This window comes from Thunnus thynnus, chromosome 1 (genome assembly GCF_963924715.1).
Source record: "Thunnus thynnus chromosome 1, fThuThy2.1, whole genome shotgun sequence".
Lineage (NCBI taxonomy): Eukaryota > Metazoa > Chordata > Actinopteri > Scombriformes > Scombridae > Thunnus > Thunnus thynnus.
In genome coordinates this window covers 36,826,404-36,898,492 of record NC_089517.1, presented here as the reverse complement: position 1 = coordinate 36,898,492, position 72,089 = coordinate 36,826,404, and the positions used below count along the sequence as shown (strand labels likewise).

Here is a 72,089-nt window from a genome sequence, read left to right as displayed (position 1 = left end):
CTAATCCATTTTCTTTTATATTTTAATGTCGACAGAAAATGAACGCGTTTTAGCATAAAGCAATCACCAGCGTAGGGAACTAAAGAAATGACAACACTAATATAGATCTATATTTTTATTGTCATTTCTTTTGTATAGAAGATCTATATTTGTATATATTTGTATATCATCAGGTCAGCCATGAGTGGAATATCTTCCTCCTCGCCTTCCTCCATCTCACTTTCACCATCATGATTGGCGCTAATGTTAGCCGATGGGCCGTCCAAGTCAGACTTGAAGGTCGAGCTGCTGTCAAACTCCACTCCACTATCACCCACCGGCGCGATGAAATAATCCTAAATTAGCTCGGTCCAGTTACTGCCAGATGTAGCACCTCTAATGGGAATTGAATTTAAAAGTCAAGCAATTTCTCCCTCACGTGAATTCATTGTATATAGCTAGCTATCTTCCTCTGTCAACCACAATCTGTCTCATCTGTCAATAAACTTTATTCAGCTTTGTCAATGAACAGGTGTTTGGGAAAAACTTTCTGAACTAACGTTATGTTTAAGAGCTTCAAAACTATACTTATCATTTGAATTTTACATTGATGTTGACATCGTATTAAAGCTAAGACTTTATTTATTCAGAAACACACAAAAACCCAAAACAGCCAAAAATCATGTTTTTCATGAAAAAATGTGTTTCTACAAGAACAGGCCACTGTGACTTCCAACTCATTTTGATGTAACGTGTCACAAATATCACGTTTGTATTGTTGATAATGCTTTTGTTTTTTATATATGAAAGTCTTAACAATATTATAACCAAGATTTCAGAGGTGTATGTTAATTTTAAGCCTTTTCAAACACACTTTTTAGTGCATGTCCTTTATAAGGGACAGTAGGACTTGCTTCCACTCATTTTCAGCCATTTTCCATATTAAAGGAAACAGAGCACTGAGTGAGGCAGAAAAGATTCTGAGGCCAATGATTGAGGGAGAGTCAGACATTGAGCTGTCAGGAGATGAGGGGGAAGATGGCCAGGCAGTAGAGCAGGATATTGAAAGCTCAGAGGAGGACTCATCAGCTGATGAGGAGGGAGAAAATGATGATACCCAATGGCCATTTTGGATCAGAAGTGACAAGTAAGCTAGGGCTCTTAAGTTTAGTTAGTTCATTAATACAAGGTCAAGGGAGGGAAAACGGGCTTCTTATATATATTTATTTAATATTATATTTGTTATAAGTAGATTTAATTATGCCTCTCCTTTCTCTTCCAATTAAGTTTCAACCCTGTCCTTGAGGAGAGTACTATGGACATCACACCCCCAACCCCAAAGTCTTTAGGCCCTCTGAGTACTTCAAACAATACATAGATGACCAGGTTTTTGAGAAAATATTTACCCATACAAACCAGTGGGAAGTGCTTGTCCCTTGGAACACCCTTAAAACCACTCCGGAGGAAGTGAAAACCTTCTTTCGAATGGCAATGTACGTGTCTCAAATACCCTAGGATCCATATGTATTGGGCAGCACAGGCAAGGGTCCCTATCATCACCAACTCAGTGACCAGGGACAGATTCTTCAAAATCCACTAGTTGCTAGTCCATCAAAGTGACAGATGACCTTGCCATCTCAGATGACCAGAAAAAAGAGGGTGCTCTCTAGAAGGTAATGCTTCTGTTCAACAGAGTGCAACAAGGCTGCCTCAGTCAGCCAACACCATTGAAGACATGCATAGATGAACAAATGATTCCTTTCACAGGCTGGTGTCCAAGCCAAATCCTACTGGTCTAAAGGTTTTTGTGCTTGCCAGACCCAGTGGCCTGGTGCTTGACTTTGAAGTATACAAGGGGCTAAACACATTTAGAGACAAGCAGGTGAGCACTGGGGGGGGGGGATGCTGTCATTTGCATGGCAGAATCACTGCCAAGGGGTTCCCACCTGTACTTTGACAGATGTTTCACATCTGTCAAAGCACTGGATCTACTGAAGGCAAATGGTCTCCTGGCAACAAGGACTGTTATGAAAAATTGAATCCCTGTCATCTGTAAGGCCAAGATGTCCAATGACACCATGCCTCAGAAACAAGGGAGAGGTGCCTCCAAAATGGTAGTAAGGAAACACTCAGAGATTTCTGTAATTAGGTGGCTCAACAAGAAGGAAGTCCTCGTGGCATCTTCTAGCCATGGGATAGAGCCCAAAGATATCTGCACCAGGTGGTCAAAAAAGAGAAGTGCCATGTCACTGTGCCTAGACCTGCTGTTTTGGCAGAGTATAATAAAAACATGGGTGGGGTCGATCTGTACGACTGCATGATCAGCCTTTATTACATGTCAAGCTGCACAAGGAAGTGGGCCATCGGCACCATTTTGCATTTCTATGATCTGGCTGCCACAAACAGCTTGCTCCAGTATAGGTCAGACCACCAGGCCTCTGGGAGACCTACAAAAGAGATGACTACTGGCTGAGGAAATGCTGTCCCAGGCAAAAAGTGGTGCAGACAATTGAGCTGAAGAGCAGTATAATGGTGAGGAAGATGAGGTGAGCACCTGGGGGGATGAAGAGTGCATTCCCAAAAAGAAAAGGAGGTCTGTTGAGCCAAAGCCCAACAATGAAGTTAAAAAGTACAGAGCGCTACATTTGCCAAAAATGGTGGAGGCAGCAAATTATTCAAGGTGCAGGAGAGAGGGATGCAATGGGAAGACATTTGTGAAGTGCAACATGTTTCTTTGTGTCTCAAAGACCAAGAATTGCTTCCTGATGTACCATGCATGACGTGTTCATGACATTGTATGTGTATTGACTCATCCTTAGTTGATGTTCACCCGCTGAGCAAAAAGTTTTTAAAGGTAAATTACAACAGAACTAATAATGGTGTAACAGTAGGAAATTTAGATGCAGTGTCCTAGCAGCCTCCATAGCCTAATGTTAGTGGGGTTGGATAGTGGTATGGCATTAAATGGTCTGATGTCGTAACTGGTATGGGAGTAGAGCGTTGAGGAAGCAAGTATTATGTTATGTATTACCTACAAACTCCACGGGACTGTGCTATGAGAAGTAGCGACCAGATGTGACCCGATGTGGTTTGACTTTAGTTTACAGTACAGTTTTCTTCTAATGAGCAACAAATGACCCTTTAAGAAAGTGAAACTATGTTATATAAAGACCAAATAAATGTATTGTTTGCTGAGCTCTCAGTATTTTGTCTGACTAATATAAAGGCTATGCCCGATATAATATGGCATTAAATTTGTCTAATTACAGCCTGTGTTTTCTAATTAGGCTATCATAGGCCCATGTTGGCAGTATAATTTGATAGTAAGGGTAGAATAGCATCTAACTGTAGCATATTTTGGATCTGATATGGCATTGTATTTCATTGCTAATTAGACTATGATCTTGTAAAATGGTCTCTAATAGTCTTTGAGGATCTCCTATTTGGTTTCTAATTACAATAATATGGCACTATATGCGGTTTCTAATTACAGCATGAATTAGGTGTATGGTGTCTAATTAGGGTATAACTGTTTACGGTTTAATAAAGACCATATTTCTAGATTTTGTCTAATTTGATACAAAGTATGTCTTATTACTTCTTATTAGTGTACTGTAAAATAAAGTGTGAAAAAAAAAATTCTGTAAGTATTTCTGTAAATGTATACCAAGAGAACCACTAGAATATATCACACCAATCTTGGGACAATGCTAAACACTAACTGAAAGGACAACATTGTAGCTTTCCGCCCCAATGCATATTCTGCTTATGTGCTATGGTGTCTGTTGACTGTGTTTGTATATGCTGCTCTATGTCCATATACAACTCTGTATAGCACTGATGAAATTACTATAACGGCCAGCGTCCCATTTGTGTTCCCTCCAGCAGAGCCGGAAAATATCTCATATGGTTAAAGACAAGTAAGCCGGATTAGCATGTTTCAGGCAAATGGGGAATGGGCTTTGTCGAGTGGGCTTAGCGCTAAAGCCTCATCGACCAGCGCTCACAACACCACTATACAGAGAAGGCAGCATCGGAAGTGACAGATGTAGACAATCTGTAGAGAAGTTGTGCTTTGATTGTCAGTTTGCTGCTGCTGGGGATTTACGAGGGGTTGCAAAACTTTAAAGATCAGATATGCACCCATATGACGGTTCTGAGGAGATGTCATATAACAGGGTCAGTCAGCACAGTTGGGAAGTTTGAGGAAAAAGTAAAAGTCCAATTCATTTTTCCTATAGACATTGGGCCTCATGCAAGAACATTCTGTATTCTTATCCCAGATTCTTTTTACCGTGAGGAGTGTTCCAAGTTGGATTCACTTACCTCTCTTAACACTAGAACCGCTGGTTTTTCAATTGTATCATTTATTGTATTCATTTATTTTTGTTTTGCCATGTTACCATTACCATACTGTTTATAGGCTATTTAGCCTAATTTGCCTGTTGCCTTACTGTTTTCATGAATCAAAAGAGAAATATATATTTGCAATATCATGTTATAAATAAAAATAGATTTAATGGTTAACTCAAGTTTCTTGGTTATATTCTGTTATTCACACATTGTTAAAATACCGAAATTAATAATCGATTAGGTGAAATTGTGCACTTGACTTTGTCATGTCGATTTTGTTGTTTATTGTTATTATTATGACTTATTATTGTTTATTTGGGATATTTAGGCTACTTTGGTCATTTAAAAAGCATGGATTATGTCATTATGTGATGAATGTCATTTTATAATATCACACCTATGCAAATATTTTCTTTTAATACCCATTTTGGGTGTCATTTTAGACTGATTTATACTAACAATCATGCAAAGCAATTAGTGTTCTTAAAGATACTTAGATTATAAAACAACAGGACCAAAACACAGGTGATGATTAAACAAACTCATTTCATGACTTTACACATTCTTTTGTAAATATAATGCCTTATACAATGACAGAGTCAATTTCTTATTATTAGATAAGCGGTAGCCAAGTGCATGAGTCAATGTTATCGGTTGGTGGTTTTAGGTATATAGTGACTCCTGGTGGTCCTACTGTTAATTGCACAAACTTGTCAGTAATTGCTCATATCAGCCTAATTAATGCCACCTATCCATGATGAAGTGCGTGTTCATAAGATTTCAACATTAGCATAATCAACGCCCCTACAACAGGCGACCTTTTCCGCTCTGTTTGTGTGCAAGATTAATTCACAAAAGTGGTAAAGATTATATAAAAATTGACACCATGTACCTTCAAAAAGACATTTAGCAGCGTCAGTAGCATAGACTGTATATAAAGATGGAGGTAGCAAGGTGTCACCCTTGGGTTTGTATTGGAGCCGGTTTGAAGCTCAGAGTTGCTGCTTACAGTCGATACCATCTTTTCTGTTTGGAGCCAGGACCTTCCAAATGAGGAGTGCGGGGTGTTGCCTTTCACGCTCTGGAAACATACCTCACTACCTCGGACCCAAGCTAACACCCGGGACACACAGCCTGCATGAGCAGTGCGTGTGTCGTGGAACCTCTTGCTTTTCATTTTGGTGCCCATGTTAACAGATTAGAGCAGCCACACAGCTGCTGCTGCACGTCATCTAGAGATTCGGGTCTCACCTATTTTTTCCGCATGATGCATGTGGTTCTCAGCAAAAATAGACAGTGAAAATTATGCATTAATAGTCATATTGACACAATACCAGCAACACCATTCACTATAGTTTCAATGTCTATATCTGTAGAATATGTCACAGACATGAAGTGTCACCACTGCAGGTCAGCCTGTGCTGTGCCTGCAGGGGCAGGGAGCCTCTCTGGTGGGGAACTCACGGAGAGTCAGAGACACACGGATCTCCTGCCTGTTGTTTCACCTGCTTCCAGGCAGAGATTTGGTGTTGTTACTGTCCTTGTTGTCAGTTTCCCTCCTGACATTTAGTTAGTTTGGAAGTTTGTTTGGGAAACTTGATGTCATCTGGAGGCATTTTCTTCACTTGGAATAGTGACAGCAGGGGTTTAACTGGCAGAGTAATTAGTATAATCAATTTTGTTTTTAAAAAAACCTGTCCCGTGTGAGTAGTGTTTGTGGCTGACACAGAAGCAGCCCCAACCAGACCCCACTATGCCTATCAGAAAGAACACTGTTTTCACCTCACATTATTTTTCACAATTGACAAGCTGATCTAGATAACAGATATCCGGGTCAAGACGACTTCGTCCATGTGCTAGTCATCATTTACAGTCCAATTAGCAACTTCTGTACGCTGACAATTTTTTTTTTAAAGTTAATAAAAAGCTAAATCGTTGTCAGACGACAGCCGAGTTACGAGATTGCATTTTGGCTAACGCATCTGCCTCATTTGCTCTACATGCTGTTTACCTGCATGCAATCAAAGCCTGCTCAACCGTGACTGTTCAATACTACGATGGACTACAAACGCTTCCATTACTAAAATCTTGTCCTGTTGCATACAGATTCTGCATTCATATAAAGATATCTGTTTATAGAGATTAACGTGGTGGTGACACATAATGTGTTAAAATTACATGCCGGTACCACATAAGCAATGCCTATGGAAAGTTGATTAGGATCCTTTGGTGTGGTAGACACACAAATGCCCCGGTTCAACGTCACGCAATGGGCCTTGGTTATTGTTGTTTTCTAGTTTAGAAAACTTAATTTTATTGTTATTTTTATTGTCATTTGACTAGTTATGATTTTTTGTTCTCTAAAAACATCGTATTGTGTGTGATAAGACTGTCATTTTTATATAATGAGGTAGGTTTGAAGGAATGCCAGAGCTTCAGCTGTGTCATATGGATTGTTCCCTTTACTGTAATAATAATAATAATAATGATTGTGAAGACCACTCCCCCAGCATTGGAACGACGAATTATTTGATGACAATTCTCACCCATGATTAATGTGACTTTTTGCTTTATTGTGAATATGCATATAACTGAGTTTGATATGATTTGAAATTGCGTGAATACTAAAGCTCCAACATACAGTGGCCAGGCATCAGAGATTGTCTGGGATTGCTCTGGTTTCAAGCTGGGTGTCCCGAGTCCCAAAAAATATTTGTAAAACACTAAAATGTCCCAGTTTTCAACATTCACTATCAAATTGTCCCCATTTTCACCACAATTAAAATGACAATTATATTATATTTGTTTTCAGTGCTTACATAGACATTTATGTTCTGTCTCACTCATTATTACCTAACCCAATATAAAAACATGAACAATGCACCACACATCTGAATTGAACACCGGTTTGTCTCTACGTGTCAATCAATCAATATGTCTTTGTCAAGGCTATTGCTAGCCTATGATACTTGTGGTTCTTTCAGACAGAACCTGTCAGTAGACTAAAGGTTAACTGTCATGCCGAAGAGAGAGTCTATCTTTTCTAATGAGCCCCAGGAGTGGGTTGCACTAACTGGTCTTCACTAAGCCTGGTCCTAACTCATAAGACTAGTCTTAAGAATGCACTTTACGTTGGTTGCACCAACCAAACTTAAGCCTAGTCTGAATTCCACCTGGTCTTATGTGTCGATGTGCATCCATGTGAATGGCCACGCGACTATGGCTATTGCCTAGCAGTGTGCGATGCTAGGGTACATTGTTAGCAATCTTCCGTTGTCTTGCTAATATTGTGGCAATGTTATGGAGGATCAGAGGAAAAGAAAGGGCAATTTCACTGCAATATCATGTGTGTTAAATAAATGTGTGCGGTTGCATCATGTACATCTTTGCAAGGCTGATATATATTTCAAATGTATTTTCTTTTATAATAGTAATAAAATTAATAATAATAACAATGAATCAGAGGAAAATACCATGGCGATGTCACATGACACACTTACCCATAACCACTGTGCTTTCATTCAAGCATCAGTCCCATTTCTTTAAATTATATGATATCCTCAACATTTCTCATCACAAAAACACAAAACTGTCCTTGATAATTCAGCAACATGATAGCTTACTGTTATGGTCATCAATTTTAATTATTTCTCCTTAGATTCTGAGAATTGTTTTGTTTGTTTGTTTGAAAGTTTTTTTTTGTTGTCAGTTTTGGACAGCAGAAAGCTCTATAGCTCTGACGTCATACCAATTCACATAAATCAATTCATATTAAATCAACCCACCACCCAAACAAACAAATTATTTTCTCCGATTTACAGACCTGCACTTGATCACACATTACTATTATTTCTCAGTGGGATATATGACTCCTCATGGTTTAGTATTTCACTAAATCGCTCCCACGTGGAACTTTTCTGCCTTTCCATTAAAGTTGTTTTTAATTCCCCCTTTTTAATTTTCTCTCTGATCTTTTTTTCCTCAATTGCTGCTTAAGACAAATGGAACCTGCAATTTGCGCAATGAGAGTCTGGTCTGCTAATTTGTGCCTGACAACAAAATGAAGCTTAAAATATGTTCACATTTTGAAGAATGTAATAAATATTTTCCTCATTAATGATGTAATATTTCACCCATCCACTATTAATCAGAATGTTAATTTTTGTAACTTGGCCTGCCTGATCTGCTATTAACCGTGGTACACAGGGATATAACCGCCATCAGCGCATCACTATTCTACACTACCCATGATCCTCAGCTACCGTTGCAGTAACATGAAAAATTACTGTAACATTATTATTACAAAGAAGAATAACGTAACTCCAGTTCTATAACTAAGTGCGGAGCCCTCTAAGGGACTTTGGTATTGGTTACTTCTCAAGGCTCCACCTCAGCACCTGACACACGTTTGCACTCACCACCTAATCAGAGGGTAGCAACGACGAATAACCCTCAACCTGAATGAGAAGGTGATGACCTTGGGCCAGAAGGAAGGATTCGAGTGTAACTCCACCAACCCCTTATCCTCACCAATGGACATAAATGAGGGATGCACAGATAAGGCACAGAGGTCCCCCGCCCTCTTGGCCAGTGCAAAAGCTAGAGATGTGCCTTCTTAATTGACAGTACTTCCACGTCCGCCCACTCTGGCGGCTCAAAAGGTGGTCCTGACAAACCGTCCAGAATTATCTGAAGGTCCCATTGAGGATTGAAGTGTCGAGTAGGGGTCCTCAGCATGCGTGCCCCCGGCAGGAAGCATTTAACCAGCGGGTTGCACCTGGCTGTGAAGTGGTCAAAGCCATCATGGCCCAGGAACAACCTGTAACCCACAGCTATCATTGACAGGCACTGCATCCAGACCCTGTGGAACAGCCGCATCATCAGTTGCTGGGGCAGGTATGGATAGAGTAGGCTAGGGGCCAAGCAGAGTGGGCTAATGCATCCACTCCCAATGGAGGAGCAACAGCCATCCTCAGGGAGAACCAGAGGTGACACTGGGTTTTTTCTTGCTCACGAACAGATTGGCCACACGTCATCAAAATCATCGCCAGATTTGCATGGTTATGTCCAGGGAGATGCTCCACTCCTCCTCGACTGGATCCCCTCTGGACATCCTGTGTGCCCCCACGTTGAGGTACCCAAGAACGTGATGGGCTTTGCAGCTCAATCTTGAGCCGCTTACTAACTGGGGCAACATGGGGGGAATCAGAGGCTGGGCACTTACATGAAAGTGCAGAGCCACCATCACAGTCTGGGATGACAATTTTCACAAAGTTTATAGCCATATGAACTGCACAGCTCATTTTTGTACGCCCGACTCAGGCCATGTACAATGACCACTAACAATAATGAGGCTGAGGAACCGCAGGCATCATGCGCTGCCTTCCTTGCCAGCCCCCCCTCAACTTGGTGGCGTGCCTCTCAAGGTTATCAGTATTAACATCTGAAACAACCTGTGTGTCAGAGTGTATAGTGCTAGGATTCTCTTTAGGAGGGATGTAATGTGCAGGGTGATGCCCTTTATTAATTATTTAATTTAATTGTTTATTAATGTGTCTGCGGCTGGAGACAGCGGCACAAACAGGCAGTGGGGGGAACAGCTGAGCATGGATGCCTACATTTGACATGTCTACATCCTGACAGTTTGTGGAGATTTTTCGGTCTGGGTGTTCTGGACATTCATGACATTTTTCTTCTCAACACACATTTTGTTTTTGTTGTTTTTGCAACCTGAAGCTAAAAATGTTGGCACAGCACAGCCAGCAGATCATGGAAAATTTTTGTATGTGTGTATGTCTATATTATTTTGTAATGCATGGTCTTGCATGATTCAGTACAATACAACACCACACAACTAAAGCCTCAGAGTTGAGTCTGGACCTCGCTCTTCAAAAGTTGAACACAAAAGCTTCACAAAGGTAGGATTTACTACAGGACGACTGCTCAAGCTGATATTATATTTTACAAGTGTCCATGTTGTGTATGTCCACCACATTGTACATTCATATACGCAGGAGTTCATGCTTCAGCTCACACACATTCACTCACTCCCATGACTACAATTAGTGTTAATCTGTCGCCCTCTCAGCATCCCTCCTTCCCAAACTAATTCAACCTGGACAGCCCACACGTTGGCTAATCCAACTCCCTGGCATTTACATTTAGAATGCTTTCGATTTATCAAATCATCCCAACATTGTGGTAAATTCACTTTCCCTAAATCCCCTTTGGAGAGGAGATTAAAATGGTGGAGCAAGGCAGGTCAGGGGGAAAATAAAAGCAAATTGAAAGGTGCTCATTTGTCAGCTCGGCCGCTTTCATGGAAGCCTTATTGTGTCAAAATGTAATTAGCGCTCCTCAGAAAGCATTTCCTAGCGGCTGTGGTGGTCTCTGTAATTCCAGGGGGCATTCACTGTGCCAGTGGGACACGTAGGCCATGTCAAAGCCTAATGCTTTTCTTTTGTACAGCCCATCTACTGTCCTCGCAAACCTAATCATCTAGATATAATTATGGACATCCAATATTGAAAATGGTTCAGCATGAATTCTCTTATAAGAGATGCAGGGGGCTTATGATCTGTTTCCTTTGCTGTCAGTTTCTCCCTTCGCTTCTCACTCACACTCACCATCTACACACACAGACACACACACCGCTAAGTTGCAGGGTAATGGATGGACCAGGAGAAATTAGAGGTGTCACTGTGGTGCTAAACACCAGGCAATAAAAGAGCCATTCTAATTTAGCAAGCACAGTGAGGCCCTGTGGACTGTAACAGCACTGTATTGAGGATAAGCAGTTTGTATGTGTGTGTGTGTGTGTATGTGCTGTATGTGTACCTACATTCCAGCCACCATCCCATATCCGTATCTGAACGACACGGTAAATGATCACAATTGCTGTCTTTGTCTTTTCAGAGTTGGAGGTCAGAGGCTGGCTGTCCCTTACCAGGGCTCCCTATTGGCTGGGGAAACTAAACCGGCAGCTGGTTTATTGGTTTATCAATTTATTTGGATATCCATTAACTGAAACCACAATTGGAACTATTGTTCCAGAAGTCCACAGCTGCTGAGAGAACAAGAAATTTTAGCACTGGCAGATGTGGGAAACAAATAGGTTACAAGAGGACACTTGGCTAAAAATCAAAATAATGTGCAACTGTATCCATATTACATGCTTGTGTACTATTGTGAGGTCAGTGCACATGTACATTTACCTGTAGTGTATATGTCTGTAATTATTATTCATAAAAAGGATACTGGATTTAAACACTCCAAAACAAACATGTTATCATTCTGGCAGAAAGAAGACATCTGTAGCCAGGTTTCCATCCAAATGTAGTGCAAATTTTAACAGAATTTCCATTTACTACCATTGTGTGAATATTAGAAGTTGGTTTGTCAAGATAAAACAGCTGGTGGCACTAAAGCTCCAAACTGGTGCCATTATACCATTGAAGAAAAAGAGGGCACAATAAGATGATGTCATTAAAAGCGCCAGTCAAACCTCAAACAGTAAAGATGATGTGGAAAACATGATGGAAATATGGTATTTCTGTATGTTTCATATATTAATTTGAGTAGTTTTACAGTCTCCAGATCAATCCACACTGATCTGATGTTTTCATCCCTTCATTTTTGCAATATTTGGGAATTTTTACAAATTTTTGGCATTCCACTCAGGTTTTTTATGTGCAAATTGAAAATGTGTACAAAAACAGGTTGATGGAAACCAACCTTGTGAGATCCCAAATGAAGATGCAACTTTTTGGTAGATAATAAATAAAAAAAACAAAGACATTTTGAATTTCCCCTTAAGGTTTGCTTAGGGAACGCTCTGTAGTGTTGAGGTCTCAGACAGGGCTACAATGTATTATTTTTTTTCTTTAGTCTGAACCAAATGAACCAAACCATAGGTGTGAAGTGACCCTCATCTCAAAGAAGAACAAAATACTAAAGGTAAAATGTAGTTGTTAATAACCTGCAGGTGGTCTGTGAGAGATCTCTAAAATCTTTACCTAAACTTGCAATAATTTTTGTTTCTGTTGCATCGCCATAAACTACAGTGCATGAGTAGATAATCAAAAGAAACATAGGAAGATTTTTCAAAAATGCAATTAAGCAGTCTGTTTCTAAATAGCCATTTTCCAAGGTTATCTAGGAAATGATGGAGGATGATGTGGAGCCATGCTTCCTCTCAGCCTAAGTCTCTGTCCAATGTCACATCAGCATCAGGCCCCAACACAGTGTCCTGCCCGGGTTGAGAGACCCCCTCTCTGGCATCATACCAACAAGCTGTCCTGAGTGATGGAGATGGACATTTTCTGAGAAGACTCTTGCATCATTGAGACAGCTGTTTCCAGATGGAAGATTAAAAGTGACAATACGGCCTGCGAAAGGCACTACATCATGTGGAGATTTAAAGGAGGAATGTTCACACTTAACATAAGCATAATCCCCACCCCTTCTGGCAACATTATGTCTTTTCACATTTCAGTCTATTAATGATACCTTGATTATTTGTAGTTCTAACAGAGGTCACAATTTATAAAATCTTTTATGTCAATTACTTGGTTCATTTTTCAAATGCATATCAGTCTATTAAAAAGAACTGGATTAAATTGTGGGTGTTAATATAACTTGGTCATTGTATTGAAATACAAATCAATTTATCACATTTTAAGTACTTTGTAATTTGAGTTTTTCTTAAATGTTATTTCTCTAAACATAATGCACACAATAACATTGTTAATTTACATACTTTAATCGTATTAGATAAATATTAATTTGGGCACTAGTTCTTTGTAGAAAATCTGCTTCCTGGCAAGAGGGTTGCACAACTGGACAGTCAGAGCTCAGAGGCCTAAAATAAGTCAGGGATCAGATATCAAGTCATGACAGAGGTGACTAATGAAGCTTATATATCTTCCTCCACAGATCCATCATTGAGATTAAGGACTGTGCTCTTTATTACGTTTTATGTGACTGAAAAGAGCCTTTGTGTTTTTTTGTTGTTTTTTTTTAGATTAGGGCTGGAGGGAGATTAGGGTGTAGGGCTCAATGGACGTCTGCCAAGCTGCTGCACCAGCTGGAGAGAAAAAGTAGGTTATTAAATTCTCCTTCATTGCCAGTGCCTCATTGGTGGCATTTGTGCTGCCCACACTGGCAATTTGTTGCACTGCTGTCCACAGACAAGTGGACAACATTTACTTTTCCCCTTGCTTCCCACTTGAGGACCTTGTGGAGAATGTTGGTAAAAATATCCTTAGCCAACTACGAGAACTGTCCAAAAGGTGGGCAGGATACTCAAAGAGGTATGCTTCTTGCCTAAGGTGATCAAATGTTAAAATCACTGTTGCAATGCAGGACACGTCAGGTAATGTTTCTAAAGAGTCCTCTCAATTATGAGGCCTCTGTGTGCCAAAAAAACATAAGGTCTGGGCCCACAGTGGTATCTGTGAGGTACAGGTTTGTCACCTGGCAGTTGAGGGTCTCCAATGACATAGGCAGCTAGTGTTCCACCGTTTATTGATCTTTTCAAAAGGTTCTAACATTCCCTCAGCCCTGTCCAGAGAGCAAGGGATGCGCCTGAGAACTGCCTACGTCCAGGACATCCCCTGCTGTCTGCACTTTTCCAGGTTCCTGGAGTATGACAAGGAGCACCTTTCAATCTCTGGGCATGAATGTGACAGCTTTGGGGTTTTTTTGTTTTTTTTTTAACTCTTAGATTTTATTGAATCTTTTTTTGACAAAAAACAGCACAGTTTATGAACATTGCCAGGCATCATGAAATCCACAACATCCAGATAACACACACTATATATTATGGATTATGGACAGGGGTTCTTTATATAGCGCTGCATGATTTATAAATTTCCTTAATTGGTAGAGCATACAGCAGAAGGAAGGTAAATTACATTTTAAGCAGTGAGGATTGGGGGAAAAGACACCAAGCACTTTTCTTATTCCACTAAGTATGTTATCCATTTTGTTCATCTTGTGATATATAAGTCATTTCTCAGTCTCAGTAGGAAAGTCAGTCTTTCCATCTCATGGATCTCTTTGATGATTTCAAGCCAATTATCTACTGCAGGCGAGTCAGTCTGTGACCATTTACAAGCGATTGCTTTTTTTGCTGCTACAGAGTATTATTTTTTGGAGGTATCTGTCATTTCCTGTTATTCTTTCTGGTAGATTGCCCAAATAAAATAACACACACATCAACGGGATCTGTGGTGGTGATTTGCCAAGTCATCCCCACAATTCCTCCAACATGTATGGTCCATCCATATGTGTTTTCATTTAAGGAGTAATGAAGTAATGAACAAGATTCTTCCAACATAATTCACGCCAATACATAGAAGAAGTAGTTAAGAAAATAGTTTCACACATGTTCTCCCATTGTTGACTGGTTATTTTATCATTTAATTCTTTCTCCCATCTCTCCTTGATATAGTTTGTGGTAGTTCCCCTACCCTTTGCAATTCCCTGGTAAAGTTTTGAAACTATTGATTTAGAACTACCAGTGTATGCCTGTACTGTTAAATGTATTATCTCATTAGGTTCTCTAATTGCCTTGTTTTTCCCAGTTTCTTTTAAGAATTATTGGTGTAACTATAAATTTCTGAAAAAGGCATACTTTTCCAAATTGTATTTGTTACACTTTGTAATGTGTTCTTCTCCATTATATTACAATAAGCAGTAATACCTTTATTCGTCCAGTTAAATCTAGGATCCATATTATTTGGTTTAAATTCTATATCACATGCAACCCATCAAAGTTTTTTGTTTACGTGGGTCCACAAATTTAATTGCTTGATAACATCAAACCAGGTGTGTAAGGTAAATGAGATGAAGGGATTCAGGTGGTTTTGATAAGTTATCACTAATTTGTGATCTCCAATCATTTCTTGTACTGGGGTACCCTTGCATTCTCTCTCCATCTCCTTTCATTTTGCCTTATATCCACTGTCACACCAAAGAACTATAGTTTTTAGTTGGGCAGAATGGTAATAATCCCTAAGATTAGGGAGAGACATACCACCTCCCTCTTTACTGATGATTAATGAACTATATTTAATCCTTGGTTTCTTTCCATTCCAAATAAATTGTGAAAAAATGTTTTCTCAGTCATGAAATTGACTGCTTGGGACTTTTAACGGGTAGCGATATAAATAAATACAACAGTCTAGGTAAAATAGAAATTTTTATAGTCTCTATTCTTGCACTAAAATTTATGAGGTGTGTTGACCACTTACTAAGATCCTCTTTAATTTTCTTGTTTTTTCCTTGTTTCTTCTCAGTTTCAAAGTTGTTGTTTTTTTATACAAGTCACTAGGACAATGTGTTAACCAAACTCCCAGGTATTTGATTGCCTTTCAAGACCAGCCAGTGGGGAGTCTTTGCTTAAGCTCAGGAGATGGGTTGTAATTAAATGTTAATATTTACATTTTCTGTATATTAAGCTTATATCCTGAGTATGCCAAATGTATTAAGGAGATCTAGAAGGATAGGAAGGCAGACATCTCAATTACAGATATATAGTAAAACATCATTCCTTGTTATTGACCAGAATTCCCTGTATACTACAGTCTTCTCTTATTGCTTATGCCAAAGGTTCTATGTAGAGTGCAAAAAGGATAGGTGAAAGGGGGCATCCTTGACGAGTGGATCTTTCCAATTTTATACGGTCAGTAACACGTACATTTATCTTGATTCTTGTTGTTGGGTTAGAATATAGGGTTTCAGTGCTGTTAATTGACTTCAGCAAAGCCGAAATGCTCCAAGACCAAAAACAAATGTTCCCAACTAACACAGTCAAAATCTTTCTGAGCATCCAGACCGACTAACACAGCATTCATTTTTGTTTTTCTAATGTTTTGTATTATATGAAGAGAGTGTCTAATACTATCTTGTGTTTAGCATCCCCGGACAAAACCAATTTGGTCACTTGCAATTAGTTCAGGAATAAAGGAGTCTAGCCTCCTGGACATAACACATACAGTTTGTAATCCTGATTTAAAATTGAAATCAGTCTATATCAACTACATGACATTTTATTCTTGACCTCTTTTGGGATGACAGAAATGACAGCTTCACTTCACAAAGGTGGGATTGACATTTTCTCAAGTGTCCAGTTAAAGGAATTTGAATGTGACAGCTTTGGCCAGTGAGAAAGGTTCCTGTTGCTCATAGAGGACCTCCGCATTCTCATTGTGCTTCCAATAGCTTGGGTCCTGGAAGGAGATTGCAGGGAAATACAGGTCCTCAGCTTACAAATGCCCTGCAGTAGACAGTAAGCAATATCCTAGTTCTTTGTTTCCATCAGGCTTAAAGCCCAGGTAAAGATCCCTGGCCCTGGAAAGGCGTTCCTTGTGGCCAGGTCCCAAGAAAGGTAAGCTGTCGTCATAGGTGGTGCCAGATTGTTGGTCCCCAAGCTCATGCTAAGCTGGGTGTCCATCTGGGAAAGTGGCTGGCCTTAGAGGAATTCCTCAAGGGCTAACTCAAGCTGAAAGCTCTTGAGCATCATGAAGCATCAAAGTTCCCTTTGTGTCCAGAACTGGCGGGCGTCAGAATAGGTCACTTGCTCCACCCAGCATCCCAGCTGGAAGACCATCTTGCTAGCCAGGTCTCCCATGTGGTCCAGGTAAGAGACAGCCCTTGTCAACATTGCTTTGTTAAATTTGGGGTGGGACCAACCCCATGTGGCAATGGCACCACTGACAGGATGTCTGAAGGGTGTGGAAATGTCCACATACAGCTGACAGTTCAGCTCACAGGACACGAGATGGTGCATAGCTGACCTGAAATGAAATGCTTGCTGTCCAAGTTCAACTGGTAATTGACTGTCTCATGTATGGACAAAGCAGTCTAAGGCCCAGTAGCTCAAACAGGGCATAGTATGGATTGAGACACAGGAGACAGGGCAGATCTGACAAGCTGGGAAGGTCATTTCACATCTCTGGAAGATGAACAAGGTCTTGATGAGAAGCATCTATAAAACCTGTTTGGGAAAATAAGCTAATCACATCCAGCTGATATGTTACTCTCAAAAGGACCATTATTTTGATGTCATTAACACATGTACAATGTAACCTTATCCAACACAACAACCCTGCCAAAGAACCTATCTTTGTGAAGTTTGTCATGTTTTTGAAGAAACTGTCAGAGAGGTGGTCAATGATCATTTTTGAGACTGTAGGTTGTAGTGGTGTCATGTCCAACCCTGCAGCTCACATCTTTCTCCATTTCAGTGGCATTTTCTTTCTCTCTAAGCTCGTCACAGTGGAGTTTTTACTTGAGATTATGTTGTTGCCTGTATGTCTGCTCTAAGCAGGCTGAGTATAAGCTAGGCTTGGTCAATGTCGTATGCAAGAAGTGCAAATGAGTCACATGTCAACAGCCTACAGGAGGATTGCACTGACAGGGCACAGAAGGAAAGCCAGGGATGGGAACAAATGTGAGTGTCATAGTTGGTCTGACCTCACCAGACATTCATCAGTTTAACTAATATGAAAAAAAGATCCATCTTTACAAATAGCTCACAAATACTCTGCCCAATTTTGTCTGTGCAGGTTTCCTGCTGATGTCTTTCAGATCAAGATGCTGTGGTGGGAAACTAAGTCTGTGTGTCCAGTTACATTTTTATACTTGCATGCTGGGTGCACATCTGTTACTAAATGCGTGTGTGTGTGCCTCGGCCGCACCATGCCATCCCCCATGTTATCCCCTCTGACCTTGTTTAACCTGGAATCCAATCAGATTTGTGCAAGAACTGGAGGGCCTGTCAGATGTGTCAGTTCAGCTTGCCACAGACTTCACTGCCAGATGTTCATGATGGCATGCGCCCTTACGGTGCTAAACCACCTCTCAATTTTTTTCTTATCCTGTCTCTATCTCTCCTTGTATGCTGCTCTCCACTGTGTTCATCAGTCTTTTTTTCCCCAAATGTCTTTGAAATACTTGAATCAGTTTTCAAAGACATCTGAATTAGTCTATTTCCTTGGATTTCCTATTGGGTTTTTAGTTTCTGTAAGTGACACTTGTGGTAGCTTTAGTTGTTCATGCCAACTCAGCACTTCTTTTTATCAGGGACCACATTCATGAAGTGTTAATCTTACCAAATGGCACTAAAAGTGCTTGGGTAATAGTTTAACTGTGTTTTAACATGTTGGTGGCTATGAGTCAGCCTGCAGAGGCAGCGACTGTCCCCTACCAAGTTTGACTTTGCTGGGACATGATGCTCCTCAAACAGCATCCTTGGGCCGGCAGCAGGATACAACAATAAGGCATTTTTTGGATGATGGAGTCTAAAGAGAGTGTTTCTGGTTTAATGTAGCCTGTAGCCCCACAGATCAGTAAGTTTTTAACAGCTCTTCATCGTTATATAACTGAATTTTCCCAATGGTCAAGTAGGGGTAAACTCCACTGTTGTTGGATCGCTTCTGTTAGTTGGGGGGGGGGTGAATCAAGAGTGGCTCTAATCCCTTCAAGACAATGTCACATTTGAAGCTATATACTTAAAAAGAACACATAGTCTAGTCTTTATGCAAGGCTAAGACAATCTGCTGCCGAAAAATATATTTACCGTACGGACACGAGGGTGGTAGCAGCAGATGCCTTTTACTATTTATGATTTGGTCTCAGTGTCCTCTCAACCACACCTAACTTGTCATAAATTTGAGAGATTGTTTTAATATTAAAATGTTTCATGAATCACCTTGAAAACATGATCTAAGGTGTCTTAAAATTAGGCCTGATACAGCCACAGGTTCCAGGAGATATTTTTGAATCAGCCAGTTAGGAGCTGGTCTCCCAGTGCCAGCAACATTAGAGACCCAAACATGGAAGTTCATACTTTGGAACAGTATGTAAGACAATATAATCTTAACTCAAAGGTCCATTTACTAGCTTTTTTAAAGTTGTCATTGCACAGTCATCATGAGCGGCGTGACTGACATTCCACTGAAGTGTTATTTTGTTTTATATATTGTTAGATATTACATCAAAACCCAAGAAAAACTGTTCAGGAATGCAACTGAAACTGTGAAAGCCTTTATGAGCTGTGTGCAGGTATGAATGCAGACAGAAGTGGATAATTTTGCCTACAAAGCACTCAATTTATGGGCAATACCAGTAAGTCACTGAGTATCACACTCTATCCTGAGTCCTTGCCAGTTGTTCCTGTTTGTAGCACCAAATACCAAGTGAGGTGAAAATCCTCTTAAGGTCACAGGTATTGATTGTTATTTTGCAGGACACACCATGGCTTATGTAAAATCCAGGCTAGTCCCATCCTCTCTCCCTCATTCCGCCTCCCTGAGATGAGATTAATTCAGAGGTGACTATGCAGCCTGTGCCTCAGTCTAACATAATGTTTGCTTTCTGGCTGCAAAATAATCAGAGAGCCGGATCAGAAAGTGGAAATCAAGTTTTAGTGTAACACTCTGGGCAGCTGCCTGCCTGCTGAGATCTCTATCTATCTTATTAATTCATGTTTCGGTGACTTGTCATCATATCTTTATATCTTTAAATCTCTAAGCTAGGATCTTGAATGACACTCTCTCAGGCTATACAAGAGAATATTCCCGCCTATGTCTTAATCTTCCGCCAGTCTGCGATATGTATTAAAATACACCCTGTAAACCATCTGTTTCTGTACATTATACAGGAGCTTCTCCAGATTTCCATGAAATCATGTTTGTGCTAAGATTGCTGGACTTCAGGCAGCTGCAAAGAAATCAGACCATACTGTTTATTATATATTATCCAGTTGAAGCTTGAGTTTTAAATCAAGCTTACATGATGCTCTCTAAACTGGAAATCTCGTGATTTGGTACAAGTGGTTAACATTGTGTGAGCTAATTAGGTTTCTCATTAGCCACTTTTGTGTTGCATTCATCAGGATGGTTTGGATGGTTGTTTCAAGGCTCTCATCTGTGTTTATGTGCACATAACAAACGGTGGTGATACAGTAGGGGAGGGCGGACTGGCCATCTGGAGTAACAAGTGTTTTTGTGGTGGGCTGCGATGCAAATTGGGTTGATGCAATGAAAAAGAAAAAAACACACACACATACAGACTACTGTGCTGTGAATGGCCCAGTCGAGGGAGCTTCCTGGCCCAATGCGGTAGAATGAGGGTTGCCTGTCCATCTCCCTTATGTCTGTCTTGCAGTTCCTCCTCACCTGGCTGGGTCCCATGGCTCCACCTGGCCCTTTTCCATTTCTGTATAAGCATCTTTTATCATCAGGTTAACCTTTACACAGCAAGCAGTTTCCTATTCTCCGGCTTACAGTAAAGTAGGAGACATCTTGTGTCCAGCAGTTAAACTTCTGAGTTGAAATATGTTTATATATTTATAGATTTTGGAATTTTTAATGAAGGAGAAGGAGTAGATGTCATTTTAAGGATTTTAAAGTGGTAATTATACTTCTTTTCTGAAAAAAAACCCAAACATATCAGCACACACATTTTTGTTCCAAGCAGAGTATTTTTGTATGTTTTAATACATGTCTGGAGGGGATCTTTAAAGGGTCTCAGTACGAGGGTGTTTCTCAGTGTTTTGTTCTGCACCCGAGTATGATTGCTTTTTCCCAGATCTGCTCAAACGAATCGTATCAAGGGGGAAGCCAACTAGAGTCCGATTCAGTCACATTAAACAATACAAGCTTGTAAGTGCCCTTAAATTGTTTTTGTCAAACAATCTTGCGTTTGTTGCCGAATCTCTCTACATTTTCAGCCTGGCTGTGTTAACAGATAGTTTTTCACACAGGACTGATGTCACTCTCAGGACATGATCTAACAAAAAATAGGAGGAAAAATCACAAGAAATAGAGACATTTAAATGCTAAATGATTCAGTACCACAGCCCAGTGATTCTATAACAGCAGTTTTACATCTGAGGTGGGAGGCAGAAGACAATGGAGATAAGCTTTGTCATGTAAAGCATCTTTAAATAATTATCATTCATGTATTCAGTTATGCTCTCATTATTTAGCTCAGTTCAGTTCTGCACTGGTTTCATGAGAACTTCTAGTATGCTAATTAAATTATTGTGTTTGTGTGATTACCCTTCATCTACAGAACCTCTTACACAAGGGTTCTTCACAAAAGCTACTAAGTAGGTGCTTTGACACCTAACCTATTTGGTTCGGAAGTGATTCATATGATCAGTGTATATATGTAAGATCGTTTGGTAACCATGGTAAGGAGATAACACGTAGGGTGCATTGTGCTTGTGTCCTATTCTGCATTTCAGCAGTTTCTCATTAAAAAGCTTCAAAAATAAATGCTTTTATTCCATTTTTGTTTTGCCTACAAAATGCTGGTATGATTAGTGCGAATGCTCTTACTGCAATTAGTCCTGATTGCTTTCTTTCTCCGCATCATTCTTTTCCTCCATTTAGTCTGTCACGCCTTCATCTGTCCCCTTTCATTTTGTCTCCTGCTTTGGAAGATGTAGAATAAATGTCTTGAATGTACTGACAGTGTGCGAAGACAAATAACCTTCTCACAAACTATCAAACAGAGGGATATTTCATTTTCTAGTGGAGCACATGTTGTAGCTGACAGGTCAGTGGGGCGCTTGGCTGTGTTGTCCTTTTCTTGCTTCAAGGTGTGTATTTGGCTCAAATTAGAAGAGGAATGTACCCAAAGGCCCTGAATTTCTCTAGCCAAAACACAGAAAAGAATATTAGCAAACAGACAGGTGTTCAAAGCAGACTTACAGAGGCACAAATGAGTTGTACCATCATCTTGAAACTGGTTGCAAGCACAAACTTTGGCGCAAGCATATTTGGGTGTGACCCACTAATATTTGCAATTTTGGTTAGAAGGGATGGAGCCCTGGCACAGCGGGGCTTAATGTGGAAGATGAAAATATTGTCAGAAGAAGGAATATTTGAAGCATTTAACAGATGATGTCAGCTGGGTAAGGCCACATAAATATTACAGAATCCCACTGAACTACTGCATGCATCTCACCTCAAAATCTTAACCAACTGGAGAACTTGCCCAACAAAGGGCTGGCTTTTAAAGATGAGCTTCCATTTCAGATTTCCATGATAGGTAGCTGAGCCGGAGGGAACCACTTCAGATGAGATTATAGACAATAACATCCACTGGTGCTGTATCTGGACTGGAACAGAAACATGACATTTTCCTATGCATGATACCAAGAGGCTTCTGATGAATTTTCACTGTTCCTTTACCAACAGGGACGGTGTGGCAGCAGGTGATATACTCTATTCAGGGAACACAGATACAAGCTGGCCAGGGGAAGTGCAGTCATTAAAGTAAAATACTTTTAAATACTTTTTGTTTTAAAAATATATATATTTTTAAAGCACAGAAAATCTAATCTAACAGTGTTTCTGCAGTAATTAAAGGAATAAGCCAACATACTGGAAAATAATAAATTTAGACTTAGATGCAAAATACAATTTCCATCTTAACATAAGCTGTGATCAAATATTGCTTGGGTGATTTATTTTTTGGATTTAGTAATATCACCAATGTAAATGTGTGACTTGTGGCAGGTTCTGAAAGGTGCACTGAGGTAGGTGAACTAGCTTACTGAACCACAACTTCATCCATAATGCTGTTGGCATGCTAATATTATGAATTATGAATTAGTTAGCTTAGTGCTTTGTCACTGAGGCAAATATTCAACAATTTCACAAAATTAAAATAAAAATCGAGTGGAAAAAGTGTGATTGTGGATGCTGTGATTGCATCATTGGTTTAATTATGAGTAAACTGTATAAGAGATTAATAATGTTTTTAATATATAACATACAACATAGTTAAGTGAAATATCACACCTGGATATCTTCAGTGTCAAGAGACTTGTTGATGTGCTGCTTCACCAGAGAAAGTTCTCACTTTGTTCTAATCTGCATGGGCTTTCACTTCTAAATCATATATACAAAATGTCCTGTTGAGAATTTTTGACATTTTGAACTCTTGAACTTTTATTTTTGTGTAATTAACTAGAGTGCGGTGAGAACTAGTGGACCACATTTCTCTTTGAGTGAAGCAATAAGTTGTTGTTGGTCCTCCAGGATCCATAAATCACAGGCGGCATGTATGCACGCTGAAGAATAAAAGCCAAAACAGTGGTTTGACCCATGTGGGCAGTTGAATGAATCAACATGAGCCAGCCAATCTTCCTTCATGATGATGTTGGCAGAATAATAATTGATGTAGGAAAAGTTTCAACGTAGTTGTAATAAACTGAAATTTGGCTTTGATGGTCATCAGATATCAGTCATTGCATGTTGAGCTGAGCCTACTCTGCATTGTCGATCTCAATCAACTCAGCTGAGAGGAGAGGATGATTTATTGGAATATAGGCTAACTTTCTGTTGATGGAAACAACCCTAATGGTACAAAAAGTAGCCCAAATTATCAACACTATTTCTGGCCAATTAAATGAAAAGTAGCCTAAACCACCCAATCTAGCAACACTGTGTGCCACAGCTGTCTCATATGAGCTCAACCCAGAATGCATCTGCATTCAGTAGACCTATGTTATCTGTAAATCTCCTGTATATAAGGGGTATAAATGACACAATGAAACACACTATGCCCAAAAAAGCTCATCAGTTGGCAAAAACTCCCTCAGATATCAGATATCAGATACTGTGGTGTGCAGATATGGAACGCTAAAGTACATGTTATCAAGAGCTCATTATCTTTCAAAAAATTTAAAAGTAAACTGTCATCACATTTAATTCATGATGTCAAATTATTTCTTGACATCTATTGTTTTTTCTTCATCTCTGTATTGTCTCCTATATTTATTTGTTTTCATTGGATTGATGTCTACTGATTGGTTAGTTTTTCTGTTCATTTTGTGTGCTTCTTGTCATTTATTTTTAGTTGTATTTTCCTAAATTATGTTAGCTTCATTTTTTTTTCTTTCTCTCCTTTTTTGTTATTTGTTTGCTTGTTTTTCTCCTGAAGTTTAGGGGAGGTCCACTGCATCAGCCTGTGGCTTCTTGATGTCTCATGTCAGGACTTTTTTTATTATCTGCATTTTATGCAGTCTTATGTGTGTGCAAATAAAATAAAATAAAAAAATAAGTAAAAGATGTTGCTCAGTGTTGATTTATTTGCTCAATCAAAATTCAGTAATTGTGTCTATGACAAATCAGTCACTGTGGAAACCATCAGCCCCCAGTTTTTGATGGGTTTTGAGGGTTGCTGGTTGAATCCCTGGATTGCCAGAGTAAAGAAGTGTCCCTGTCTTTGTCCTTCGCTCATCACCACCAACATACCACAGAGTAACCCACAACTTGGTGCCTTTAATCCCCAAACTTGATCAACAGATTTTGAATTGCATTTACTAGCTTCCATGTCTCAATGAAACTTCCCTGATTAAATAAATATTCCATATCAGGCAGCAACTATACAGACAGTGCTTGTTAGTGGTGATTTGTTATTGAGGGGCTGTATGTAGCTTCAAGGTTGACAACTGCACAATCTCGAAAGTTACTGATACTTAAAGATACAGCGGCTTGGAGCAGTAGGAATCAAAGAGTCTGTAACTTTTCTAATGACAACTGTCCAGAAAACTATCAATTTTAGTTTGAATATCAGAGTGTAAGCATAGTGAATGACTAATTAATTAACCTAATTTGATTATTATATATATCAAAAGTTATGTGCTTTCTTGAGAAATGTTTTTTCTTTGTTAAAATAATTTATGTTCTGCTTGGGTTATCCCCTTCTCATAAATGTTGCTGAAACTGTTAAATAACAGATATGCACAAAATGTACATTTTGTCCTGAATGCTAGAAGAAAGCTGAAAATGGAAAGGGTTCTTCCTCTGGAGAGCATGAAAGGGCTCATTAACTTTTCTGGCATTTTGATTTCTTTTGTGCAAGTGGACTCTTTGACCTAGTTGTGGCATTAAAGGTCAGAGATCACCAAAAATATTAGAATTCATGAATATCCACAGCAAATTTTATGCTAATCAGTACATTAATTTTTGAGAAACCTAAAGTGTTGGTCCAGGGAAAAAGTGTGGATAATAGAGGAGCTGGAGAGAGGGTCAAAGGTCACAACACCCTGGTACTTGACAACTGACAAAACCATCCTTAAATCCCACCTCTCGTGGAATGGACATGAAGCTAGTGCTGACTGTGAATAGTCCACTAAGGATTAATATCAGTAACGTCCTGACTTGTCTTATTCTGAATAACCGTCTACAGTGAAAGAAATCCATTAACATGTGACACCTTTGAAATCTACCTTTTATTACAAAAACAATAAACCTTCATCTCAGTTGCTGTTGGCAAGATACCAATAAATCATTTTTTGTCTCATAGAAATGAAATGTCTCACTTTGATCACCATATATTTAATAAAAATAAACATTATTGGAGGTGATTAACAACAACAATGGTAAGGTGTGCCTTATCTTAATCAAAATATATCAGCTTATTATTTGTTGTTTACATGTTGGAACACAGCTATGAGAACAAAAGTCAGTGTGTGTGTTTGTGTGTATGTGTGTGTGTGTGGGGGGGTGGTGGACAGAACATACATTAGACTAACACACTGTCTCTATAATGAAGATGTCTGGTATGGCTACAGAGAAGTATGTAAATGACTGACAGGTCATGCTGATCAAATTGCCCCCTTCCAACAAAATAATAACAAAACATGGAAATCACACGTCGTCTTTATAACAAATGAAACGACTACGTTCAGATCAACAGCAGGACTCACATTTCAGTGATTTGGTGTTGTCAGAATTCACAGTGGAAATGCTGCAACAGAAATATGGTAGTGGAATATCTGAAGAGGGCCATGCGTGAAGCAGGTGCTATGCAAAGTAGAGGCAGCGCTTCATGTGGCCACGCTGTATAGGCTGTGTGTGGATCAGTAGTGATGCTCCCATCATTCACGATATGCACATTTCTCTTCTCCACACTCTGCTCCGTCCACAGTCATGTAGCTTACATCTTGTTTCAAGTCTGAGGAGCGTCCTTCTCCTCTGTTTTATTTAGTCTCTTCTCTCCGTCCCTTGTCCTCTGACGTCTCCGTCCTTTGTTGCATTGCTTTCACTCCCTGCAGTGATGTGTTGCAACGGCATACATCTATTTAATGTGAGCCTTTTTCCCTCGGTGGGACTGCTGCTTGATTTTGTTTGGTATAGAAAGTGAGAACGTTGCAGGTTGACATAATTTTGGTTGAAGTCTCTTCAGTGGGCCAACAGGAAGGGGAGGAGCCTATGCAGGAACAGGAGAGTGATGCAGAGGAGGGGGTCCATGGTGCTCATTATGCTGCATCCTGGGTGAGACACAGGAGAAAGAAAGAAGAAAATTAGGACAGCATTATACAAGTCACACTTGTTTAATCACACCACTAAAGACTCAAGATGGTACCTGCTGACTTATAATTGCCATATTCATTTAGATATGATGGTATTATCAATCAAAAATTAAAGCTTGACAGTAACTAAGGGGAACAGGGCAAACTTCACAAAGCCAGCTCAGGAGATTTACCACCAGTGTATTTTTCATTTTTATATTATGGATATTTTTTATTTACTTTGTAAAAATAGTTTGGGGCAGATTGTGATCATTCCAGCTACTTTTTGTACCATTTGGGCAATTTCCACCAACAAAAAATCGGACTATATTCCAACAAATCAGCCTCTCTTCTCATCTGAGTAGACTGAGATTGACATTATTGTAACTGTGGTTTTGAGTTTGCCTAATTACGCTGATAACAGTTATATATATGTGTCTGTATATATATATATACAAGATCAGCTGGGCTCGCTCCAGAGAAACTTGAGTTCCATTCCTCCTCCTGGTTCAACAAGTTCAACAGACAAACCATTTCACACAGATATTTTCTGTCTCCACTGTCACTCTTTTCTTCTCTTATGTAAAATACAATATATTCCTGTAGCCCACATATCTACACCCCACCCCATTACAACCTGCATGGAAATGGAATTAGATTTGTTAAATAAATTATTGAGCAAAATACCTTTCATAGAACTGCATAAACAAAAAGAAGCCAGGGAGTAAACACAACTGCACAACATAAAATCCTTTTAGTATGGATGAAATGGGCCGTGTGTGTTGACTACAGTATATTCAGTGACAGGCAGAGAATATATCACCTGCTAAGGAACACATACCGGATAAGCACTGAATTATTTTGTCAGGCCAGCCTGATGGAATCTAACCCTGAAAAACAACACAATTCTTCAGTAAGCCTTACTTAATGATGAGATAATCCTTTAAATTTCCTCCCTGATGTAAATTGGATTTGGTGAAAGTCACATGGAAATCATTTTAGCCACTATAATAAGATGAAGACTAAAACCTGGCACTGTAGAAGGTAACCACTGTAGTTATTTTCGGCATTTATAAAGATGAAACTTCAAAGCTAAATGATTCTCCAATCCAGAATAATGGTTTTGCATTCTAGTCCCTCAAGTCCTGACTGTGTTAAAAGGGAAATTTGATTGTAATTGATAAATGAAAGGCATACTCTAGCTTGTTAACCTCTGTGGTGGCCAGAATGCTGATCAGACTGCACACACTCTGTCAGGGAGATTGTGCAGGGAGAATGCCTCCTGATGGGTTGCCAGGGATCATTCCACCAAATCACCAGACTGACACATCTGACACAATCAGTATTATCTAACAGACTTGTGTGTCACCCTGTATAACCCTCCTGGCTTCTCTCTACGGAGTGCATATTTTTGGGACATGACGGCAACTCCATCTGTTATTATGGCCACACTTTAATTTTACCGTACAGTGGTAATGACTGAAACAAATGGGAGCTTACATACAATACTGGGTATATTTGAATGATTTATGCTCATAAATACTCTTAACAGTTCAAGATGTAACATAGTGTTTCCCATTAATTACATCCCAACCCACCTCAGTCTAATTGTGTTTTGCACTAACGCTTCAGCAATGTCGAAGCTCATGGTGCTCGCGATTTTGTTGTCGAGTTTGTTTGAAGGTGAGTTGTTTATGTGAAATGATTCACAATTCATTTTCACTCAGCTGCCAACATGTAGCTTTAGCTACTAGCAGCCGCTACTAGCTACAGGCATGCTAAACTAACCATCACAACTCCATGTTAACACAAAGCTGAAACTTCAGTATATCATATTTTACTGATGAGAGGAATTACTGAAAGATACAGCAACAAGTTTATCTCAGTGCTGGCGTTACAAATGTATTTCATTCAATCTGGGAGAAAATACTGTCTGTTTTCAAGCGTCAGTTTGCAATGCAGGACAGCATGACCAACGATAAATGTTGAAGTCTTGTCTTCATGTTGTCTGAGAGCAGAACTAGCTGTACTGGAAACAAACGGCTCATTTCTATTTCTGTGCTCCGCTGCTGAGTGCAGCAAAGTCAGCTGGACTCATTTTGAACCAGACAGCAGCGCAGCCTTCTCTGGGTATCCGCAGTGACTGACAGGCTTCACCACCTCTGAGCTGACAGCATGTTCAGCGACACCCTGGAAGTCTCAGTAAATGCATTTAAACAGTCCCTTTTTAATTTTAGCTCAACCGATATCTCTGAGCACAGTGGCACAAAACATTAAACATAAATTAACTGATGTTTTGTCCTCCTGTGAAACAAGTAATGAACACAACACAATGTCAGAAAATAGATATAGTTGGTTATAATTAATGTGATGTTTTCAAATGTCACATTTTGTTTGAATCCAAATATATTCAGTTTACTGTTATGTATGACACACAAAAAAGCATAAAATCATCATTTCAGAAGCTGCAACTGGCAAATTTTGTCATTTGTCCTCAAAAAATGATTATTTGGTTATCAAAATAGTTACTGATGAATTTTCTGTCAATCGACTGATTGATTAATCCTTGAGCACTAATGTTTTGTCCACGTTTTCAGCAGAAACAAGTAGTGAACACAATACAATGTCAGAAAATTCTTATAATAGTTGATTATAATTTCTTAGAGCACATGTTGACCTCAAATGTCATATTTTGTCTGATCAACAGTCCAAAAAACATTAATATTCAGTTTATGATCATGTGACACAATAAAGCTTAAAATCCTCATATTTGAGAAGCTGCAACAAATACAATTTTGGCATTTTTCCTTAAAAATATATTATTTGTTTATCAAAATAGTTAGTTAGAATCGACTAATCAATTAATCTTTGTAGCTCTCATTTTTTGTCCTCCTGTCTTGAGCAGAAATAAGTAGGGATCACAAAACAATGTCAGAAAATAGTTAATAGTTTGTTATATTTGCTGTGTCATCACCATTTATATCTATACCACCACTGTGATGTTTATGATTAAATTGTTTACTAAAGCAAGTTCTTCATAGATCTAATTAATTTTGCCTTCAAAGTGCACCAGATTAATGTATTAAACTTTTTAAATGTACAAAATTTCTCCAGCCAAAGCAATCCTGTGGGAAACACTGTAACATTCACAATAAAGGCAGTGGAGCATTTCTTTAAAATGACTGCAAAATGATTTTTTGGCGAGCTAATCCTGAGTCTTTATAACAGCTAAACATATAAGATCAGCAGCTTCCAGACAGCTCATAACATAAGTCTGAGCCTGATCACCACCACTAGGAATATACATAACCACATTTTAAAAAATATAATTTATTTACATGACACATGACCTTTAAAAATAAGCTCATGTCCTACAGCTTTTAACTGGCTAATTTACTATATTACCTCTCCAAAGTGAAATGTCATGAATTTAAGGCCTGAATGAAAAATGGAATTTCATACTTTCAAAATTTCAAACTTTATTAAACCATACTCCCATAATGTTGGTTGCCTTATGCAACAGATAATATACAGAAGAGAATTCTTTTCTAACAAATAAAACTAAGATCTGAACAGAAACACTTGTTAAACAGGCTAAAATGTATTCTGCTTCAGTTTGATGCCAACAGAAAGCTAATGCTGATTATACTACATGCCTTTTATATTAGTCATACAGTGAATTGACAAAATGTCTTTTCTTTCACTATTTTCTAAAATCTTAACATTATTATAATACTTTGTGATGCCTTTAGATCTGGTCAGTACATTTAATAGTAGTCATGGGTGCAGGTTATTACTGTACCCCTTCTGTCCTGGAGGTCTAAAAGCATTTCTCCAGTTCGTTAGTTTATTTACTTAAATATCACAATACAATTATATAAAATAACTTTATACAATCAAATAAAAACATAAGGTCCAAACAATATTCCACATACAATACAAATCTGTCAACACATTAAAGGAGACATATTATGCTTTTTCTGGTTTTCTGTTATTTACTGTATATACTGTTATGATGTTGGATATCTTTGCTAAACATGATCAAAGTTCTAAAATGTGAGGTTATGCCCATTCTGTAGCCTTGTTACTAGGGTTTTTCTATGTGTTGTTCGTGTTGTCCGATCTCATATTTCAGATCGGATTCCGGCTCGAACGCGCATGGATGTATTTGAGAAGTTGACATTTCGAGTAAAGAACGAGACAAAGTAGTGAAATTCTACTACTATAGCTCGTTTCATGGTTTGTTGACATAGCCTCCAGAGCTGGAGGAAGTCTGCCGAGAGGCAGTTTCCAAGAGCTGGCCAATCAGAACAGAGTGGGCTCCTCAGCCTATTAAGACATAGGCTGAACTGAAGGGCTGCTAAAGGGTCAGTATAAGGAGGTTTTTGAACTGTAAATCATGCAAAGATATTCCAGTTAAGCCCCAGATTATAAATATAGACCTTAAAATGTACATAATATGTCCCCTTTAATAAAAGAAAATTACCCAACAGCAGCCACGTTCTAATGTTTTCAGGGAATTATGAGCAACATGAGTAAGAGTCTCCTATCTGTGCTCATAAAACAATGAACTGAGTTCATTCTAGCCAAATTTTACTTGGATCTGACTTTAACTCGGTATGCCAATCCCACATGTCCACAGGTGTCGTTCAGGTGCTGTACAACTCATGTAAAATGTAGCCTTGTAAATGTAATTCTCAGATGATCTTCAATATAGGGTCAACTATCAGTATACTGCGGATAGACAGTTCCTCCAGGTTTAGTTCACAATATGTTTCATGGTTGCCTTATGTCTTTTCAGTCAGTACTGATATAATCCATCACTTCTATCACTTGTACAAGGTGAGAGCTCTGAACATGATTCTTATATCCGGTCAATCTGAGCACACAACTCAACCAGTCATCATGCAAACATGTCTAAAGCTAACGCTGTTCTAGGGATGTCTGCCATGGCAACTTGACATCAGCCAACTGGACGACGTCTATCCTAACCATGTCATAACAAGCTTCATTACTGTATCAAACACAAATGAACTGTTTGTGTTAATATTACATAAACCTGTCATATCTAGGATACTCTGGCACTGAAAGTGACATTTTTAACCATTTAAGCATAGTGACAACAGTCTTAAAGCTTCAAAGAGTTAATTCATGTCAGTTTCCACAGCATAGTTATGATCTTATGTCAGCTTTATGTAAATCCTTTCAAATAGCATTACCCATCAACTTGCAGCCAAGTGAAGCCAGCAGACCAATGTGGAAAATTCTTTGGTCTACTTAGAAAAATCCGACAAACCAGAATAAATGACTGTAGAAATATAACGAGGATGCTTCCACGCGGAGCCTTAGGGCCCACTGAATGGTTTGAAAAGTATCAAAATGATGTGAATCAAATGTTGTGACCTTCACAGTCATAGGTTTTCAACTAGAGGTTTCCAAAACAGACCCATAGAGCCCATAGAGGCTGACCCGTGGAAGAGTACACCCAGAGCCAACTAGAATAGACCTGAAAATAATTAGACCTGAACCAGAATGCAGTCGAGATGAACAGACCCTTGTAGAGAGTGACTGAGAGCAACATGAGAGCACACTTTCAATCAAAACACAGCTACTGTGGAAAAGAGCAGCAACGTAATAATGATGTCCTCCAAACGAATAAGTCATAGAAACAATTTCCAAAAATAAATTGTTTGTATGCTTCAAAGACTAATTTATAGATATAACTGCAAGGCCTTTATTCACTTCCTGTACCAACAATAGAACATGGACTGTATATAAACATAAGATGAAATTATCTTCTGTCTATCTACAGTCTAATTTGAACCGATTTCATGTCCAATCAAATTCAAGATTCAATTGTCACTTAAGAGCATGCATTTGATTTCCTCCACTGTGATTATGACCACCACTCAGGTCAGGAACTTGGTTCGATTCTTAAGGCGTTGAAGCATTTATTTACTGACAAAATGTAGCTCAAACTAAATTCACTGCTACCTTCACAGTTTTAACGCCAATTTTACTCTACACCAATCAGCAATACTACAGCACTACACACACACTATGTGCACAAACTAAGTAAAACAAGACTCTACCCAGACCCTACCAGACTGAGTAGAATTGGGACCTGGTCGAACTCAGGTCTCGGGTTGGGTCTCAGTTGCTCAGAGCTGTTTTCTGGAGGCTCATGGTGGAACAGTTTGAACAGTTTGAACGGTTTTCATAAAATTCACCTCAGTAATTCAGGACTGTTGATTCTAGATGATACTATACACAAAAAAATTATACCAACACCATACTTCAGAAATTTTCAGTGTTCCCCTTGAGCCAAAGTACGGCAACACTGTAGCCTCCTATACAATGAAGCATCTGCCCGGTGAAAATTTTGCAGTGAGGCACTGCCGAGAACTGCTGATCTATCCAACCAGCAACACAGTATCCCCATCACTAACAAACCACAAACCTCGGATGCTGGAACTCTTACCCTAACCAGACACCTCATACACTAAGGCCTTAATGACGTCTGCTCTAAGATTCATTTGCATGGATTTACATCGTTCCAGCTACGGCCAAAATCCAATTTCTGAGAAATGATAAAGACAACTTAAAGTGGAAGTATGCCTCAAAACTACTTACACAGCCATTCAATCACCCTTTAATTCTCCAACGCCACACTCACTAAACCTCCATGCTACATCACTACTAGCACTATCACTGCTGTTGAAACGTGGTGTCAGACTCAGCACTAAGGCTGCATAATCTAACACATAAAAGAAATGTGGAAGATGCTTTCAATTGCGTTATCTAATTTTTTATTCAGTACACAAGGTGTTCAGAATCAGTGTTCACACTTAATGTAGCCTTCCAGGTTGACATCACCTTTTGTAAAAACTAATGAATGGTGAAAAGTGTCGATTTCTGTTTCCCACAGCCCAAGGTGATGTCACCTGTCACAGTCAGACAGAAAATATTCATATTTGGTGAAAATCAGATATTTTTTTTGTTAAATAATGATTCAAAACAATAAATCAAAATAAAATTATTAAAACATTATAAAATAATTGGTCACAAATTTTCTGTTGATCAACTCGATAAACTGACAAATCGTTGTAGTTCTAATCTGCAATAAACTAATATCAACTGATGTACTTATCAATGTAGATCTAGTGGAGGCTTAATTATATCTTTAGTGTTAAAATGACTCAAAATGACATCACAGATTCATTAAAATATCCCAATGACATGAAAAAATAAATATAATAAACTCAAATCAAAAGTATTAAAATGACATCAAGAACAGTCATGTACACAGTTAACTATAATTCTCTATTACTCTACTCTATTAATTAGCGATTCATCTCCATGTCAATCAAAGAACAACTTTATACAGTCTTATAACTGACCTGTCACAGATATTGTGATGATAGAAAAGAGCTCCTCTGGTGGAGCTATTTAACCCATTCAGATTTTCAGAAGCACCACTATCAGTCCATTCAGGACAAACAGTGAATTTTGCAGTGCAGCTACCAATGTTTCTGGGCCCATGATTATGCTGGTAAAGCTACAATAAAGTTTGTGCTACTAACTGCACACAAGACTGCAGTGGAACCTTTGACCCCCATATACAGTATATAGTGTTTTTATATATCACTTTGTTTTAATTAACAATAATCCATCAAGCTGAATTATGGAAATTGTGCCTCTGTAATCAAGAATGAAAGTTACATAAAAAATTTTAAGACGAGTTTTACTTGACAAACTTTTAATTTTTAGTTTTTGGAAGGCAAACTGCTCAATGTCATAAGATTTCTGCTGCAATTGAAAGTAATCTAAATATAAAGGAAGAAATTTCTCTGTCTATATGTATGTGTGTCCTTCACATATTTCGACAACCGTTCATCCGATCAACCTCACACCTGGCAGGTGTATTGCCAAGAACCCAAGGAAGTGCAGTATCAAGTTTGAAGTTCTCCAGAAATATATAATCTATCATGAACAGCATTGGTTTGCTTCTTCTTCTACCTGTGGAGTCAATGAGCGGAAATACGGACAGCGCCACTCTCCCATTGCAACCTACATTGTGGTTGGAGGTGGGATTACATCCATAATGATAATGACTTGAAAAATTTTAAGACTTCAGCTCCACCATTGAACTGTAAACAAAACTTGGCACATACGTCCAAGACTCACTGCAGGATGTCTCAGACATGTTTTGAACTGCAGTTCTGCAGTTCTTCTAACTAAAAAGCAAGGAATCTCTGTCTGTCTGTATGTATGTCCTCTGCATATCTTGAGAACCGTTCAAAAATAATTTTTAATGCCAAAAATAACACCAAATATCCAATCAGTAGCATTTAGGCGCGTCTCTGTGCAGCACTGTTCCTAAACATGAGTCAACCTCTGTGTCGTTGCCTGGGAAACTCTTGGTAGCGTAGCTCCTTTTAAGGAATATGGCAGTGTGTAATATGTGTGTATAGCGAGTGAGTGGTTGAGCGACTGCTAGCAGCAGAAAAGTGATGGTGAATGTGAGCAGAGCTTAGGAAAAGGTTAGAAGTAAGTTGTCAATCTGGCCGTAAATGTTTCAGTTCTCTGGACAAAGAAAAGTCATGTCTGTTGTTTCCCCAACTACTGGAAAAGTGAAGCAACAATGGGTTAGCCTAACCTGACGATGCTAAACAGAGGAACAGAGAACAGAGAAATATGTGGCTGCTGTGTCTGTCCCGAGTTTTGCTCAGCACATTCATCTGATCTACTTCACACTCAGTTAGTGCATTGCTGGAGACACAAGGGAGTACAGTGTTGAATTTGGTGCAATTTGGACACACAACACGTTTAATATTAATAAACTTTGAATAAACAAGCATTGGGCTCTATGACTATACGTCATGATCAGAGCTGTACAACCTTGCCATGAGAGATACAAGGGAGGATATCTCTCTTTCGTTGAAAGTTAGGCTTTGTTGTCGGCTTCCCGACTCATTTAAAAAAAGATGAGAGAAAGAGAGAGAAGGTGAGTGAACTGAGAACACAAGCCAGCGACAGAGAGACAGCTCTGGTGAAGAAATATATTATTTTCTGATTGTTTCACGGCGGTTACATTCTAAAGCACAAATAAACAACCATCAAACACTCAACAGGTGATTTACTGTAGAGACAGATGCTCTTAGTTTCTGTTTCCTTTTCCTCCTCTGTATTTCTCCTTTTCATTCATTTATTACATCCTACAAATGCAGCAGTAAATACAAAGAACAATAGGACACATCTGTGTCACTTTCTCCTCATGTGAATGCTGTGTTTCAAGCATGGCAGCTGAGAGAGAGAGAGAGAGAGAGACTACTAGACTACTTCTTCCTCCTGCAATGTGAAACATTCAATGAAATAAGGAGCATTTACTTAAACAAATTCAACTCTGTAATTTCAGATTTCAAAGACCTTAATGAACTCCCAAAATTAAAAATACTCGTAGGAGAAGGAGCCAGGACATATCTTGCTGCCCAATATGTATCAATATGCCACAACCTGAGGGTCAGGGAATAACCTAGACACACACATGCATTCACACACATACACGCATACATGCATAGGATATACTGTATAGCCTATATATAATTACTATAAATATTAACATTGTTCTCGAAAGTGAAGAGAGGAAGTGGTGGAAGCTTTCTCTGAAATGGAAAGCCCATGAATGAGATAAATGATTGACCAATCAGTGGTCTGCAGTGTTTTCACGTCACCGTTTTAGTATCAGCTCTGCTCAAGAAAAGTTTTTTCACATGCATGCCTAAAAAATGAAAAGTAGACAGTGAAGATGCAGCTTTTAATCAAGAATAGACAGACTCTTAGGCTGCTTCCCACGGGCAGCTCAAATCCAGTATGTCTCATATAAGCACAAATCTTTTGAGCAAACGTATCCACTCAAATGATCTGAACTGAAGCCACAGAAAATAAACAATCTAAGGGCCCAATATGATCAATCCACTTCATTTTAGGATGCACATTTTTTCAAAAGCTCTCTGTTATATTTTTCTTTTTTTTTTTAAATGCAGCCCTTATTTTACTTGAAATGAGAAAGAGTCATTCTTAAAGTACTTAACATCTGTGTATAATAGAATGTTAGTTTCTTTCATGTTGTTGGTATTCACTCACACCTCACATAACAGTATTAATTTTATACTTGAGGCCAAGCTATCCACTGTTCTGAACAGGCATGTTTTGAACAGGCTCTGCACTAGTCTCATTACCAAAGGAAGGAATCTCTGTCTGTATGTCCTTCCCGTATCTCTTGAACCGTTCATCTGATCAACTCCACACTTGGCGAGTGTATGGCTGGGGACTCGAGGGAGTGCAGTGACAAATTTGGTGCAATTTGAACATGCGATACGTTTAATACTAATAAACTCTGAATAAACCAGAGATCACTGAGCCGCTCTGTTCTGTGCAGGGGCAGGGTGGAGCTTCAGGGCTCTGTTGACTGGCAGCATGTCAGGGAGAGACCAGAGATGAGGCGTGAGAAAACTGCTCTAAAAAGAGAAAAGTAGACAGCGAAAACAGAGTTTTTAAATCAAGAATGGACACTGTTACGCCATGTCTAGACAGAAAGCATAGTGTCAGCAGCATGTTTAGCAGATCAGCAGCAACAGCGAGTCACTCCACAGGAGGCGTTCAGGTACATTATTGAGTGTAGGTCACCCGCGTTTTAGAAGCGCTCAGAGCCCAATACACAATGGAAATACCCACAGGCAATTCAAAACCAGTTTGTCTCACATGCTCTGAAACTGTGGCAATTGTAAAGCGTCACTACGGACAAAGCACAAATCTTTGGAGCAAACATACCCACTTAAATCTGAACTGCAGGCACAGAAAATAGGAACAATCTAATGATTGATCCACTTTATTTTATTTTTAAATGCAGCCCTTATTTTACTTGAAATGAGAAAAGAACATTTATTTACTATTAGAGTACTTATTACTTATAACATCTGTGTATAATAGAATGTTAGTTTCTTTAACGTTGTTGGTATATCTAGGTTGGGCCTGCTCTTTCACACCTCACAACTGTATTAATTTTTCTATGTGATGATGTAGCAGCCAGAGGCCGAGCAAACGGCTCCTTCCGAACAGACATGTTTTGAACGGGCACTGCACTAGTAGTATTAATGTAGCATCAGCATCCCTGGAGCTATTAATAAAAACCAGGTAAAATTCTGCAGAATATACAGGAGTTTCTGCTTTATTGACAGCAATGTCACCTGGCACAAGGACAGACCTAAAGGCAGATGGTCTTTCTCTTTCTCACACTCTCACTCATTCACACACACACATACACACACACACACACACATTCAAGCATTAGTAGCCATTTTGATTACTAAGCAGTTCTTATTGCACAGACTGGAGAAACAGTAAGATGAGGGCTTCAGCAGCTTCTTATAAAGCTGCTGTAAACAAACAAAACCTTCACTACATGAATCCAGACACACTGAAAAGGCAAAACCTTTGACATTTAAATGAAAAACATCCTCTCTCAAGACCCACATATGACTACATAGACCCGAGCACTCACACATTCAAATAAAACCCAAGCAGATAAGGGATATGAGCAGCTGTTAGGCCAGATTCAGCAGAGAGACGCAGATGTCCACTGTAGAGTGTGAGTCAGTGTGAGTGCCTGATTCTGTCTCTGTTACATCTTCCTGTTCTTTACCAAAGCCCGAGAGCTGCTGGAACCAGTACATATTACGAAATGCTTTACCCTCAGTTCCCCTTTGTTTCCATGTTGAGATTTTGTGGTATCTATGGAGAAAACATCCACCCACCATGATTTTCTTTGGCTATGAAAAGCTTATACATAAGCATTTGTTCTCAGTAATGTTGGCATTTGTCATTCTGAAATAGTTAGGCGTAGTTAATAACCTTGTACCCTCCTTTTGTAGAGCTTTTCTGGTGAGAGAGTTTTATTATTTCCATTGTTAAATGCAGCTAGAGTTCAATAAAGATTGCTTCATTCATCATTCTTTTTCCTTTAATTCTTTCCTCTAACTCATGTCTCTTGGCTCCTATCCATTCATATATTTTGCCACTGCTCTTTATTATCCTGCCGGTTTAAAATTTGAGGCAGCACTCTCCTGATTCACACCATCAATTAACTAAGCCTAAAAGTACCACTGTTGCTCTGATAACCCACATAGGAGTCAGTCATTATTAATGCGCTATTTATTAACTCAGCTTTAACACACATCCTCTAGCTCCTGATACTTTCAACACACAGACACCATCACCACCAGCAGCAACATCTAGACTCCATCCCTGATCGAGGCGATCATGCCCGAACTGATGGGTTATGTTGCTGAAAGATTATGGGATGGATAATCATGCATTAGCACCACATGGAGTCTATGCCAAAACTCTAATCTATGCTTTATCAGCAAAGCTTCATATACATTAGTCTCTGCTAATTTCACTGCCCAAATGTAGACAATGACTAATCACATACTAGATGTTTGCAGTGCACTAACCACATGAAAGTGATACTGTAATCATGCCAAGTGTGCCACGAGACAGGTTCAGCAATGGGACAACCAAAAACTTAGAATGCCAATATGCGTGCTAGAAGTGCTTGATTTTAGAGGTTAATATGAAGTGCTGACGATGATGTGACAAACTGGAAAGAGGAGTCACTCATGACTCACTATCTCAATAGTAAACAATATCAAACCAAAAATTAACTAAGAAATAACCAACTATTACTACCAAATACCAAATAACCAACTATAACTAAAGCAAATATTGTGTTTTGCCAAATATGTAAAACTTCTGGGGTTACTGTACAACTCAATTACAATTACATGTAATTTATTTAATTTAAAAAATGCCCATCACAAGTTTATAGAGCCCACTGTGATGTCTTTACATTTTTTGCCCATCCAGCAGTCTAGAACCCAAAAATGTTCCATTTATTTAGATCTTCATCCTCAGGAAACAGCAAATGTTCAGCATACTTCATACCAAAACAATTAACTGATTATCAAAATAGGTGATCAATACTCAGTTGATCGACTTATCACTTTAGCTCTTTAATAGCTTATTCTGAATCATTCATTTAGACGACAGAAAGTCAGACACAGATGATCAAAGGTCATACCATCATGTGATTCCACTGATCATTAATCAAATCAATATTATTATATAACATATGATAAAATATGATTATGAGATATAATAAATCAATTCATTGCATTGCATCCACAAAAACAACACTCTAAATATTTGTTCACAATACTTTGACCTATTATTATTATTTAATAGCACAGAGTTGGGACACATACATTATAGGGATGGAGCTACTATCCAGTCACAAGCATCTGGACTCGTCACCAGCCAGTTTAACCACATACAAAACAAACATCAATGGAAGTGGCTCCAACATTCACTAGCAAGAGAAGAGCTACCATCATGTTACATCTTCAGGTTGGGAATACTGTACTCTGTGAAACAAACTGATTTACTTCCTCTTGATGGAGTCTGTAGAGGTTTGAAGTCAGTAATTATAGCTTCGCAAACACACTGCCCATCCCCAGACCAGTAGGTGATAGAGATAACAGGCTTTTCTGTCTGCTGCTTCTCATGCTCTCACTCTGCTTTTCCTCCCATGGTCAAATGAAAGACTGACGGAATCCTTAACTAGGAAGGATTTCAAGTTTCTTCACAGCCTGTTGCCCCTCTGTTTATCACTAAAGAAGCATCTGAATGCACCTAAACTGCACGCAGACAGACACAGACAAACATAGTCTCAGCATCGCAGCCACAAAACACATTTCCTATGTTTGGGTGCAACTCATAAGATACACAAATCCTAATCCTTCAAACAAATTCAAACTCACCGAAGTGGTTCATAACGCAAGTTAGAGTTTAATCACACTGACATGGCTCTCAGTGCAACATGCAAGAAAAGATATGCAATCAGTGACCACTGCTGCACATCTGTAGTATATCTGCCGTCTGATGCTGATAATAAGAGAGATGGAAGAGTTATGGGGCAACCAGAGTTTACCTAACTAGTTGTGACCTTACGTATTTAAAAATTATACAAAAATGGCAAACAACATGGTTAACAGTGATTTATCCATTTAAACAATCTCTCATTATCTATAATCTATCAAAAGTATGATTATAAGTAGGGTTAATGCATTAACAATGCAAAGATTCCCATAGCATTTCTATTTTTTGTTTAGTTTAGTTTCATTTTGTCATAAAACAACAAACACAATACACACCAGCATTTTTTATTATTATTATCATTACAGTAACTGGCCGACTATGTAGCTGCGATCAATAAATATAAATGTCATGATTATATATCATGAACATATATCATTATATATGTGGGCTAAATTGGTCAGTTGACTGGCTGGCTAGAAAAAAGAATCCTTAGAAGACCTTGACAACATTATTGTATCTGATTCTATTCATGCAGACACAGGATGAATGTGTGATAATGCTTAGTACAAACATATTGTTCTTAAAACCATGTATGATGTGAACAAATACAAGTGTGAAGTTTAATTTACAGAGAGTAATTGAAATTTAAATAGCAATTGCAATATTGGTCACAAAAAGCAATATTAGCAATTACTTTCCTCCCATTGCTTTACACCCCGCTGTGGCTTTTTCATTGTTTGAGCTCATGTGACATTTGATCGATAGCCGTCTGAACGCAAACACCTTGTAAATACAACTTGGTCATGCGATAGTTTCCCAGCTGTACAAGTTGATGAGGACTGAATGCTGCATGAAGCACAAGACTATGATACAGAGAGAGAGAGGGGAGGGACAGGCTTATCAGTTACTAGGCAAGGCCACCAAACCACAGATGAAAAATGAAAATATGAGAGGCAATTTGAGACACCTGACAGCTTATCTCTCCCCTCCCCCCTGCCAGCCGCCACCGTCCTCCCCTCCCATATTAATTGTTTCTGCCACTCAGTCAGATGACATTGCAGAAAAGTGACAGATGCCTGCATTTTTGAGCCCTGCCCTCCTCCCTCCCCGCTCACAACATTGGTTCTTATTACTGTGGATAAGGCCGCAGAGCCGAGAGCGAGCATGAGGTAATCTTTCAATTCTGCCACACTTTTTTAACCTTCATCTGTTGTCAAATACTTGGAGCAGATCAACTTGGAGGAAACGGGGAAAAAATTGCCAAAGATGGATTCCTCCGGGTTCTTCTGTCAATAGAAAAGTGTCAGTGAGCCACTTAAACTGTATTTGATTTAGTGTGTAACAGACACCAGAAGCCTGCCTGGCTGACAGTCCACTCAAGGACTCAAATGTGAAAATATCAGCCCACACCACAGCAATATTAATCAGGAGTACTTTCAGATTTCAAAGTGCACTGGCTGTAAGCTCTTCGAGGAAAATCTATTTTATTGACTGACTTTTTTTCAAACAAGAATAACCAGCAAAAAGTTTCTCAGGTGCAAATTTGACATGAGACATCTAGGTAATCATTATAATTTAATTTTTAATTCTAGATTACATTCTAGTAATCTCACAACTGCTGTGTCATAAACTGTTCCTTTTGTATGAGCTTGTTCATGCTTTTCATTGAAGCTATATGATGTTTATAGTGAAACATTCAAACTCCAGACTTGTTTTTATGGCAGCACCATTCCATCAAATGGAAACACTGCAGACACACCTCCCCAAAATTCAGCCTGACAACTTCAGCCGGGAAACTCTAAAAATTAAACTCGCGTACACACAAACAAGTAGGAAGGAACAAAAGAGAAGACAAGCTGAATTTGTTTTGTTTCACTGAAGGGTCAATGATGCACTTCACTAAAGGACTGTTTGATTCCAGCTGCATTTCAGGAAATAAGCTGATTCATAAGCTACAATAAATGTAGTTGAGCAAAGAGGAAATCACAAGATCACAGAATGGTTCTCTGATCAGCCACTGCACCACAGCTGCATGTAAAAATACTCCACTGACACCAGGACACTTTTCCTAATTGTGTTGACTCATTTCTAGAAGAATCTAAAAATGTCACCATCAGTATGATAATATTTTTACAGTTTGTCTTCTCTAATCAAACAGAATGTAACTGTATGTCAGTGTATTTAGTCAATAAGTCCTGTCTATACGTCTGAATCTGTTAAAAGATCTGCTGCAGAGTGATTTGTAAAGATCAAAGATTATGCCAGTGAGGTCACATGACAGATGTTAGTGATGGCGTTACACTGTAGACAGTGAACTAAGCTAGCCTTTTCAAAATAAAGTCACAGATCTGTGCATTCGATAAATGTGTTGCATTTATTCTAACTCACATTGTTTTACTTCTCTTGTACTCAGGTAAGGTTCATGAGGCATTAGCATGAGATATAATCATCATACTTTACACTTCTCTCCTGTGATGTACTGGTGTATTTGTAGGTGTGTATATTGTGCCCCCAAACCCAACTCCCACTGGCCCACATCCCCTCAACTTAAGTATTATAGCGCACTAAAAAATCTCTAAACTCCATTAGATGTAAAGTCCTGCATTCAAAATTTAACTCAGGTAACAGTAGAGAGTATTAACAGCTAACAGATTACTATACAGTTATAGTGTTATATTACTAGATTATTATTTCTGATGCATTAACATGTAAGCAGCATTTTAATGTTGCAGCTGGTCAGCTGGAGCTTTTACCTACTTTACCTTAGTTAGATAGTTTAATATGTAACAATGTATCACATTTTATAAGATGATTATATGTTTTGTATGTAAAATATTTATCTGCATATCAACTAGAAACTATAGCTGTTGAGTATTTTTTTCCCTTTGAATTGTAGTAGAGTAGAAATGAAAGTAGCAGAAAATACAAACTTCTTCTGTGAGTATCTTCAAATTGTACTTAAGTACATGTGCTTAGTTATTTTCCATGACTGGCATTTTCACAGAGGATGGACCAGCTTGCTTGTTAGGAGAGCTTGAAATCTCAGCACCTGTTGAGGTGACAGTGGTCTGAGTGGAATTGATCACAACACTTTCAAAACCCTGCAGTGCCGCAGCTGCCAGTGTAGCGCTGTTAGCTAATGTTACGTCAATCATCATCTCCTGTGGATCCTTCACCCTCTAGCTTGTGACTGTCATTAGTGTCATTTTTGTCATGCAGTTTTTTTTTCTTTTTGACAAAGTTGTGCCTTGGTGTGTTCACTTCAGCTCACAGGTTATGGAACAAAAGCGAGGGAAGGGACTCTTGTTCCTTGAGTTTATCCTGAAGACAGCACTCCTCTGTTAGTATACTACCTGAGAGGAGGCAATGCTTTAAAAGGGTAAAGTCGGGGAACAAAAGTCTCCAGTGCACAGTCAACTACATAGATTATATGAAAGACTGTAACATGACTGGCTGCCTTAACTCTGCGAGAGGGACAGTGATATAGTACATATCTGTGGCTATTTTTAGGGAAGCATACAGTAAATCCCGCTGTATACCTGCGTATATACACACCACTACACCTCTGGTTCTCTCTTTGACATTAGTTTTTGCTTTTTAAACTGGAAAATCTTGCACTTTTACTGTTTTACTTTCTCGACTAAACATCCAACTGATTACTTCATAATCAAACAGCACAATACAAATGTTTATTTTTCTTGAATTTTGAAGTGTGGCTTTGTGGGGGGTAGACTATCAACCAAAATCACTTCCTGAATAATTTTGAAAAAATAAATAGGCAAATGGTTAATTTTATATTAGTTTAAAAATCTGTGCATGAGGTTGGGAAGTTTGGAGACTGTGAGTCACATCATCATCTTAACATTGTATACTGATTGGTTTGACACCTATCTCTTGGGCATAGATTCTTGTGAAAACTGAGCTTTCAAGATATAGCCTCTGCAAGGCTACATTTATGCACTGGTAATAAGAAAATTCATTGAGTTCTTTGTCGACAAAATTAAGTTTGGGGCAAATACAATATGGACAATGTGTTAGTAATTTCATTCAGGATGTAGTCTGAAATAAGCATTGTGCTGACTGTGCTTGTGAGCATGTTAGTGGAGCCCTGGCTCTGTTAGTTCTCTCGTCAACTGAAATGGCTGGATGGAAAACAGTGTCAAATATTTTATGATTACAATGTAGCTTTTTAATCCCACTAACATATTCATGGCTATTATGTGAGAGATAATTTGGATGATCCTTGTTAGTTGCCTCATGAAATGGATTAAAGTGAATGTGTACAGAGAGGATTGGCACTAGGGTTGTATTATTAATTGAGCTAAAATTGAAAGTGTGATTTGAACATGCAGAAGCTAAACTGTAGAAGCTTTAATATGCTTCAGTGAACTCATCAAATCAGAAGGCAACGACTGGAGGGCAAGCAGTGAGAGTGGAGAGTAAGCAAGGCAATTAAAAATGTTACAGCTGGATCACTGGCTATTTATTTAGAAATGAAAAGACCAACCTGTAGCTTCAATACAAATGACATTTTTGTGATATGGACAGATTCATTTAATTCTTGTAATCTATATACTACAAGCTGACATTTATTGTTTATTTTTCATTCAGTTGCTGCCCAGCTGTGTGTTGATCTGCAGAAAAGTGAAAAATCTAACCTTGGATACTCTCACACAGTTATATGTTTTTAGTTGTTGATGTTAAGTGTATTCCCTGCATTGCACATCTAAGCATCCTGCTCACGCAACTTCAGCCTGGTTGTCTATTTCTGTTGCATTTAGTGAAGCAGACAGCTGTTTAAATCACACTAATATCCCACTGTATATGTGTTTTGAACTTATTAACCATATCAAAGAATCAATAAATACAAACACTGTCGATTACTTCCCATGGAGCCATTCATTCCTCGTATTTATATTCTGAATAAGGAATGTACAAGTGACTTGCATCACAAATTGTCAGTTCAAGTTGACGGGTGCAATAAGGCTTACTCTTTCTGGAGATTAACAGCTAAATGGAAGCATTGGAGAAAGGGTTGAAATTAGGTAGCAAGTAAAGAAACTGGAGTGTTTGCAGGTTAGCTAACTAGCTAGCACCTCCATGCCATCCAGAGAGATGCTACGGTTGTCACCAGGGGACAAAGTTTGCCAACACTAATAGCGAAAACCAAAGACTGTAACGGGGTAACAGAGGCATTCGAATTCACCTCTTGTTGATTTCGCCAAAGACTAAATGAACAGGCATTTTGTGCTGGAAGAGAATTTTAGATCTTCCCAAACACAATTTAAGACTAATCAATACTTTTTAAGGCTTTTTTTTTTAAGGACCCCTGGCCAGCCTGTTTTACCCTTTTTATTTAAAACACCATACACATAGCTTCACTGTGTAGGACACATTGCAATCTTTTCTTTAATTTCATGGAATAAAACAACCCTTCTTTAATTTCAAATTGAGGATGTGAGTGAATTCTGACCTCTTTGCCAAGTGGGGGTCTCACAACATGACACTGACCATAGTTAAACACTGTAACAAAGTGGAGATTGAACAGACCTCCTAGAAGGCCATTTCTGACCAATAACTAAATTATGGCCTGAACTAAAAGCATAAATGACCTTTGTGGTCATTTGAACCAGAAAAAAACTCCAACTCCACTTAAACATTGACAGAAAACGCCTTTCCTTATTTCCACAGACCAAAGTCATAAACTCTAACTCACATCCCTGGAGGACATTGACTTTGACTTTGAGTCTCTCTCTAATCTGAGTCAAATCTGAATTTGTTTGAATTAAATGTCTAATCATTATGTATATATAATGTTGTTTGTCATAGAAATAGATAAAGAATGGTATAACTTTGATAGCTATGTGGTAATCTATTGAGGAGATATTAATTTTTGATTTTATTTTATTTTACAACGTGTGAAAATACTGGCATCTACTGGTAATGTTAGAACATCAAATTGAATTTTTTTAGTGTTAAGAGTTAATGAATGGTGACTATACAATGGTATTTTTGAATCAATTTTAAAATCATAGTTAAATTAATGAGCCAAGACACAATTCTTCTATTAAAATGTCTCTTTTCTTTGTTTTGCGACCAAGTATACGTGTATTTTAATTTATTTTATTTATCAAAATAAGTTCAGTTGTTTTTATTTTATTAAGTCTACTTTTTTCATGAATAGTATTTGCTTTTGAAGTCACGTCAACTCACATGGAGTTTATCCATCAATGAATAAAGATTTGAGTGTAGTCAGATTAAACTGTATTCAGCATTAAACTAAAAGCCTGAATCCTCAAACCTAAACTGCAATGTTGCTCTGAAGAAGAGAGCAACGCTTAATCTTGATCTCAGCCTGCTTGCTGACAGCAGTACAGCCAAACTGGGAGTAAACCCGACAGAGACTCTTTCACAGCAGCCTGAATCATAGCTTAACCCTGCTTTACCAGTGGTTTAACACTGCTTCACCCACAAAGACTCATCTACAACACGGCCCAAACTGGGCCACCCCGCTCAACACTGCAGCTTACTACAGCTCAACCAACACAAACACAGACCTGCTAAGACGACACCAACTACAACAAAACTCGTTAACAGTAAGACATAACATGGCTCAGTGATCAAGGGTAGCTTTCCCTTACATTCCCCGTTGCAATACGTTAGCCTTGAGTCACATACTTCCAGACACTATTTCTTACTTACTATTTTCTTTATTATTTTATTTTATTATTATTTAAAGGCCTTATTATTCTTTTTCTTTATTATCTTATGCTTTATCATGTATCCTCGAGACATTTAGCTATTAATAAATGTCTAAAGTTGTTGTTTCTTGGGGAGAACAGAGTAAACAGAGGTCACTGCTTTGAAAAGAATTTAGGATTATGAGATTGATTAGATGATCAAACTGAGAATTGAATTCAGGGTTTAATGTTTCCTCCGGACATTAAAGATCATCCCTCAAGGAGGTGGTGCCCAAACAAGCTTTTATATTAATTAAAGCAGATTAATTCCTATAACTGAGTTATAGTATGCTGCCGCACAGCTTGTGTAGAATTGAGTGTCTTTCTTCTCAAATGGATTTTCCCTTTAATGATTGTTAAATGTCGGAAATAATTGGCTGATCTAGATATAAAATCCCAAAACAAATGGTCAAATTAAAGCACACCATGCATTGTCAACCTGTAATATTTAAATTGTATCCCCTGTTACTTCTTAGCCTTAGAGCAACATTTGTCCAAAAACAATTTTAGTAGTGTGATATCATCACTGTTTCTGCTTTAAAATGGCCACAACAATAAGAGGCATTAAGCGATAAGGCTTGACAGTCCAATAATGGAAGTAGAGCTTCTGAATCTGGTTTTATGTGCTGTGTCAGTAATCGTCCAGAATAACCAACAGATGTAAGTTACATGAATGAACAGTCACATGGCTTTACAACTTTTCTTTTAATAATATGATTTTGGTTTTACTGAAAACTGATGTTCTTATTGAAACGTACCGAGATACAGCAGGATGAAATCTTGCCAAAGCTGGCTAAACTGTGTCCAGTAATAGACCCCCAGATGTTTATGTTGGCAGGTCTGGATTTACTGCAGTTTATCTAGCTGAATATGTGCATTTGGCCTTATCGCATGTTTGTCTGCTCATAGCCAGTCTGCAGGGTGGACCTGTTTTTCCTGCAGGACATTTAATCTGACGCAAAAACCATCTGATAACTGACCATTGCCATGGTCATTTTGGCCAATTCAGATACAGTATTTTTCATTTCACTGCACCACCACATGTCTGGTTTCCACCAGAGGGGATTCCTCATTATAACTGCCATGCTTGGAGCAGATGCAGCTGTCAAAAAAAACCCACTGTGTTATTAGTACCTGTCCTGATTAAACTAAAGACTGCACCGTTTACAAGTGTCTGTAATCACTGAAGAAGATGAACACAGATTACTGAAGCTCAACTGTCGAAAACATTTCATATTTATTCTGGCAGAGCATTTCTCAAACAAATCAAAATCAATGTAGTTTATTTTTTCTCTACCATGTAGATGCTTGAAAGTTTCCCTGTGAGATGCTGACTGTCACACACAGTCGCCTCAATTGTAAACTTGAACTTTTGGAAATATTAAAAGAGGGAAATGTGCCCTTTTAGTCATGCAGAGAAAGTTAGATATTCACTTCATCTATTTAGAGCTGGCTAGTAATTACCCTAATACAAATCACTTGTAGTTTATTATGGTTGAAATAGACAAAATGCAAACTTCTGCACTTGTGTAATGTAATGAATCATGCAGTTATTAAAATGCTGTGATACAGTACATCAGTAAGATTTCAATAGCATACCATGTATGATAACATACTGTATATTTAAACTATGCCTGATAATTTGGCTGATATTACTTTTCAGACACACTCACAGACAGTGTCAGTCTGTGCAGACATCTCTAAGAAAAAGCTGCACACAAGTGTAGCAGCAGCATCAATGCTGATGAAGTCCTCTCCCTTGTCCTAGAGAAAAGCCTTTGAATGAGTGATCAAAGCTGTGAAAACAGTGGCTTGATACTCTTCTGAAATTACACAGCAGACTTGAGCACAGCAGATATCAGACCTTTTCAAAGATATCAATTCCAAATACCACCAACACAGTAGACTAACCCCTGTTATTTAACAACATATTGTAATGCCAACACATGGAAGTAGAGAGGCACTTCATATCACACATGGTATTCGCGTGTCTTAGTAGCACACACAGCATCTGTCATACAGTCCACGGGGCTGACTGACTGCTCTCTACATCAGCAGCAGGGCTAACAAGACTCCACTAGACTTCGATGAGTTTTAATTATTCAGAAGTACGCTTCATCAAAGCCCCCCACCCCCACCCTCTTTTGCTCCAATCCCTCCCCGTACCATCTGCCAACCCGCTGGCAGAGGTAGTAATAAATAGGTGTTACACGTTCGTATACAAGTCAACAAAAATGCTCCCCTGATTTACAGAGATTTGAGAAGTGTGACGGAGGTTTGGCAGGAGCGTATGAATAGATGATGAGCCGGGTGATCACACTTGTTTCCAAGTATACAACCATGAGAGGACACATATGGTATGTATGAATGCAGAAATATTCATGCTCTCACACGCAGGGTCGCCACCAAATTAGATTTTTTTTTTTCAACGAGGAAAATTCTATCTCACCAAATGCATTTTTTCTGAGAAGTGATAATATTACCGGTTCTCATAAGCTGTACATGAGCTTACTGAGTTACAGTGTGCACTGTGGATTACAGAAGATTAAAGTTTACAGTAGGAGAGTCACTACTGGTGCAAAAATAAGAAAATATGGACATTAATGAATGCACTTAATAATGCATTTAGCTTTACTTTATCCTAAATACTGTCTATACTACTAAAATCTCACTGTCTGCCTCTATGTTTGCAGATTGTGACAGACACTTCAGTAAATTATAAGTAATTTCCGCATAACTGCATAAACAGGAGGTTATTATTTTAAATGATTGGTGTCCAATATGCCACCAAAGGAGACTCCTGGAATATGTAGAGCACATGGAAAGATCACAAGAAGAATTGTACACACACAAAAATCTAGTAGTGGCAGGTGCAATTGATCAAAACACCCCACAGTGCATCTTGGAATTAAATATCTTCCACACCAACAAAAAGATAAAGGGTCCTTGTCACAGAGAAACAACAGCACATTTGCTCTGATTTGAGTTACTAAGACAGATGAACCTTGAGACAGATACAGACCAGCACACCAGGCTCATAGAGTATATTGTGCAGTATGTGAAAATCTCATGTGATTACTCCCTTTCATCACCACTAGGGGTCACTGTGGTTCTGTTCCACTTCCATCAACCTTCCAACATTCACTCACCAGCTCCGTGCTGCTGCCGGAGGATGGCTGCATTCCCTGGCAGCGGTGAGGCTGAGGACTTGGCCACCGAGGTGGTGGTGGACGAGATGGACGGGAGGAGGCCAGGTTGGGCCTGCTGAGGCACCCGATGCTTCCCCTGCCCTAATCTTTGACCCCCTGCCAGGCCCTGGCCCGGCTCCGAGGTCGCCTTCCCACCTCCGCCCCCTCCTAGAGCTGTGTTGGTATTCCTCAGAGGCCAGCGGTTCTGGATGTGCGACACGGCCTCCTCGGCCACCATGCCGTCACCCGCTGTGACGTGCAGTGCTGCGTGGACCGTAAATTCCTGAGTCTCATCGGCCCACAGGTCAGACACGCGGCACTCATACACCCCCTCATCTTCCTTCTTCACCTTGGACAAGCTGAGGCGGTGGGAGATAGCGTTGCCCTGGACACGCACAGTCTGGAATGAAGGCAGAAAGAAAAAAAATGTGGCAAAAAGCAACGCTTGAACAACAACCAGTTTTAGTATGCATTAATCAGCATAAAGAGGGTAGTTTCATGTTTTATGACTGGAGGTGGAGGCAGAGGCACCATCAAAAACGCACCAACTCGTGACCCTGTATTAGCTGCTCAGCAGACTGACACATAAGTTCTTAAACAGCCTCAATTATCCCTAATAAGGGTACACTTTAACAGCAAGAATTTAACATATTATCAAAGCTAAACTTGCCACGACATTTTTAACACTGACACCATTTTAGAGGTCTGAAAACATTACGAGACAAAGCATGTCTGAAGAAATTAGGACAGTGAAAGAAATTCTTCCTGGCAGATTTTTTTTTTTTTTTAAATGTGCACACATCTGCAAAAGAAGGGTCTCTTGAAGTCTAGTTTTGTGATGCCAAGATCAAACTTTCATTTACCAGTAATGATTAAAAGCTTATTTCCAGAAAAAGCACCATAGCAAAGACTCATTTAGTCAACCTTAACAAGCTGTTATTCAAGTAATCGACTACCGCTGAGAGTGTCAGACATATTAGATCCATTAGAGTTGAGTCAGACATTTGGCATTTAATGGTGTCATGCCATCATGAATAGACAAAGAACGTGATTCAGCCTGAGGAGCGAGCAATCTCCATCAGTGGGAGAAATATTACCTTCCACCTTTTAATCGTAATGCACACCCCATATCAGGTAGCTATTTTCTTCCTTTAATTGAATAAGGCATGCATTCATGGCAGTCTTCTGTCTAATATTTGGGGAATAAAATTCTACTAAATTAACATGCTTCAATTTGTGCAGACAGGAAAGTGGAGACTTACACTTATTTTTGTGGCTTCCCTCGGAACAACCTGGAAAAAGAGAGACTTGTGAATTTCATGTATACAATTTTATTTGTTACTGAACTGTTACATAATAGTACAAAATTAATCGGCAACAATAACACAACATTTTTCTTTCGTTTGGAGGAGAAAGCAAAGTGCATGTAGAGAGCTGGTTGCGTACATTTCTCAAAGACGCCATTGATAACTCCTCTCTCTCTCTCTCTCTCTATTTCTCTCTCATCGCCTTTCCCCCCACTGCATGTTTTAATGTGCTTAAACCGCAGAGGAAATGCCGCAGATGTGATTGTCCCTGACTCCTCAGACGACTGAAAAAGACTCAGACTGATTTGTCATGCTGAAGGGAAAAGTAATTCCCACTGCGTCCTGCCATAATATCCTATCATGGCGGTTTTAGGCAGCGGACCTGAGAGGAATGTAATGCTGTTGATAACCAACAAGTGCCCTTTCTGCAGTCGTAGTGACATCCCCCTCTTCCTGAGTAACGCACATGCTGTGTTGCTTATGTCTGATCGTAAAGACAAAACAAATGCTGCAGCAGAGGTCAGACACATACAGATTTGTAACTGTGATGTGTGGATTTATAGTTTTGAAGACAAACACTGGTGATTGTTACTTTTAAAAAAAACTGAAAAATACAGAAGAGCAAAGATACTGTCTGCATCAGGGTAATATCAAAGATATTTGCAGCTTACATTTACAAATATAGGCCAGTGCAGATGCATGTAGAGTGTGTGATTGTTGGTTGCTGGCAGATTTACATGGTAGATCTGGCATCTATGCATATTATCAGATTTTTTTTAGCTGATAACAGATAAAATATGCTGGGACTGAGGTGTACGGATACGGCATTCGTCCAGATATGTGCAGGTCATGTAGGGCAGATGTAGTACGCAAACAGCAAACACAAACACTTCCTCGGTTATATATAGTAAACTAATAATGCTTACGTTGCCAGTTACCTTAGCTCTGTTGGCCGGGGAGCTGATCTGCAGCTCGTGAGGCAGCTCTTTAGCCACATCCTCCTTCAGGTACCACCACTGGATCTCCAAAGACATGGGTGCCGAGCTGACAGCCTTGAAGGCACAGGGCATCTCCACATCCTCTCCCTCCCCCACACTTACATCTTTAGGGACTTCAGTAAATGCAGCTTTGGTATGTATATGAGAGGGGACGAGGAGAGACAGAAGCAAGACACCAGAAGCAAAGATTAATGAGTAAGATGCCAACGTGAAACTGTTGTTCTACACCCGCCATAAGCCTAAAACATCCTAGAGGTTGGCCTGTCACTTCAGCCACTTATGTGTGCCGTCAACGCACACTTCTTCTATTTTAAGCTCACCCCCTATAGTCCCCATTAGCCATGATTTATAGAGTTTTATTAGAGCACCTGTGACCTATAATCTGCCTTGGGCTTTATTTGATCAAATAATGGAAAGCAGTTCTCCATCCTTATCATGAGGCTGTGATCTGGGTACATTTAGACAGCTGGATCATTCTCTCTCTTTGTGTTTTTAATGGTTTACTGTTTCACACAGTTATCCAACAATTTCTCTATTTCAGAGGGAAATGTACAGTAGAAATTCACAGGTTTAGATTCAGCACTAATAGGAGACGTTTAATCCTGCAGACAGGTGGCATTTATTTTAAATATCGCTTTAAAAAAAAAAAGTCTATTTCCGACGTCAAAATATTTCTGTTATTCCCCACTTTGCCTCCTCTCTGCTTCTCTGGGGGGTTCACTTACCGTTTGCACAAATCATAAAGGGCGAATTGAGAATGAAGTAATAAAGGAGGCTGTAGAGTCCCGTTTTTTCCATGTCACAGTGCGGCTCGTCACACTCAGCACGGGCATTAGACGGTCATTTGACCTGGATGTGTAGCGTCCTGTTAACTGCCTAATCAAATAACTCCAAATATGGGCATAGAAGAACCCGAATCCAGAGGCAGCCCTGCATCAGCCAGGCAACATGTACAATCCGGAGGTGAGCTCCAGCATAATTCAAAACCGAATTTCAGCGCAGAAACAAGAAGAAATGTGATAATTCTACGGTAAATGAGTCAAATAAGTGGTTTAATCCCTCAGTGAAAGCGGTGGCTCCTTTATTTCCCGTTGAACGTCGTCTCTAAGTAGAAACCGAACTTCCCGGTCAGCGGCAGAAACCTGCTCTTCATCATCACCCAGCTCCCCTGGCGAAGGAACGCTCTCCCGGGCTCCGCTCCAAGACCCATCACATAACCGGTCCTCTGTGTGTGTGTGTGTGTGTGTGTGTGTGTGTGTGTGTGTGTGTAGTGTGTGTGTGTGTGAGCGCTGCAACAGCAACAGCCCAGAGAGGAGACAGAGAGGACAACTTCTCTGTGATACTGACAAACAGGAATTATCGTCCTGAAGAGCCAGAGGTTTGTCCGTGGTTCCCGCTCCTCTCTTCTCTTCGGCCTGGCTGCTGTCAACCGACCTGGATCCTTCCCGCGGCTTAGTGTGCGTCGCGAGCAGCTGAGGTCCCTGGGCTCTCTCTCTCTCTCTCTGTCTCTCTCTCTCCCTCTCTTTCTCTCTCTCTATCTCTCTCTCTCTCTCCAGTGTGTGCCAGTGTCTTGTCTTCTTCTGACTGCTACTGGCTTCCTTTATGAAAACACACACACATCACACACACACACACACACACACTCACACTCACACTCACTGAGAGAGTACTGTAGCCTATCTATCAGAGGTAGTCAGAGCTGCGGTTTTAAATTAAGGGCATCAAGATAATCTATACAGCCTCAGACAGACAGTTCCAGAGGCTTAATTCAGATTAAATCCTCCATCTGAATAAAATGCTGCTCTATGAAAACCATTTAGGCTGGTACAGAGTGGAGAAGAGGGCTGTTTTGATGACGTGTTTCCCCCCCAGACAATGTCATGTGACTGGCCATTTGAGCATTCTCAACACCTGCATTGGGCATGAATGTCAGTGGCATCATAATCTGTAGCCTACAAACAATAAGCAATTGTTTAGCAATGAAAAAAAATTTGAAAAAAGGAAATAGAAGAAAATTAAGGATACATGTTAGGGATGCACCAATCCAACTTCTTCCTCTTACAGGCTACCGATTCCATCTGCTCTCTTTTTCTCAATTTTATTTTATTTTTAAAAGGTGGCATAGGTCAGGGATTGCTTTGGAACAAAAAAACTGATTCGACAGCCCACCATGACTCAGTAACTGATGGCGGAAGATACTGGATTTTATCATGGCATTGATGAAGAAGCTGCATTCAATATGGATTGGTCACATCATGGCCGATACCCGATTCGCTCAATAAGGTCAGAATCTGTTATATATATTTTTGTAAAGTTCACAGTGCTCTGAGATTTATAACAGGCTGTGAGTCATCACTGACTTGTGCAGGAGTGTAGGTTGACTCTGTAAGTGAGACGATAAATTTGTATGTATAAAGGCCCTCTAATGAAAACAGCCTTCTGCAGCTCTTCTGCAGTATAAGCAAACTCACTGCCTTACTAGGTCTCAGGATTGTCGTGTTCTGATTGTTCCCAGATTACATTCCCAGATGTAATAAACACAGCAGAATTGAATCTGGATCACCTAATTTCTTTAGCTGTTTTCCAGGTTTTAAATGAATAATTCCTTCATTATTATTGTGATGGTTAGATCTGAATGTGTGCAGATCTTAAAAACCTATCTTTAAAGTTGAGTAATTTATGAGAAAGTCATTTTTACTACCTACAGATGACATTAAATTTATCCAACATTATATTTATAAGAAAGACATTTAAATTACACTAAAAATCACTGCCACACATCTTAAATGTGTAGGAAGTCTATGCATGTACAGTTTTTTATTCAACCTTAGACTTTCTTGATAAAATGGGATGTAAGCTGAAGTGAAGACTGCATTCAACTGATTTGTATATTTTATTTTAGGAGAGGAGGCTTGTATAATAAAGACCAGCAAGGTAAACACACAGCATATACAATGGATTTACAAGATTTTGCGGTAGAGTGTGTTAAGAGTATTTCTCATATCAGAGAGAATAAATGTATAACTTCAGTTCCCCTTCAGAAATACTACATTTTAAGTTTCTGACTTGAACCTCAGCAAAATTCCGGGAGTTAAAAAAAACAAGTTTTCTACATGCTTTTTTTTTTAATTTTATTTTCAGGAATGCAACTTTTTTGTGCAGGATTACTTGCCCCCACCCCACATGGACAGGACATGTTAAAGAAAGAAAATAAAGTCATGTCATCCTATACAAGGATAAGACAGCATTCTTCCACAAGATATTCCCTCATTTGGTCTTTTGATAATGCAGGTGGAGAGCATTAACACTTCACTCCAAAATCTCCTGTAGGTGTTCAGCTGGTTTGAGACCTGGTGACTGTGGAGGCTGTAGCATATGATTAACATCACTTTCATCCTCATTAAACTATTCAGTCAGTCCTTTTGTCTTGTATGGAAACATCTGCATTTGTTATGACTCTCAACTCATTTATTCTATTTTTTCCTTTAATTTGTGGCTCATCTGTACCACTAAGATGAAGTTCTGTGGGGTTTTTGTGTGTGTGTGTGTGTGTGTGTGTGTGTGTGTGTGTGTGTGTGTGTGTGTTTGCTACATAGATAACCATATCTAGCCAGCAGAACTTAGCAAGAAGTTCTCTTCTGTTTATGCGTTCCCAAACTTTTCAGCCCCTGACCCCCAAAATAATGGTGCCCAAGACTCGCAACCCCACCGTCCTCAGAGGTGGTTGAAGTATACAAATGTTGTACGCACAGGCACTAATAGGCTTATCCATAGAAGGGCATAACAACACAAAAGAACACAACAGCCTAATAACCATAATGTTATTTTATAAAGTAATTTAATATAGGCTAATAACGTTAAACTTACCTAATGGGTGGGCACTATGCTTGGAGCACAGCAAGTCCATTCTGGGTTTAATTTTGGAGATGGCCACTCAGAGATCATCCTCCACTCAGAGATCATCCTCCACTCGGAGATCATCCTCCATTCGGAGATCATCCTCCACTCGGAGATCATCCTCCATGTTTAGTCGCGATCTGTATTTATTTTTAATATACGTCAGTGCCGAGAAAGACTTTTTGCAGAAGTAGGTAGAGCCAAACGGCATCAGTACATTAATTGCGGCCTTGGATAGCTGTGGGTATTCCCTCTCGACTGAAATCCAGAACGCAGCTAGCGTCTTGAAATCAAATGCTGTCTTTAAGGTTGACAGTTCAACCAATGTGCTCTCCAAGTCAGATGTCAGGTGATTTGCAGTCGTTACAGTGAATGGAGATCTTATCCAGTCATATTGTTCCATAGGTGTTTCCTCAGGAAAATATTTGTTAAAGTGTTCCAGGAGGGCTTGAAGGTGGGTAATGATAGACTTCTTCACTGTGTTAACACTCAGTTCATTTTCATCCATGAATTTGTCCAGCTCAGGAAACATATCAATCCTACCCATTTCAACTTGCAAAGTGCAATGTTCAACTTCCCTTGTGAATGCGTGGATTTTATCATTCAGCAACATGATGCTTGTGTTTTAACCTTGCATACATATTAACATACATACTACATACTTGACATATTAAGTCTATTCAGTTTGTATGTTGTATGTTGCAGAGAGTGGCAAACAGCCTGGTTTTAAGTGGATGTGATTTTATGTAGTTGACCATTTTTATCGCAGTCACAAGAACACTTTTAAGCTCTGGGTCAAGTGTTTTGCTTGCATGTTTTGCTCTGTGTATAATACAGTGCATGAAGTTTACGTATGGCGCCACTTGTAAGACTCCTGCTGTCAATCCTTTCTTTTTCCCTAGCATCACTCTAGCACCGTCTGTACTCACACCGATGCACTCGTCCAAAGACAGTCCCTATTCTTTTAGTTTGTTGTCAAGTTTTGTGAAAATGTCCCATCTGTGCACGTTCCATCAGCATATCCTTGTTTAGTTTTCTGTCAAAGCTGTATCTGATGAATACAAGCAGCTGAGCAGAGTTTGATACATCTGTGGATTCATTTAACTGCAAAACATATTTCCCTTTCTTCTCAACCAGCTGACAATTTATATCCTGGGCTAGGTTGGTGATGCACTGTGCAATGGTCCTGTTAGACAGCAGCACTGACTCTAGGTCATGGGCCAGTTTATGGGCCATGCATAGCCCAACTTATAGCTATAGCAATGGGTTTGATCAGGGTTTCCCCAATTGGTGTGTGGCTTTTTTGCTTGTGCAGTTAAATAATGATGCCTTTTGAGCTATGGCAGGGATTGTTGTTTGTTTAGTTAGGACTTTCTTACGGCCTTGCAACTCTCGCTCCTTTCGGTGGAAAAAATCTGCGGGTTTAGCAGCGAGAGAGGGTGCTTGGTTTTCAAGTGTTGTAGCATTTTTACAGGCTTTAGGCTTTCATGTGCAAGCACCTCAGTGCACACTACACATTGGTGATGTACTTTGTTGACGACGATGCATGTGAATCCATACTGGATATTAAGGGTGTGCCCGAATACAAATACATTATACAGCAAAGCACAAATAGTGGGTTTTTTAATGAATATTTGTTTCATACAAATATTTAAAAATTATTTAGAAATTTGTTGTTTTTGGGAAGAAAAAAACATGTCAAATTGACCTTCAAATGATGCTTTCGCTAATCTGTCTAAAAAAAAGAAGAGAGAAAGAAAGAAAAAAGAAAACACAATATTCATACCAGATAATCTGACTTTGAATAACTGCACTTAAAAAAACAAAGGTTTTATGTGCATGTGCACGAGTGAATGTGTGTGTGTGCATTTGTGTGTGTGTCTGCATCTTTGGGCAGAAACTTTTAGATTTCTCTCTCTCTCTCTCTTTCTCTCTCTCTCTTTCATACACACACACACACACACACACACACACACACACAGACAAACCACTACTGCTCTGTTTTGAATCCAGATGTTCTCTATTGAAAGTCTGAGTGTGTGCATGTGTGTGTGTGCTTGCCTTTCTATCTTTGTGAGGATGTGAGTGAGTTTTGAGTTTAAAACCATCATTGTGAGGACATCTGCATTGTGAGGACCGATTTTGATGCTTTTGAGGATTTTGGCCAGTCCTCACTGAGAGTTAAGACTTGGTTTTGGGGTCAAGGTTAGAATTAGGTTTAGGTTAGGGTTAGGGTTGGGATTAGGTACTTAGTTGTGATGGCTGAAGGTAAGGTTAGGGGCTAAGGAATGCATTATGTCAGTGAGGGTCCTCACAACTACAGAAAGACAAACATATGTGTGTGAGATGGTATTTGTGTATACATCTACAGTTTTTCATGCAGCAGTGTGTGTGAGTGCAGCAGGAGGTTGGCTTCACATTTCACATCACAAAACAGAAAATGCATTAAAGTTATACTTCACCTTAAATTTTTTCAGTATTAAACTTACTCCCTATAGGTTGGAGAACAGCATCTGTGGTCAGTTTGGATTAGTTACTATGAACTCCAACAGGGATGCTTTCGTATTGAATAAAAGTGGTAAAAATGTTCAGAGGAGGGTACATGGGGCAAAAGAAGCGACAATCGGCACTCTCTTAAATACTATAAATAAGCTTAAATGATATTCTAATGACTAAACCCATTGGGAAATACTGCTGTAGCTGCATTGTAAGTTATTGATCCTGTTGCTATTTACTTGTCTGGTTATAGCTTCATGTATTGGTTCAATCAACTGCAACAATTTATTTCAGTTGTATATTTTTACATTTCGGGAACAAACTGCATTTCTAAGTTTTCAAATCCTTCTTTTTTCAAGATATATGCATGTACTAATCTAAAACAGGATCTTATGGTATTACAGGAAACACTGATATATTCTTTTATGGATGAATTATAAATTTATTAATGGCTGACAAAAGGGCTCTGGTAAATCCAGAAATGAGAGGTACTTGTTTTCTTTTTAATTGGTGTAAATGAAAGTTATTTTGACTAAAATGTTATGAAATAACTTTGTGTCTCAGGTATTGAGTAACCTTGGGGGAGACTGCGCAAAGAGGGGAGGTGGATAGTATAAAGGGAGGAGGGAAGGGTAATCAGTGTTTGGATAAAAGAGGGAAAAAAAGAAAGAATTAAGTAGAAATATGTATCTGTACTTATTATTCTATGTAACAACAGAACATTAAATGTTCCCACATCTGTCCATCTCCCAGAACAGATACCATCCAATAAAAAACAAAAATCTGCAGGGGTACAACATATTTGTCAATATTTATAATATCTAACATTTTTAGTGGGGACTTCATACCACTCCATCATACAAAGAAACACACAGAAAACACACACATTCCACAGAACTATTGTATTACTCCAATAAGAAGCAGGCAAGAGTGTTCAGCACCATGGACAGTGCCACAGACCCACAACCCATTAAACTCAAATAAAGTTGTGTCCCAATTCCATACTACATTCTAATTGTTTACACTAGATACAATACATACTAATCTCTATACTATACTGTTTTTACAGTTTACAAGCTATAAACATACTTACTTTTATTATACTAACAGCAAATTATACAATACTCAGGCCTGTGGGAGTCAGTTACATTTTTTTCCTTAACTGCTCTTGCAGCAGTTACAATTAGTTAAAAATGTTTCCAACTCCTCCATTCTCTTTGTGTATTGCATTTTAGGAAATACACTGAAATGTTAAATACAGAGCTTCTGGTAGAACCTGTGAGCCCTGAAGAGGATAATAGCACAACAGGGAAGCAGCAAGGGAGGCTGATAATCAAAAGATTAATTTTGAGTGGAGTATCACTTTAAATCAACTAGAAAAACTCACCAATCCCCCCTCTACAACACACACACACACACACACACACACACACACACACACACACACACACACACACACACACACACACTCATATAATACAATCTACAAGACAACCAGTGTCACAGGTATAATCAAGGATAATACCAGTGTGATTCTTCCCGTCACTGTTATTGTCCAACTCTGCAGTAAATTTCAACATTCTGTTTTTAGTGGATTTTTGATATCAGTGAGGCCTCATGACTTCTGTTGGTAGCAGCTTGTATTAAACTGTGGAAAATACATCTGAAGATTAACAATTTTGATGGGCATTAATGGCAACAGGAAAAAAATATTACAATGGTATTATCCCTTGAGTGCAGCAAGACCCTATTCCCCTGCCATCCGTATTGTATTATGCAGGCCCTTTGGTAAACTCAACCTTCTTATCTCCACACTGAAGACAGCACAGACTGTACATGGCACAGGAACTGTTGCCAAACTTACTACTAAAAACCTCACATTTAATGTCTGATATGTGCTTGTCAAAGACTACATGGCAACAGGACATGCTTTAGTTCTAGGGCTTTACATACTATAAAGATCATTCAGAAATCACAGTCAAACTTTTTGACACGTGCATCTCACAGTGCACACTTTTTGATCAATATAACAGAGTCAACCCTGGCAGCATTGTATGGAAATTAACAAAAAACTTACAGTGTTTGTAATAAGACGAAATAAACATTTAAAAATGCACACACAAATGAAACACTTACTGCCACTGCTTCATATTAAATGCTGGAAGATTTTTATTGTGAATTAGCTACATGAAATGTATTTTTAGAAACATATGTGTGTTTATGTATATGTGTATGACAATTCATGTCAACCCATCCAATACTTGTGAAGACCTTTCACTCCAGTCTAAAGCAATGGACAGACCAGCCAAAATTGCAGGGCATATATCCTAAATATTAATAAGAAATAATGAAAATAAATACTAGTGGTTGCCAGGTCTTTAGAAAATGTGACAGCATGCTATTTTCAGAGTTCAGAAAGAATTTTGGTAAGGACAAAAATGGACAGTTTGCCCTAATTTTCTCAGAGAGAAACTGTGCTTCTGGAATGACTCATAGCTACTTTGAACATTCTCAATAATATATTTATCTTCATATCTTAATAGGCATATCATGTTTGCCTATTAAGGTAGTTTTTCTTTTTACTTTTTCCATCTTTTTTGTCTAACTGGTATTTCAATTTCAAATATTTTACTTCATTTAACCTCATTTCTCTATGTAGTGGGTAGCAGTAGGGAAACCTATCAAACAGAATGTTTTACTTGAAATTACAAATACAGACAACTGGAATGGACTTTCTCCAATTGTGTAGTACATTATGTCATTAAATTTCTATAGAGTGACCTTGCTCTGTCAGTGCAGACATCAGTACATTCACACAGTGAGCAAAAAGGTGGTTGCTCTCCTCCCTGTGGCAAATCGGACTTCAATCTTAATCACCTCTATTGAAAGAGACTGTGAACAGAAAAGCACACATTCTTTAGTTAAGAAAAGTCATTTCATATAGCAGGAAGCAAAATCTCTGTACATTTATCTCTGTAGTTACTGATAGAAATGTCATTTGCATTTCTCCTCACATCTTTCTCTCTGCCTGCCTTGGCTGATCTCAATGTGCTTTTTTTCATTTTGTATTCCACCTGTCTCTTCAGCAGAGCCAATTTATTTGCTTCGGACAACACAGTATGTTGACAGAATCTTTCTTTCAGTTGCAGATTTCTTCTGGATCTGAAAAAGTGTAAAGAATAAAGGACAAATTGTTTCTGCTCAACATGCACAGCATCTTCAAACACAAGAATTTAGACCACCAATTTCACACAAATGGGTTCACCAAGTTCAACAACTCTTCTAGCCACAGGATTTTCTCAGCTCTTTGTTACACAGCAGTTGTCCTACATATGGTTTATTGTTAGGAGAGCATCCTGCCTGAAATTAATTGTTCAGTACATAATTTTTGTACATGTTCACCATCTTAGTTTAACATGTTAGCAAGCAGTGTTTAGCTTACTTTAAAAAATACTTGTTACTCAATGAAAAACAGCAACAAAGTTAAATTACTAATTACATTTCTTTCATGACTCAGCCTAGCTTTCCTGCCTTTAAACAACTCCAAAGCCTTCACACCAACATGTGATGCATTTCATTTATACCATATTTCTCATGTGCAGAAAAAGAATATAAAAGACTGTGTTTTTTTATAAATACTGAGTATATTCTAAACATATCTGTGACATTTTATTCACCAAAAGATTTTTCTAAATCCATCTCTTCTTACAGCCCAGATCTGTCCTCCAGCATACTGTTTCCAAAACAATTTACATAAAATCTGCATTATTAATGACCACCTACTCCGATTGGCTGGAGGTGTGACCCCCACCTTTATCCCCAGCCGATTGGAGTACTAACTAATTAATAATGCAAGTTCCCATACATCGCATCTTTCCCTGAAGTAATGGCTGCAGCTGGAGACATAACACGTAAACATATAGTGGTCTAATCCTGAATGAAGGGGAAGAACCTGCTGTTGCACAGTTGAGGAGGATGTTTCAGAACGGTAAAATCATGTCTAAGTTTCCTCATAAAATAAAAGTCATAGCACAGATATATTCCTTTAGCAGAGTAACAGAAAGAAACAATGTTTACAAGTGTGGTTGTTTTAAAACATCATCCAAAGGTTGAAGATGCAAAAGTAGAACATCCTGTGGTGCACTGAATCACGTTAAACAGACAGTCGGCTGTAAAATGTGTGAAACATACACACAATCACTTGACAGAGGGAACATTGTCTCCAAAAATGAATTTCAGCCATTCCTGACGTAAATCTCCATCCTCTGGAAGGCTGTAAAGACTTTTGCGGAACAACCAGCAATACTTCAAGTGTCCTGCTCTGTTTGTCATCTGGCTGTGATGCAAACTCCGACTACAGAAGTCTCAGTGTAGCACTGGGTGGCAATGATGTAAGAGAGATTTAAATAGTGGTTATTATTTGATATATTTCTTGTGTCTATTATATATGTTACAAATATTGTTTTCAAACTAAGGGGTCAATGTTTGTTCTCAATTCAATGTGAGGCTAATTGACCTCAAACTTGTTTCAATCAGAGGGTTGTTTGTTGACCTCTGAGGTTAGCTGGCAATATCTTTGCCTTAAGCCTACTGTTTTAGAAACTGTGTGGATCAGGAGGTACCTGGATGAGCTAAATTTGAAAGATGTCCTTGTTTGAAGTTATTGACTGACCATTAGGTGTCTATGAGATCATCCTATGACTATACTTGTTTGTAAGGAGGTGTAACAGTTTGTGGAAGTGTCTATTTAGGGACCTGACAGTTTTTAACTTTGCTTCTGCAGAGGTACAAAGCCGTCTGGTTTGTGTTTGTAATCTTTACAGAAAGGGCTGGCTTTAGGGAAATGGCCTACTCAACAACAGATAATTGTATTTTTGTTCTGTATTTGGACCTCTGTATAATTGTAACTGATTGTGTAATGGATTGTACAGTGTCTACAACTGCTTCAACAAGTAACAATGTTTAATGCTCTCTTGTGTCTTTGTGTGTTCTTGAGTGAGCCATACTAACATTTCTACAACAACTGGCTCATGCTAATGCTTCCTAGTATATTTGATTTGACTTTCTGGTGTGACATAGCAACGAGTATCACGTCAACACCACTTGCTCCACAAATTTCAAAATTTCAAATAACTTAAAAAGAAAGGCAGAGGATATAGAATTGAGCAATTTTACAGCAGAGGCCGGCCCCCACCATCACCCTAATCCATCCAAACACTCATTTTTCTTCCCACAAATCCTGAATGTAGTCTTATGTACTAAATATAGGCAACGCTACCGGTGGCTAGCTAGCAACTGAGAAGACAACATGTAAATAAGATACTGGAGTAAACTGGAGGCATATTTCCCCTCTTTTGGTCGATGTGAGCTGCCTTTCCACATCTCCAGTCCCTACACCAAGCACACTAGCATGTCCCTGTTTAGTTTGTTGACTGAATGCAAATACAGAAAATATATATCAACTCCTCATCAAACCCCCAGCAAACAAGTACAATCCTCACATGTAAAGTACCAAAGTATTGCCAGAAATTGTAATGCTTTGCTTTTTTTTCAGTAATGAGTAGTGTAATCACACTGTTAGCATGTTTTAATTAACACTAAACAAAAGTACAGTACTGAAGCTGATGGCAATGTCAGTTTTTGGTGTTTGGTCATAAACCAAAGCATTAGACAAACTGAGATTTAGAACTGATGATGGTGCGAGATGAAAAGTCAGAGGGTCACCAATGTTTTTACAATTCATCCTGAGGGGGGCATGAATGTCTATATCACATTTAATGGCAATCCACCCAATAGTTGTCAAGACATTTAAATCTAAACCAAACATTTCCAACCTGTTGATTGCACTAGATAAAATTCAGGGGATCACCAAAGTCATTGGGATTCATCTTCTGGGAACCTTACATACCTCTACCATGTTTAATGGCAATCCATATAATAGAAACAATAGTTAGGACCACGAATGTCTTGACAAAATTTCCATCCATTCAATATTTGTTGGGATATTTTAGTTTGGAACAAAGTTGTGGACCGACTGACAGATCTGACCATCCCTACAGCATGGCTAAAAACCACCACACTAGACACTCACAACTCACACTCTGAGCTGAGTTATGATACTGAAGGTTTAGTAAAAAACAGAATTTCACTGCTCTCAACAGGTCTTTGATTTGTGTCCACAGTGCTCAGCAGAGAAGTTCCTGACAATTTTATTAAAGAGACAATTAAAATGCAATCAAAAGATATGAACAGTGGTTTGCCACATTAAGTTTCATGATTGAATCAATGTGTTGTGACATTAGTTGTGATTGAGAGTTTATGAGAACAACATTTGTTCAGGGGGAAGATAAACTTGCTGGCTGGTACACTGACATTGATGTTAAATAGAGGTTGTTGTAACACACATTCATGCCAGAATGTACTAGACAGTCTGTGTGCGTGTATTTGTGCTGTCTACCTCATAGCCATGATGATGATGTTTTCAGTAATGTAAAGTAGAGTCTATGTGTGTGTGGACATGGTGGAGGCTCTGGCTGTTCCCTTCATGCACATACTGCAGTTGAACAAAGGCACTGCTGAGCAGACGGAGAAACACAAAATGACAGAAAGGCAAATCTGCTCTTTCTGCTTGTTTAGGGAAAAAATACAGCTTGAGGAAAGCCAGTGCAGATTTTTCAGGCCTAACAGAAGCCAAAATCATCCTACAGAGAAGCTGAATGTCATGACGACAGCTGCTTCATCTTCCTCATCTCCATCCTTTGCTTCAAGTCACTTGTGATGTCATTTGAGTCAGAGTTGGTTGGGGATGAAGACTGTGGTGTAGAGTTAGAAAGAAATGAAGTTACTAGACTAGATTAGATGGGACAAGCTAGATATTTAGGGCGTTTTCACACCTGCACTTTTTAGTCCAGTCGAATTGGACCCTTGGTGTTTCTTTACCCCCTTGGTGTGATTTCTGTAGGCAGATCTAAACACAGTAAATGTGTAAAAGTAGTAGAGTAAAAGTACTCAAGTGAGGACCAAAACAATTATCCACTGATTTGGACCAGAGCAAACAAACTATAAGTGTGAAAACGCCCTTGGACACCAGAGCAGAGGTCAGATAACCAGCCAGAAAAAGTGAAAACACACGTGTGGGTTTATAGGACCTGTAACAACTGTGTTCCCTGCCAATATTAGGCTTACACTCCTTTTGTTTATAGTTCTCTCAATCACATATCTTGATTTGATAGTTTAAGGAATTTATGTTCATAGAAATGCAAGAACAATGACAAAAATGCAATTAAATAATATGTTGATTTATTTATGAGCTGCACTCTTGCAGTGCAAATAGTCCAACTGAAAACCGTTTTAGTGACAGTGAAGGCACAGAAAATAAAGGGGCTGCATTATCTTCATGTTGCCTGAGTTCCTCAGACGTGATAAATGTGTTAACCAAAAACAATTAAAAGTGAAATCCTCTTCAAACACTGAAGCGTTACTGGGTAAGTGAGATCCCACAGCAACAGTGGCTGCTCCTTTATTTGTGCCATCTCCAGTGATCAGTCTATAGAAATACCGTAGAAGCATTAGTGGTCATCTTATTTATTGTATTATTATTATTATTATTTCATTGAGTCCCTACTGACATTTGATACACAGAATTGCTATTTGCTTTAGCATTTTTATTGCTCATTATGATTAAAGGTCTTAACACTTTGGAAAATCCCAGTTGCAGCAAGCTTGGACTGGACACAGATTAATTCAATAATGTGAATATGCTGGCTAGAAATGACGTTAAGCACCCTGACTCTGACTGTGGATAGCTGGGCCTTGGATGCGACCAAACACAAGGCTTCTCTAAGCTCTTGGCTGCCAGAGCCAAGACGAGTCAGAGAAGGAGAGAGGAAACTAACTTCTGTATTTGTTGTCTACACCCTGTGATTAGTGGCATTGTTCTCAAAGAGAACAAACAAAACCAGTAGGCTGCTTCATATAAGTGAGTGCCACTCTGTTTGGCCCCTACAATCTTCATCTTCAAGTATGATTTGAATTTGAAAAGCTAATACACTCTGAAGAATGAGAATGAAAAAGTGAAAAATAGGATCTTTTGAAGGATTTTCAGGTTGTTCCCGTATGAAAACATTTCTGCACTTCTCTTTGTAAGTGCAGGCAGGGTGAAATCTGATTGGTGGTTGTATGCTTTTTTTTCTTTCAAAGCCTCTAATTCTCCATGTACTCAACAGGAGTGCCATGGGTCATTACAAGGCCCCTAATGGCTGACCATGGGAGTTTACATAGACAATGTGGCAGCTCTGACACTATTATTTTGTGCTGGAGAAATTGTGTACTCCAAATTTTATCACTACATCATTGTGGCACACTGTCAGGTTGAGCATGCAGGCAAACTTGAATTCATTCAGGCTGTATCTGAAATCAGTCCTTACGTACCATATAGTGCTCTATATTTACTTTCTGCCATTTGATTTAAAGTCCCCCTCCACTCAAAAACATGTTTTTCTTCGTGTTTCTAAAGTTGGATGTTTGAGCTTCACTGTGCAGAATGATGTATGTGCAGAGTTTGACACTAGAAGGCTGTTATTCATCTGCTCATAGTGGAGAGTTTTTCTGTTCTCAGTGAAATTAGATTTTTAGGTGTGGGCCTACAAGCATAATTTGTGAATCATAACTAGTTTGGAAGCCAATCCTGATCCAACATTCAACTTACACTACACACTAAGTGTGATGAGGAAACTTGAAGCCTCCAGTGAACAAACACAAAGAATGAACTTTACAGTGAAGTAGGAGACATAGTGCATCCAGCAGTTAAACTTTTGAAAAGAAATACTCTTGCATATTCACATATAATGGGTTTTTAAAGTAGATGCCATTTTAAAGATTTTGACTTGGTAATTATACTTTTGTGTGGAAAAACCATATCAAGCACACATTGTTGTTCCAAGCACAGTATTTTTATATGTCTTAATACATGTCTGGAGGGGATATTTAAATAATTTTTGTGTGATAAATTCTGTGCAAAATCTGATTCATGTAATTGCAAAAAAAAAAACTCTATATGTCCCATCATGTGCTCAGGATTGTGACTCAAATATACACAAAATGACATAGAATCCTCTGCTTATTGCTGATGCCATTTGTCAACTAAAGGCGACTGAGGGTCTGAGTGAGGCCAAAATAAACCAGAGGTAGTGACTATAACTATAGGTTTATAAGGACAAATGATAACTGACATTCTCTCTTGTTTCACAGAACAGGCTGCAATTTTCAAAAAAATGAGTGGAAAGATAAAATCATTCAAGGTAGAGACTGTAGTGATTATAATGCTCTCTCATAGATACATAGTTATACTTTTTACTATTTATATTAAACCCTCCTTTTATGTTGCAGATAAGTTTGACTCTTTTCAGCTCAGGGGCATTTCTAGGAATTCTCAAGGTCTGGGGCTCAGTCCAGACCATCTGGGGCTGTGGGGTATGTCTGCACACAGAGCGTGCGCTGAATTTTTTGGGGTGCTCCCTGCTGTTCGGCCTGGAACACTACAGCCTAAGTGTCATTTACTTTTACTGCATTGTATGACTACTGCAAAAATTAAATTTCATTTGAAATTTATTTTTTAACAGTAATGTTAAGATAATTGCTCTGGACAAAATGGACATCTGCTGGGCAGCTGAGAATTCTCAAACCTATGGCACCAATGTTCAATTGCTACTTTACTTTTTTATTCTGCTTTTATATTTTTATTTGACATCTGTAATGTTTAGATACAAATAAAATAAATCAGCAGCCTGATGACAGTAGATTGAATTGAAACACTTGTTTATTTTTACAACCATTTAGGGAATATCAGGTGTTTTGACCATCCCGCTTTTCTTCAAATTGTGTTGCCAATTCCTCAAATATCCTGTATCCTTTAACTCATGTCATCTATGCCTACATGACAAAACGCTGTTACCCTACGCTAATTACCTTGTTGACATGTACCAGTAACCTTAGCTTAGCCACGTTGTCTGGCAAAATGTCAGAATGCACCAGCAGAAGATATCACAGATATGTAGTTAGGGTTTGCTTGGCTACATTAGTCAATAAACCAGTGGTTCTCAAATCTAGTGAGACTTTTGTTAATACTTTAAGCCTTTATGGTGTAGTGTTGTTACTGCTGTGTGAGCCCCACAGCTGACAGACAGCATGAAGCAGAAGCAGCATTGGACACCGTGCGTCTGTGCCATGGCACAGCTGGGGACATGAGCAAGCAAAAGTTGACAATGACAATGAGGGCTGCAGATGGACTGAGCTTATATACAGGAGGCCATATTTAGCCCTGCCCACTCCCTCACACTCTACTACATCCACTCACAGGCAGCAGCAAGGGTTGGCGTGGTCAGGAGATAAATTAATGATGTTTTTTCCTCTGTCAGAAAGGTATGGGCTGGTCAAAAAACATTCTCAGCTGAAGCCCTGGAAGCCTGATGTTGACAACGCTGATGATCCTGCTTCAGGTGTTCTTGAATTCATTTGTGCTGTACACTGGGAATGGAAATACTGCTGAGTATAATCTGTGTGGTAGGTCGAAATCAGGTCATATTCCCACCCAAGTTGATGCATAAAACCCCAGTCAGACATAATGACTCATACCTGTCTGTAAATCTAATTTTGTCAAAGATCCAACAGGTGCAGGTGTAGTTTGATAATATGTATATGTGCATCCCAACATTCTTCATCGTCTAGATGTGTTGTTGTTGTTGTTGTTTTTTCTTAAGTGGCTCAAGGATAGCTGTTTAGCCATAGTTTCTAACTTTCTAAGTTTTCATGAATCTGATAGGGTGGGCAAACTGTCACTCTGGGTGGGCATGCACACATCAAGACCCACCCCTAGATCTGCCTCTGGCACAGGGTGTTTCTGAGAGACTCACTCAACAATGAGCTCACTGGGCAGAGAGCGCCATCGTTTATTCTGAGCTGCAATAGACAGTTGGGATAATATGCAAAGTCACTACCCAGTGTGCTGGGTAGTGAGGAGCAGATGTAATCCTTGACCAGCTGTTCAAAGCACTTCATCAATACAGCGGTGAATGCCACTGGGCGGTAGGCATTCAGGCAAGCTGGTCTTGTTTTCTTGGGCACAGGAATGATGGTGGACTCCTTGAAGCACAGGGGTATGACAGACTGAGTCAGGGACAGGTTGAATATCATTATGAACACTGGCACTAGTTCGTCAGCACATAGTTTGAGGACCTGCCCACTGATATCGTTTGGTCCTGCTGCTTTCTTGGTGTTCACACACTTGAAAGCCCTCCTGGCGTCATGCTCAGAAAGGGTGATAGGTGTGAAAAGTGCACCCACCAATCCATTAACCTCTGCTTCTGCAGTTTTTGCTTGCTAGCTGCCAATGGTATCATGGTGGGCATAAAAGTTGTTGAGCTCAATTGCTAAAGACACATCATCACTTGACAAGGGGGTTGGGGGGTTGGGCTTTTAATCTGTCATAGTTCTTAGACTTTACCACATGCTTCTGGGATTGCCCTCCTGGAATTGCAGTTCCACTTTCTTCCTATAGTCCCTTTTGCCTCCTCTACTGCTCTTCTTACATTGTAGGCTTCTGCTTTATAATCGTCCATGTTTCCAGACTGCAGCCCTAAGTTGTAGGCTGCAGTGGTGTGTTTATGGCATCTTGGATGGTTCTGGTAATCCATGGTTTCTGGTTGTGGAATGATTTAACTGTAGTTTTGGTTGCCATTGCTTCTGTTGTTTTATAAATTAAATCCACCACAGACTCAGTGAATCCATTGATGTCATCGGTGACAATGACAGTGGTGTCCTGGAACTTGCTATAGACTTTTACTGACCTTTCATATCACTGGGGGCATGCATCATAGTTTGTTTACATATTTTTACCTCAGCAAGATGGCTGCATGGTCACTCTTCCTGAACACAGGTAATGATCCTGTTCTGTATCCATCTTTGAATGGTGTGTGGCAGTGATCCACAGTGTTTATTCCCCTTGTGGCGCGATAAATATGTTGATGGAAGTCAGGCATAACCTTCTTAAGGTTAACCAGATTGAAGTCTCCAGCTACAATAAGAGCAGCATCAGGATTACTGATCTGTGAGCAGTTCAAGTCTTTGCAAAGAGCCAACAGTTCAGTCTCTGTATTCACCTTTGGTAGGATGTTGACCGCTGTGATAATGACTGATGTAAATTCTCTCAGTAGAAAGTGCGGTCTGCATTTAATTGACAATAACTCCAGATCAGGTGAGCAGGAACGGGATAGCACTCTAATATTCACACTGTCACACCAGTCCTTATGCACCATAAAGCACACACCTCCTCCTTTTTTCTTGCTAGCGTCCTCTGTCCCATCGGATCAATATACAGAAAAAGAGTCATATGGTTGAATGACGCTGTCTGGTATTCCAGGATTTAGCCAAGTTTTGGTGAAACAAAGGACTGTACAGTTCCTGATATCCTGTTGGAAACTGATGCAGGGACAGAGATTGTCCAGTTTATTACCCAACGCCTGTACATTGGCTAGCAGGATGCTTGGTAGAGAAGATCCATAAGGCCGTGAACACAGCCAGTGTTTAATCCCTCCACATTTTCCTCAGTATTTACATTGTTCACTCTGATGTTTACATTTGAAAACCTTGTCCAGCCAAGTAGCAGAGTCAGCAAGAGGAGAGTTTCCAAAGTGGTGACCTTACCATTTCCCTATCCTGACTCATATTCATATGTTATCATTGTCCAATATTGTCTAATATTATTCATAAAAGTGTACAAATTTAGCGGAGCTGACAGAGAGGCGACTGGGAAAGTCTGCACCTTCTAATTGAGCATGTCAGGAAATATTTACAGAAACTGTAATCTAATCACTGGC

The 72,089-nt window shown here is 39.1% G+C and overlaps 1 protein-coding gene across 1 annotated transcript; it reads right to left on the bottom strand.

The window, feature by feature from the left end:
• Positions 1-25,681: 25,681 nt before the first annotated feature.
• Positions 25,682-54,816, bottom strand: vstm2b (V-set and transmembrane domain containing 2B). The gene is made up of 5 exons (XM_067596945.1): positions 53,550-54,816; positions 52,765-52,952; positions 51,782-51,811; positions 50,481-50,919; positions 25,682-26,632 (listed from the first exon to the last, which is right to left on the bottom strand). The coding sequence occupies exons 1-5, from the start codon at positions 53,620-53,622 to the stop codon at positions 26,544-26,546; spliced, it is 819 nt and encodes a 272-aa protein (XP_067453046.1). The 5' UTR covers positions 53,623-54,816; the 3' UTR covers positions 25,682-26,543.
• Between the last annotated feature and the right edge of the window lie 17,273 nt (positions 54,817-72,089).

Bases quoted from the DNA above. Each gene is read 5' to 3' on its own strand.
- vstm2b (XM_067596945.1), bottom strand. From the start codon at position 53,622: ATGGAAAAAACGGGACTCTACAGCCTCCTTTATTACTTCATTCTCAAT. The intron at 50,920-51,781 runs GTAAGTCTCCAC...CCTTCATTCCAG, and splicing joins GGGAAGCCACAAAAATAAGT to ACTGTGCGTGTCCAGGGCAA. The intron at 26,633-50,480 runs GTGAGTGAATGT...TGTCTCACCCAG, and splicing joins CCGGCAGCAGCACGGAGCTG to GATGCAGCATAATGAGCACC.